This window comes from Hibiscus syriacus, unplaced genomic scaffold (assembly GCF_006381635.1).
Source record: "Hibiscus syriacus cultivar Baekdansim isolate YM2019G1 unplaced genomic scaffold, ASM638163v2 tig00111344_pilon, whole genome shotgun sequence".
NCBI classification, from domain to species: Eukaryota; Viridiplantae; Streptophyta; class Magnoliopsida; order Malvales; family Malvaceae; genus Hibiscus; species Hibiscus syriacus.
In genome coordinates, this window is record NW_024063067.1 from 125487 (window position 1) to 195935 (window position 70449).

Sequence of the window (70449 nt, forward strand, 5' to 3'; positions counted from 1 at the left end):
ACTTTAAACTTTAGCGGCGTTTTTAAACACAAACACCACTAAAGTATAAGTCTATAGTGGCATTTGTATAAAACCGCCATTAAAGTGTGAGTCTATAGAGGTGTTTATATAAAAACGCCACTAAAGTACTATTCTGTTACTGCGTTTGCTTAAAAACCACTATATATGAACCCTATTGCGACATTTTTATATAAACACTACTAAAGTATTACTCTGTAACGACGTTTTTTGAAAAAAATGTCACTACTGATTGCGACATTTGTATAAAAACGCCATTAAGTACTACTCTATCATGGCGTTCTGTATAAAAATGCCGCTAAAGTTACCATTTTGTGGCGTTTGGAGTGAAAATGCCTCTATATGTTTAAAGTTAGTGGCGTTTGCTCTCAAAACGCAGCTAAAAATGCCTTTGTAGAACAATCTTGTTGTAGTGACGGGAAAACAAAAATTAAAATTAGAGGTATTATTATGATGTAAAATAAACTTAAGCAACAAAACAACAAACATTCGAGCAAAACGAAAATAAAATTACCAGCAAAAATTTGAACGACAAAGATTCGAGCAAACCTAAAATGAAAAAAAGCCTTGTAACTCAAACAATGAAGCTTAAGTAGCAAAGATTCGAGCAAACCTAAGCTGAAATAAAAATAACCAGCCAAAATATTACCTTGACGACGATGGAGAGGTCACGATGGCGTTAAACGACAGCAGTGATACAGAGAATAGTGAAGAGATCTTGATGGCATGACGGTGAGGGCCACGACGGCGTGAACGACGACACACTACAATAATTTCGTAGGTCTTTGTAAACGATGTTGAGGAAGGTTAAGGAAACAAAACATGAAAAGAGGCTAAAATGGGACAATATAAGTTTTAAACTTTGCAGCGTTTGTAAACACAAACGCCAATAATGCATTGAAAATGGCTTTTATTAAAACACACCATTAAATTTGAATATCATTGTGACGTTTTTATTAAAAAAAACATAACGAAAGATGCATCTATTACGACGTTTTCTCAAAAATGCCTCTAATGTAAATATTTTTGCGGCATTTGATATTTAAACGTCGGAATATGTGTCAATTTAGTGGCGTTTATTTTCCAAACGCCGCTACAAACCTATTTTGTAGTGGTGAGGCAACGTTTTGGTTGCTCCCAATGCAGGCTTATCGAGGAAGGAAAATCATATCACCAATATAGCATGAGAGATTCCAGGTCCTTCAAGGAGGCTCCCATGGAGTCGACGAAGATTGTTCAGGTCCCACAATCAATACCCAATGGATCAACAAAGGTAGGTGATGCTCAAGATACACCGAAAAAAGTGATTGACATTCTGGTAGTTAGTGATTGTGGCAACAAAGTGCACACTATTGTAGACACTAGTATTATAACTCTCCCAACTTCTAATGTGGTATCGAGAGGTAAATGATTAGTTGGGAAAATCAAGCCCATGCACAATCATGAAATAATCCAGGTTGCACTGGAGTCTGATGGTATCGAGGCATTGTTGTGCCCATGGTTTGGTCGACTTGTGGTAATTCGGTTCAATTCCATCGATGCTTGATCAAATTTTTGGTTGAATAAAGAGGAGATGTTACAAACATGGTTTGATGAACTGAAATTACTGGAGGGATATGATGGCAAGAGGAGAGTTAAAACATGGATCGTTCTTGAGGACGTTCCCCTTTTGGTGTGGGACAAGAAATTCTTCAAGGACCTTACTCATAGGTGGGGGATAGTACTTTAGATTGATAGCGATACGCTATCTCTTAAACGCTTCGATCATGCTAAGGTGCTACTGTCGGTCCAAAAGGTTTTGTTGATTCCGGACTGCGTTTCCATCATTGTAATGGGATCTCACATAGGATAAGGATAAAAATTAAAGAATTCGATGAAGATCAAATATTTATAGATGGGAAATCCCCGTTCTAATACCAAGAGGGAAGAAGGCCAACCACACTGATTAATCTAGTTCAAATTGAATATCACTTAAATGAAAGGTCTGAGGGAATCGGTTAACACAAGGACAGAAGGTTACCAAATCTGGCTGATCCAAGATAGTTTGACCAGTTCAGCAGTGAAAGTATGAATGAATCTATTAATGTTGGTGGATCCCTTGAGCGTAGTGATGTCCTGGTTTTGAATGGGAATTTGAGCACCAACGATGATGACAACTTTCGAGCAGGCTCAACCAGCTCAAATGGAGGTCGCTTACATGAAGTACCCATAAATTTTGGTCTATAACCTCTCAAATCCAATGGGGTTAAGAATTTAGGAGCAGAACCAAACACGCAAGATGAGGCGGGTGCTGAAATGTGTGTTGGTAATGCTCAATTTGTAACCGTCTTTTAATGGTTTTTAATTCTATGTTTAATAGAATTAAATTGTGATTTGGAAGTGACTATTTTGTCCTCATTATTTAGCTTATAAATAGAGGGTAATTTCATTCACTTTGAGATATCCAAAACAATCATTTGCTTTGAAACACTCCTCTCTTTTGAGTGTTGTTTGAGTTGAGAGAAGAGAAATACCACCAAGTTCACTCCAGTTTTCGGGTGTACGAATTCTTGGAGAGCCGTGTTAACCTCAGGGGGCTGTTCGTCCATTGTAGCGATTACACACATCGGGGCGAATTTGCTTCTAAGGCAGTGGATTACCACGACACGGTTATCATTCTGATTGATTATTTTATTTAATATTTTCTAGTCAGTGCTAACGCCTCGTTTTGCAGCAGTCTATTTTACCAACAATTTAGAAGCAAATTCATTATACTGCTGTTAACACATGATTCTTACAAAGGTATGATAAATTTTGAACATCGAATATTGATGGCACTGCATGAGATAGTGTCTTTACTTTACAAAGTTGGAATTCATCCCACTTCTCGGAATGGTAAGAATCAAAAGGTTAGTACGAACAATATATATAAACCATTTCAACTAAAAGCTTTAAATATTTGCATATAGCTTTTGCAAAAATTATTAGAATGTTTCTAAACGTTTGTGAGGAATGCAATGTATGAATAATGCATGATTGGAAACAACTCTTAAGTATTATTTAATAGCTATACAAGTTTTTGGGTATTAAAAATATTGTCAAGACAACTGAACGTTTACTGTAAAGTAAATGTTTGTATGGGTAAGATAATATCGTTCGAAAGCATACTTTATGATAATTTATAGTGATTAGTAAACGTCAAATGTGTTTTAAACCATGCGTTTGGTACTTAAGAGCTTTTAAGTTTCATAATTGTGCTAAGATCAAGAATTGCATGACATTAGCGTTAAAGGAATTAAAAATAGGTGCTTAAAGGCATTCGAAATGGTAATTTAACGTTAATGCATAATAATGCATATTAATACACGAGATTAAATGCATGAGATTGATGCATATACATAAGGCAATTAACTTGATTGCAATTCATTAAAATGCATGGTTATAAACTATTAATGCATTGGTAAAAAGTTATTATTTGAAAATAACTGTTTGATTCCTTGATAGTAGGAGGAAGCATAAAAACGATTATTTGTTCAAAGGAGAAATATTTTATCACTACATATTTTTATTGAACGATATTTATAATAAAATAATTGAGAATTGTTGTTTACACTCTAGCAAGTGAATTACATTCAAGTATGCACTTATGAAAGAATTGCAGGTGAGAATTACAATTTCTATTGGAAGTATGTTACATTTCCATGTTTTAGTGCAATGTGTTAATACAGTATGATATATCCAATTGCAAGGTACATTATAAATATTTTTATGATAGAACCAATTTATTTATAGCTTTTAATGAATTTCATAATGTCCATGAAAACATTGGTTTTAATATGGTTTATTGAATTGAAGAACAATTTTAATGGTTAGATTAGTGAAAGATTAATAACCATTTATAATTGTTAAAGGCCAAATGGTTATGGAAAATATTTATTAAAATCTCATAAATATTTTGGGTTATGTTATTCAAAAAATTGGAACGGCCGAATGGCAAAAGTTTTAATTTGCATGTATGATAGTTGATATGTGGAGAAAAGTAACTATTTATTTTCATGTGGGGGTAAGATTATTCAGTTTCTGAATATTAAGGTGAAAATAAATATCAAATATTTTATCATACTAATAATTTCTTTTGAGAAATTTATAAAGACAACATGATGACTACAATTTTGGAGAATCATGAAGATGATGATGCAAAGAATGAAGTTGCATGCATGGTGAGAATGAACAAGTCTAATTGTAATTTTGATTCTACCTACGAGGTCAGTTTATTTAGACTTGTTTCCTATTAATTCATGCCTTTTAAATACATGAATTAGATTGTGTGAGCCTTTAAGCTAGTCTTTAAAATTTAGTGGATACTATGAAATGAGATAAAACCACTAGTAAAGACTAAGGTAGTACTACTAAGGCTAAGGTGGTAGTGTGAGCCCAAAAACATATATGCTTAATAAGATACTATTGTGAGTAAAAGTATCAAGCATAATTATTTAAAGAGATCTTATTTAAAGAAAAAGAAAATTCACAAATGATTTATTGGAAAGTAGTGTGATGAGTATGAAAATGCATGTCTAGGATTGGCTCTATGAAGACTTGGTTCTTAAGCGTGCCTAGTGCACCACCTCTCTTTCATAGAAACCTACCTGGTGCATTGTTCATTATTTTGCTCACTATTCCAATACTATGACAAGATAAAAACTCTTATAACTTAGTGTAGAAGTTAAAAGAGTGGAGATTAATTTGGTTGAGTGGAATACCAAACTTAGTCATAGTAAATAAAATATATGATGATCTCTTTAAGGCTAATATGTTGAATATCATGAATGAGTATATGAAAGACTCTATTGCTACTAAAAGTGTGTTGTAGCTATTAAATCTCTAAGTGATTTTCCTAAGTAGAGGAAAGAAAGAGATTATCTATTTCATAATGGTTTATGCATTTTAATCTTAATTATTTGTAACTTCTCAAAAACTTTGAGAATATAATTATGTGTAAACAAAACTTGAGTTTGTTAAATTATAATTTTATGGCTAAAACTCATAACAAACTTTACTCTAGTATGATTGAGTATTTGTTTACACGTTTTACAAGACACTTATGGATATCCTAAAATGTTAGAAATGTGGGGTGTCTCAAAATGTAGATTAAATGCATAAACTTAAATAGAAAAAATTCTATCAACTTCTTTTAGAATTCCTGCTAGGTTTTCTCAAGAAATTGATTTCGAGACTAGAAGAAGTAAAATGCTATTTGGACCAAATTTTATCACTTCCTTTATTTTGAGATAAATTATTTAGACTCTCTTTCTGATCATATAGCTTAAATATTATATGAGGATCCTAAAAAAGCTATAAGATCTATCGATGCTAGTTTCTAGAAAAGCGCACTATTAATGATGAACTAGAATCAATAATGTCTAATCATAATTGGGATTAGTTGACTTGCCTAGAGGATTTAAACCAATCTGTAGCAAATGAATCTTCTGGAAGAAAATGAGACCAGATGGTTTGATCCAGTGGTAAAAGGCAAGGCTAGTTTTCAAAGGGTTCACTCAAAAGTTTGTTTTAGACTACTTTGATTCTTACTCTCCCGTTATGAACATCTCAACGATCCGTGCATTATTTGCACTAGCCTCTATTCATAAGTTGCAAGTACATCAAATGGATGTTAAGACTGCATTTTGTAATGGAGATCTAGATGAGGAGATCTATATGGGAACAATGGTACAAGAAATTTCAAAAAATTATACTTAGTTTTGGTTTTATTGTGAATGGTTCGGATGCTTGTGTGTATTCGAGGATGTTTGGTACTGATTACGTCATCATAAGTTTTGTATGTTGATGACATGTTGATTTTCAGTTCTAACATTGAGTCCATTAACAAAACAAACAATTTCTTATCCACTAAATTTGAGATGACGGATCTGGGAGAAGTTGATGTAATCTTAGGAGTCAAAATTACTGGAAAGGGGGTTTCTTTATGTCAAGCACACTATCTTGAGAAAGTGTTAAAGAAACTTGACAGTTTTGATGTCGTCCCTGTTCGAACCCTTGTGACACTAGCATATATCTCTTTAAGAATAAAGGAAGTAGTGTTTCCCAAACAGAATATGATAAATTCATCGGAAGCTTAATGTTCTTAATGAACTATACTCGGCCTGATATTGCTTATGTTGTGAGTAGACTAAGTATATATACTCATAATCCGAGTGGTGAACACTGGATTGCTCTTAGACGCTTATTGAAGTATCTTAAGGGTATTTTGGATAGGAAATTTGAGTTTGTTGGCTATCCTGCAGTACTGGAAGGATATTGTGATGCCAACTGGATTTCTGATAATGATGAGGTAAGCTCTACGAGTGGGTATGTTTTTACTTTAGGTGGAGTAGTAATCTCGTGAAAATCATCAAAGCATACTTGTATTGCTCGTTTTACCATGGAGTTAGAGTTTATAACTCTTGATCTAGCTGGGCAAGAAGCCGAGTGGCTCAGAAGCTTGTTAGCCGATATTCTGTTGTGGGAAAAACCGACTCCTCCGATTTCTTTGTTGTGTGATTCGCAAGTTGTGATATGTGTACAATGGTAAGGAAATACACATTCACGTAAGGCATAAATCAATTAGACACTTAATAAAGAACAGCGTGCTCTCTTTAGAGTATATGAAGTCGGAAAGGAACCTAGCAGATCCTTGGTCCTAGATTCGTCGAGGGGGATGGGTCTAAAGCCCATTGGTTGAGGAATTCATGGTGGATACCCAACTTAGTTATCTAAGTTCCATGTGGTCAAACGAAACCATGGAAAGACTCATAGTGCACATTCCTACTGCCTATCCCTATGATGAATAATGTGCATGCCCAGGATGAGCTTAATTGCTCTTAATAAATTCATAGTCCAGGATTTGGGTGGTCTTAGCGAGAAAGACTTGATGAATTTACCGATTTTTGGCTGAATATCTATTCTTAATAAGTTCATAACCCAGAGTTAAGTGGGTAGTTCTAATCGCGAAGGACTAGATGAACTTACCGCTTGAGAGGATGAGTTTTATTAAACACTTAATGAATTCAAACCCAAGAGTTTGGGAGTTTCTAGTGAGAAGGACATATTGAATTCACCGAATTATGAGTTTGAATATTTATTCTTAATGATTTCTTATCCCAGAGTTTGGGTGGTTCATTTTTAATGAACTTAAAGAAAGTCACCATACCCTTTGTGAGGTTGAGCTATTATAAAAGCTCTTAATTATTTCATAGCTCAGTTTGAGTGGTTTATGTTGAGATAGACCTGATGAAATAACCTACGTAAGTGAGAAGGATTAGCCACCTTCTATGAAAAACGTTGGGTCGTTTTTCTAGTAAACTTATTAGAATCCTGAGGAAAGAGGGCTAAACATATATACGCTTTTGTATATACTTTTTTGTAGACACATCGAGGATTTTGGTGGATGAAGGGGTTAGTTGTGTGTTATGAGTTTACCCCAATCTTAGAAAGTTCCAGACTAGTTTCACTTATCTAAGAGAAGGATTGCTCATCATCACTATGTACTAGTTCCAGATACGTTCACTAGTGCTTAAGCAACTAATCTCGCTATTGCTCTTCTCGTATTTTAACTTCATTGCTCTCATCTTTACGAAAGAATTCTTTCGCATTAGTGGGGGAATATTGGTAATGCTCAATTTGTAACAGTTTTTTAATGGTTTTTAATTCTATGTTTAATAGAATTAAATTGTGATTTGGAAGTGACTATTTTGTCCTCATTATTTAGCTTATAAATAGAGGGTAATTTCATTCACTTTGAGATATCCAAAACAATCATTTGCTTTGAAACACTCCTCTCTTTTGAGTGTTGTTTGAGTTGAGAGAAGAGCAATACCACCAAGTTCACTCCAGTTTTCGGGTGTACGAATTCTTGGAGAGAACGTGTTAACCTCAGGGGGCTGTTCTTCTATTGTAGCGATTACACACATCGGGGCGAATTTGCTTCTAAGGCAGTGGATTACCACGACACGGTTATCATTCTGATTGATTATTTTATTTAATATTTTCCAGTCAGTGCTAACGCCTCGTTTTGCAGCAGTCTATTTTACCAACAATGTGCATATCGAATGAGTCAAACCAGCAAGAGGTGCCAATAGTGGAAGTAGAAACTGGGGCGTTTAATCAGCTAGGGTCTTTAAAAAAGGTTCCAAAGAAACCTAGCTTAAGAAGGTTAGCCAAAAGGAGGAAAAATAAAGCATCAACTAATAGAATCAGGAAAGTAAGGAAAGGAGTAGAGTCATCCAAGCAACGTTCATATACGATCAACATCTCATCCTTTACAAGAGATGGTATCCAATCAAGAAAGGAAGCTAAAGCCATACTCGAAATAGGGGGAAGTCTTAGAGTGGTGTTTGAAGCTCCAACTGAAGTGGTAGTGCAATGGTTTAAAGAACTTGAGGAGGCAAACGAGGCATGACAAGATCAGTGTGGTGAGAGTATTGGGCTTCAGTGTGTTTTTGTGTATCATTAAATCATGAACTTTTGTTTGACTTTGTGGAATGTTAGAGGACTTGGTCGACCTAAAAAATAAGGGCAGTGGAAAGCGTTATCTCCTCAAGCAAGGCGTAAGTTACTTTCCTTCAGGAAGCAAAACTGTCTCGGGAAGAACCAAGGCTTTTGAGTAAGTTATGGGGTGCTAAGTCTGGGAATTATGTGTTTTCTCCATTGTCGGGGGCTTCGGGAGGATTAATATCTATGTGGGATCCATGTTTTTTCTAGGTAGAGAGAAAAGTAATTCACGACAGATTCATACTTCTGATTGGGAATATGGGCATGGGGGGAGTCCGATTAGGCTTTCTAAAATCATATGTGTCGAATGACGCAAGGGAGAGGAGTGATTTCTTTACGATGCTCTTTTGTAGGCCATAGCATCCCGATGGTTGTCAGTGGCGATTTCAATTAAGTTAAATCCATAGATGAAAAGATTAAAGGAGCGATTAATAACCATGAGGCTGTTGTTCTAGTGAATTTTATTGTCTCTAATAACTTGTTCAATATTCCCCTCTTTGGCAGCACATACACGTGGATTAGAGGGGTTCTTGTGTAACTGCTTGCAGGCTAGACAAATTTCTTATTTCCCTGAAAATCTTGTCAAGGGATCCTATGATTAATCAAATTACCCTCCCTAGATGAGTTTCGAACCACAAAGTGCCAAAGGAAGAGAGTCATGATTATGGTGTCTGCCCTTTCAAGTAATTCTCCCATTGGACGGATGAGCAAGATTTCATGGATGTGGTAACAAAGTCTATTAAAGATAATTAGGGGGTGGGAGCGGGGAACATGCTACGGGCTGCTAAAAATGCCTCAGGACGATGGACATCAAACTTTAGATTGAATGATTCAGCGTCAATATCAGCATTAGAAGCAAATATATCTGATTTGGAGACAAAGCTCTTGCAATCACTGGACCCGTCTAATGTTTTGAAGGAAATTGTGAGTCTTAAAGAAACCTTGTGGGAAAGGCTTAAGAGAAAGGAGTGGCCCCAAAAGTCCTAGCTTAAGTGCTTTAAGGAGGGCGATAAGAACACGATGTTCTTCCATACGATAGCATCTTTGAGAAATATAAGAAATCACATCTCCTAGATTCGTGTGGACAACTTACCATAACCATTTTTTTTGTAAAATAATAAAATATTATTTTTAAAAACAATTATGATTTTTATTTTGAAAAATTGATGATTTGGAATTAATTTGGATGAAATTGGAGAGGAGTCGTAATTGACCTTTGGAATAAGTAGGTTGAATACCTAAAAACGTCATTTAAAACAATTTTGAGAAAAATTATTTTTTAAGACAAAATTCGGTCTGCGTTTACCAAAAATTCATTTAATGGGTCTGAGAGTCAATTACGCGTGGGGAAGGATTAGCACCCCACAACGCCAAAAAATTGGTACTGAATCGCTTACACGTTGTCGTAATGGTGGAAATTGTGAGTTCACTTTGATAATTAAAGTATGATCAATTTATTAAAGTTAATTAATTTGTCTCGAATTAATTATTTAAAGAAAATTCTTTGACTTGATAAGAAATCTTGAAATTTGTAATCCTTCGTCGGGAAAGCTATCTCAACCATTTCTCATCCTTAAAAGAATATTCTATCTTCAAATTAATTTTTTTTAAAAAGCCAATATCGAAAATCAGCATCGAATAAATCATGATTCATTTGTATTGAACATACATCATTAATACTATCATTTAAATATAACAAAATTAAAACATTAAAACATTAAACGATATAAAAATAGAATAATAATAAAGAAATGAAATAAAATAGAAATATAATGATTTTAATAAATTCATATAAAGATATTCTTGTTTTCAAGTTTATATTCTTTTTTAACGTCGTATCAGATTGCATCACTTCGATAAAGTGATACTTTTCACCCCCGTTCTACAAATACAGTTCTCGAAAATGTTCGAATAAATAGTCTTAACAAGCAAAGATATTTTATTAAATTATATAATACGTAAAATACGTACCCATATACACATTTGAAAAATTAATGTACAAATATGGAAACAATATGTAAAATTTATACACGCATACATTTGAAGGACAAATAAAGCATGAAATGATTAGCTAAACAAACAAGGATTAAAACAAAATAAGTCACCAATAACGGGCTCAAAACAAAGAATTTTAAGAAATCATTAGTGGCTAAAAAGAAGTAATACAAATATCAATGACTAAATTCAAATAAGGGACATCTCAACTGCTGACCAAATCAGAACAAATTAGAAATAAGATACTTGAAACAAAGAAAATGTTGAAATGAAACACCCAGTGACTAAAACACAATAGAACAACAAAGGTTGGGGGTTCTGTGAGTAAATAACCCAAGATACAGTGACATAAGTGTAAAAATCCCTAACTTAAAGGGATTATGTAGTGATTTACCCTAAAATTAATGACTAAAATGGAAACCAAGTTAGCCTTAAGGACTTGGAGCATAAATTACCATTTTCATACAACAAGACAAAGGACTAGAATGGAATACAATGAAAACAAACATGCATAATGTAATATTTTACATACAACAAAGATAAATGGCCAAAATGAATATTAGATAAATTAAAGGTAAATAATCAGAAGTTAGTAGGAATTTGATACAATGAAAAAATGACTAAAATATAAGAAAGCATAAATAACATGAACAAAATAAAATAAATTAAAACTTCATTAATAGCTAAAATAACACGTTACAAAAGAACAGGGACTTAAATAGATATTTAACCATTAGCAAAAACACGTAGACCTTCCCCGTTGTCGAACGACGTTGTTCGACATCTGAGATATAACTCACTCAAGGGTTATTTTGAAACCCTTAGCTCATTTTTTCCTTTCTCAACCACTCTTCTCTCATTTCCTCTCTACTTTCAAACCTCTCTTCTCTCAACAGACGAGTAACCCAAAAGCCACTGCCCCTTTACGGCCCCAAAGAGGGGTTTTCCTACCCCAAACGGTCTCTTTAAGCCTCAATTTAGAGTCCCTTGGTGCTCATATGACTCTCCTAACTCCGACGAAACGTTGATGGCCACTTATTCCCAAAAGGTGAAGTCTCATCTTTCCTTCTTTTTCTTTTTTCTCTCGATTTTTCTTTTTTTCAAAGGTTTTTTTATGTTTTTTTTCACCGAATGCCTCCCTCGTTCCCCTTTCTCTGTCTCCCCTGTGTGATTTAATGAATGGTTTTTTTGTTCTGGTTGATGGCATGATGAAATCTAGAAATAAGGGAATGGATATTTCTGATTTTACAGGTAAAAAATCCCAGATTTTTGGGATTTAGGTATGGGGTTGATATCTTTACTGTTTTGGCTACTATTCGGTTACTGTGGCTGACAATTAGGTTGTTGTTTGGCAGGTTGACGAAGATGACGACTCGAGATGTTATCGGCGGTGACTCACGTGTCGGTCTGGGAGTTGAAGAGTCAGTGCGTGCATCACACGCGCCGATGATAGACTGTACAACTTCTGTGAACGAAAACGACGATTGGAGCTTTAGGATTAGGGTTTTGAAACCCTAATTTGATCTAGGTTATAAATAGGTATGGATTTGGGCCTCGAGTCGGATCTGGGTAGGCCTGGATCAGTTGTAATATGGGTTTGGGGAGTGTTGGGCTTCCATTTGGGTCAGTAGTTTGGTTCTGGATTGGGTCAGTTGGTTTGTTATCTGGCTTGTCTGAGTGGGTTGCTGGTTGGTCTCATTTGAATATGTAAAATGTAAAAAAAAAATTAATAATAATAATAATATTTTTTTAAACCCGGACAAAAACAGGTGTTTACACAACCAAATAGCATATGATCCCAAGCTGATAGCCTCGCTAGTTGAGGGACATTTTGAAGAACTCTAGAATTTGGTCCCGAAAATTCCGGCCAAGCGCTTCGAGGAGGAGATGAGGAGGTTGGGCATCAAATTGACTAATTCCTTGGAATCACTATCATAACGGTTCTTCGGGTGATCTCGGGTTCACATTTCGACTTTGAATTTAAGTGATAAAGTCGCCACCAATCACTTTCAAATTAGGTGGATCGGGCACCTCGAACTTACCATTTATCATATCTATATCTTACTATATATTTATTAGGTTTGAGAGTCGTTTACGATCGAGGACGGATGAGCACCCTCAAGTCGCCTTTTCGATACCATTCGATTGCTCAGTTGTCTTAATAGTAAAAAATAAAATTTAAATAAAAATTTAATCTAAAGTTTGATTCTAATCATTTATATTTGACATTCATTTAGGGATTAAACGGGTTCTCTTTTAAAAAATAAATTAAATTAAATTAAATTAATAATAATAATAAGGTGATAAAAACACTACAAAACACATAAACAAAATATCAATGTACCAATTTAAATAAAATAAAATAAAAATAATGAATACTTAAATAAAGGTCCAAATTGCATTAAATGTAAATTCAGTGGCCAATTTACAATAACTGACCAAATCAAACTACACTTCAAAGGTATAGGGATTGCGGACATAATTTAAATATTTCATATTTGTAAAAAGGTCCCTCCTATATACATTCCCTTTCTACTCACTTATCTCTTATTTGCAACCCTTATCCTAAAAACTAAACTTCTAAATGCTCTTAACTTCCCCCTCTTATCTCTATGACATTCGGTGTTCGACCCCCACCAGACCACCTTATCACTATCACTTTGACCACCACCTATGGTGGCATGAACACCTTAACCTATCCAAAACATTCTCCTCATTATCTCGAACCCCAAATCATTAACCAAACAACCTTATAAGTAGCCCAACAATGTAGATCTACACTAAAACTCTCAGTTGTTTTACCTTCGACGGTGACCCTTTCATTTTTTCGATAATGTTTTTCCTTTAAAAGGGTGACTCCTCCCTTCCTTGGCAATTAAAATGAAAAAGTGAAGTCCTTCATTTTCCTAAGTGATGCTTGCAGTGCTTTCCCTATAATGTTTAGGGTTTTATAACCCTAATCTACCTTGATCTCAGCCATTAGTTCATTGGTTGCTTCTTGATCCAAGGGCTCTCATCTATACGATGTTAATACCTAATTAAGGTAACCCTAATGTACATATGGGTTAGGTCAAGCATGTATGCTCAATTGGCTTCTTACCTTGGATTTTAACTTGAATTGGACCCTAAACTTTAGACTCAGATCTAGATTTACACCTTTCGACCTTGACTTGTTAATGGACTTGGAAAATAAAATAAAAATAAAAATAATAACTAATAGTTAATAATATATATTATGACATATACTATAATAAATAAAATTTTCAGAAAAAAATATATTTTATAATATATGCTATATATATTTTTAAAACATAATATATACTATAATATATATATATATATATATTCAAATATAATATATATTTTATATAATATAACATATATTTTAAAACCTACATATATATTTTCAAATATAATATATTCTATATAATACAATAAATATACTATAAAACAATAAAACAATAAAATAAGCTTAAAATTTGAAATGAATCCTGGACGAAAATGAGTGTCTACAGTTTCTCTCTTTGTCCATTATTGTGCAATGAAAATAAGACAAAGATAAAAAGACAAATTTTCGTTCTGTCTTTAGAGTAAAAGGATTCTGAAGGCAAGTTGGCTCCTATAATGTGGAGACAACAGATCAAACTTCTGTAGAGTCGGTCATTCTTCGATATCCTCTGTCGTACAATTGAAATCTAGCTCGAAGTTGTGTTCAGAAAGATTTGACTGGAAGATGGCTCCTCGCCGCTGAGTCAAGCCAAATTGTAGTCAGTTTTAAATGTGTTTCTAGGTCAAAGATCCTTCACCGTGAAGTTGAAACTCAACTTGAAAACTTCAATTGGAAACTAGTTACTCGCCGCTGAGCTAAGCTAAACTGCAGTCAATTATGAATTGACTTTAAAATCCAAGATCATCCATTGTGAAGTTGAAATTGACTAAAAATTATGTAAAATTTTACACATGTGTGTAATGTTATAAATGAAATGCTCTTAGACATGTCTAAAATGTAGAAGATTACCTCCCTGTTGCAAGTTGAGCTAAGTTGTGGATGATTCGTCCGTTGAGAGTTAAGTCGAAATTTGGATGACTCCCTTTTGTGGGTTAAGTTATGAAAAAAAACATGTCTCGAGCGAGATAAAAATTGTCAAGAGAAAAGATCTCAAGTGAGATGAACTTTTTTTCGAGACAAATTGTCTCAAGTGAGATGTTGTTTCGAGACAAATTATCTCGAGTGAGATGAAAAATTCCAAGAAATATCTCAAGCGAGATGAAATTTTGTTTCGACCAAAACTGTATAGACTAAGACAATTTTTCAAGGAAAAATATATCAAGTAAGAAACAATTTTATTTCGAGTGAAACTGTTTCGAGTGAGATTAAAATTTTCAAGGGAAAATATCTCAAGTGAAATGTAATTTTGTTTTTAGTAAAACTATCTCGAGTGAGACGAAAATTTTCAAGGAAAACATCTCAAGTGAGATGCAATTTTGTTTCGGGTGACACTGTCTAACCTTAACAATTAGGGTCTGTTTGTTTTCAGGAAAATCAATTACGGAATTGGTTTTCCCCCAATTCTTGTGTTTGGTTCAGTAAAAGCCTTTGGTCAATGTAAAACCAATTATGGTCAACGTAAAAGAAGCTCTTTTGGCTCGTAAAACAACTTACCATGGAAAAATCGGGAATTCATTTTACAAACCAACTGTCTCCCATTTTTCTTTACCTCTGATCTCCTTCATTCTCCAATCAACTATCACCTCACCAACAACAAAATCATCATATTTTTTTCTAGCAAAAATCAAGGGAGGAGCTCTAGGATTCTAAGGTAATATTTCGAATCCCTAATGCTCTTCCTCCCTTTTTGCTTTTCTCTTTGATTTCTAAGGGTAAATCTCTTTAAAAGTACCAATCGCGCTTCCATTTTTTCCTCTTGTAGTTTTTTGTAGTTACAATATTCTTAGTTGTGTTTTAGATCTAATAGTTCTTTCTTGGGGGTAACAGTAGGTGTGTAAGATGGAATAAGGAAAATCTGGGGGAAATTGAAGCCAATAAACTAGTAAGACAGAAAATAACAGAACCCAAGATGCCGTACCACCCCATGATTGACGATGATGATGGTATCTCACTTTCATAATGCGTTTCCTCTTGCATATACCTATATTTTTATGTGTGGATATGTCTGTGAATTTAGAAAATGGTGATGTTGTAGTTTTGTTTTCACTTTATTTGTACTTTGGTTAGAGCATTATTCTTTAAATTTGATTACATTTTATCACCTTACTAATCTGGATCTTGGTTAGGATCTTTGTCTCCCAGAGGACGTAGTTTCAATGATTGTGTCACTGATATGGATGTTGAGAAATTACGCTCTGCTTTGAAAGATGTGGCTTCCTCAAGTAGAAAAACAACAGGGCAATCTAGTGGCTGGTCATCTTCTAACGTTGAGGCTAATCCTATAGATCATGAAGATGAAGGTTTGTTGACCATTGCTTTTAATTAAATTGTCTTTTCCCATAGTATATGGAAAAGTGTTTTTATTTTTCTTAAGTTGGTTAGCATTTCTAATGACTGGTTTAGTGGTTTATCTTTCATGAGATTACAATTTAGCAAAAATCCTTTTGGTGTGAACGGTACAAAGTTTGCTCTAGTAGACAACCTTTTGATGGTTAAAGCTTCCTTGTTATCCAAGTGATTTTTTTTCGTCAAGCACTTTTCTTTTGGGAGGGGGAGATTGGTTGTTGAAATGGTCATGAATCACCTGCATTTGTCTGTTTGAAAGATTGATGATGAACATTATCCTTGAAAGGCTTATAGCTTTCTAAACTTCTGGTTTAAATTAGCTTGGAATGTTCCATCATTTTCTTGTGCCATTTTCTCTAGGTTCCAGTCATCTGTATGAACCTTTTGGTGGTTTTCTCTGATTGAAAATAAAACAGGAAAAATCGTATTTTAATTAATAAATTTACCCCATTCCAGAACATTGATGAAGATGGCCAAATAAAAGTGATGAAGGTTCAACACCGCTCATTGGCCTTCCTCATCCCAATCTATCTTACCTCTTTTAGTTCATCAATTGTTTACAATTTATTTCCTGTGTTAAATATCTGTTTGATGGTTTGTCTGTTCTACTTTCTTCTTTTCTAAAACATATCGAAATGGTAGGAGTTTCAAGGAGCAAAGAAAATCACACTATGATGAGTATTTGAAAATCAAGGAATTGCGATGTACTATTGTTGTTTTGATAATGATGTAATTTTAATTATATACTTTGATAATATCTTTTAATACATTATCAACATTATATTAATTAAACCTACATATGATATTAACTTTGAGTTAAAATTTAATTTAAAAAATGCTAATAGATAAAGTATAATGAATACTTCAAACCTAAAATTGTGTATTTATAACACAATCAACATAATTGGTATATTTTCTACAAATTTAATTTCATGTACTTATACAAATAAAATATTTCATTTCAAATTTTATAAAATAACTTAAAAAATTAAAATGTAAATAACAAGAAAAATATAAAAAATATATACATTTTTATAAAAAAACAGATTTCGTAAATTGTTTTCAGGAAAACTAACCAAACATTATAAAACATTTTACAATATAACATCCAAACAATGTAATTGATTTTCTAGAAATATAATTAGTTTTCTAAAATTAATTTTTCTGAAAATTAATTACAGCCAAACAAACAAACCTTAATTTTTTAGAGGAAATTATAGCATAATCCAAATAGATGAAATAGGTATAGAAATAGGAAGTAAAAGACAAACAGAACGTAAGATGTCAATTGATCCTTTTTTATATTGCTGTGTAGGATTTTGAAATCAATACTTCTAATCATTACCAAATATAACTAATAATTACCGTCAACATTACATCTTCAGCTTTCCCCCCCTTTTTTTATCATTCTCACATTTAAAAAAATGAATTTGCAAAAATTATGAAGGGGTTTTCGGACAAAAATTGGATAACAGAAAATTAGGAATGCTTTATTTTTATCGTTTTTATGTTATGAGGTAGTTTGGTTAGTAAAATGTAACTTTAATTTTGAAAATAGAATTATTAGTGTAAGATTATATTTTAAAAAAATGTTATTTATATTATATATTTATGATATTATTTTTTTTAAAAATAAAATTTTAAGATAAAATATTGTTATGAATACTAAAGGATCAATAAATTTTACAAATAAAAAATCGTAGAGTTATAATTGAATAATCAAATTAAATAAAACATAAAATTATAAAAATAAAATTTAAAGTTATATAAAATATTCTAAAGTGGTTAAAAACATATGATTTAAATTTAATACAAATTTATTTAAAACCAATGAGGAATTGAAGTAAAAAAAACAATATCAAATCATTTTTATTAATATGATATAAGTATAAGGTAATATTTTTACAAAGATAAATCTCAGTCATTTGACATTGAACGCTCACACTTCTAGTATTTTTGATACTCAACCCCTGAACTCAATGAATAATAATAATTTTTTTATCACTAAAATCGTTTGATTCGTGCTCAAATCATTTAGTTGAAGATCGAAACGCCATTTTAATTTTTAGTTTTTTAATTATCTAAAATTTATAAATTGAAATTTAATTTAAATATTAAATAATAATTTACTAAAATAATTCAAAAAATATATTTTTAAACTAAATTGAATTTTACGTAGTATAAATGAAAAGAGATTGCAATGGTGAAGCCGGAAGAATCTCCGGTGATCAATCCGTCAGACCGTTCATCCATCAATAATGGACCCAACCACACAAGTTAGATCTAATCAAAGAGTGGACCCACCACTTTCATTAATCAGCTTTTTAATGTGGGGACCATCCCAACATAAACTTTCCGTCCTTACGTCTTTCAGATCCAATGTTTCCACTTGATTTAATCAAGAATTTTTTTTTATCAAAAATATTATTATTTTTAATATTTTTAATAAAATATTGTCTAAGATATTATTTTTTATTAAAAATGTTATTATTGATTTTTTTAGAAATATTTAATATATTCAGTAAAATGTTATTTAAAATATTATTTTTTTATTAAAAATATTAATATTAGATATTTTATTAAAAATATTAAAAAATTTAATTTTAAATAAAAATAATAATATTTTAAATATTTTTTTATTAAAAATATTAAAAAAATAATAATATTATTAATAACTCATTTTCTTAATTGTATATTAAGACTAGAACTATCCGATTTCATCTCTTCTCTTTTCAACCGTCCGATGGGAAATTCTCTTCTTTTTTCACATTAAACAATCGCAACAAACTATCTCAACTCCCTTTCTCCCCTCAGTTTGACTGTCTTTTTAGGCTTCGCTCTGAGCCATCAAAAGCCCAAGTAAATAATAAAACACTCTTCGGCTGCCACTTCGAGCTTTGGGTTTTTTAAGTAAAATTTTTGTTCCAGAAAAGCGATGTTTTTTACGAGGAGATTCATCATTGTTTTGTTCTCTGATCTTCTTTGGTTTACCTCTTTTTTACACTGCCCAATGCCCGGCTGAAACGTGGCGTTTCTTCCTGTAGGCGTTCGCGTTTTCCGTTACTGATAGCGGTTTCGTTCTGCGTTTCCAGTACTCAGACCGGTATGTTTTGCTTGGTTCCCGGGAAATTTTTTTAATGCTGTTGAGTGTTGAAGTTAACAAGCACATTTCTTTCCTTTCCTTTTCCGCTCTTTTTTGTTTAAAAGAATAATTATTATAAGCATTAGACACTGTCTGGAACTCGGATTCCTAAAAGAGAAAAGATAAAGTGAAGTGGAGTGAATCTTTTATTCGAGTGAAATATTGTTTTTCTTTGAAAAAACAAAAACAATTTGCGTCTAATTAATTTGGTGAAATAAACGACATTTTTAGTACATTGAAGTTCGAAAAAATATTGCGTCTGTTGTTTTGAATAAGCTGAGGTCGATCTGGTCGTCTCCAGTAAATTTAAGCTGATCGGCGATAACTCTTCATCTGTACTCTATCTGAATAATTACTCTCAATCCCTTTTTTCATCCTTATGGACCACTCACTCCCGATTCTTTTCAAACTACACATCTTGATCATCTGGTTTCAATTTCAAATTTGTCTTCACCCCCTTTGTCAATGTGTCAGCCGTGACTCGTGAAACTTTTGAATTTCGTTCACTCTCATTTGGAACCTTTAGCAGAAATGATTACTGTATATCTTTTTTGCAGTAAATTTGTTAGTTTTTTAATTTATTCGCGCTCTGTTAACTGTGATTTTTTATATTTAGTCTGGATAATATTGAAAAAAAGTGCATTGATTTTAATTGTTTATCTAGGAATCATGGTAATTTGTGGCTTTTTATGGGGTACTGGGAAACAAATTTGATGGAACCCTTGTGCTTACTGAGGAGATTTTGCTTGTGAAATAAGTTTTATGGCTGAACTGGTTTGTTGCAATCTTTTGGTTTAGGCATTTGCAGCTCTACTTTCTATTAGTGTATTAGTACTTCCAATGTTTTAGGATACTGTAAAAGAGATTAAGCTTTGAGTTTTGATCCCTTTTTTTTTTTACATTGTTTAGGGTTTAAATGGTAAAACTAGCTGAATATACTCGAATTAATAAAGATTGCTGCTTGTGGGTGACAATGATAGCCCGCAACTTCATCAATGTTAAGAGAATCGATGCTCGTTGCTTTAGGGTTTTATGCACTCTTGGTTGCTCTCTGAACCTTCCTCTTTCATTTGTTTCGAGGACCTTATACCACTATGCATGTGATAGACTGGTTTTTGTTTTCGGTTTGATCTGGTTTTACAGTTTTGTTGTATAATGTTTGTTCTTATGTCCAGTGTGGCACGAATGATGTGAATCAAGTCAAAACTGTGCCACTGAAAAGGATATGGAGAACTAATACAATCTATGGAAGGCCATTTAGACTCAAACGGAATTCAAGAGGCTAATCCTTTGGGACTTCTGTGAAGACCATGTTGCCCCAACCGAGCCATAGGGAAAATATGCAAGGCAGGTTTAAACCTGAAAGGCCTAATTTTTCATATGCTGATCTTCTTCAAGAAAATGCAAAAGGTGGAAAAGAGGTTTTGTCTAAATCTTCATGGAAGAATAAAAAACAACATGCTGATTTCAAGGCAAAGGACGAAGAAGAGCTTGTGAAGTACATGTCACATTTACCAAGTTATCTGGAGAGAGGAGCAAAATATCCCCGAGAAAAAGTTTTAAATGTTGGGGTCCTTGACTGGGGGCGTCTTGAAAAATGGCAGGGTAGCTATAAACAGATTTCACATAGTAGTATTTCTTCACTTTCCAGCAGCAACACATCTTCATCAATATCAGCAGATGAGTCATCAGCACATTCAAGCACAGGTCACAGTTTCTCTCCCACTCGTCAACGGTTACAGCACCCTGCACCGCAATCTCATCTGATGCCCATTCCCATAGAAGGCCATTTGCCTTCTGTCAAACCTTTCAGGGAAAACATTGGAAAGTTTCAAGATCTCAAGACTCCCAGGAGAAGCACTTTCACTGTTCTAGAAAAATTCATCAGAGAAGATAAATCCTTTTGCAAAAGTAATCCACAAATCAAGCTGGAACAGTTGAAGAGAAGAGAAATGCTCCCAAAGATTGATTCAGAAAGTGGAACTGAGCCAAGTGGGGTAAAAGAAAATGCAGCATCATGTGGGAAGGTGAAAGTGAAGAACCAACGTGGTGAAATTATGAAAAAAGCTGAGATGTTTCAAGAAGTTGTTCCAAAAGGGGCTAACCAAGACGTCAATGGGAAAAAAAACACAGTTGTCATCCTTTTGCCAAGAGATTTGCCCGAAACAAATCATTCAGGAGCAGCTAACCTTTCTGATTTGACAACTAAGTCGAGTAAAAAAAAACAGAACCTAAGCAGCACAGGACCTTCACAGAAACATTGAAAGAGGCTTACATTGCCAAGCATAGTTCCGATTTCTATCATTCAGGCCCGTTCCCAGTGAACTTAATGGCTTTAAATCAGAGAGATCTCAATCTGTACCTCTTGCAGCAAAGGTTGAAATTACTTCTTCCAGAAGGAGAACCGGAGAGGAGAAAAAGTTAAATGCAACAAAGGCAGCTTCTGCTGCAAAGGAGGCCTGCAAAGGACTGGACCCAAAAGTACACAAGGTTGCGTCTGAAAAATTCAAAGCACTTCTCCTTTTGGTCCTCTTAGCTTCAGCATCGGTAAGACAGGCAAAAGTTCTGGCCTCAAAGAGGATTCTTCTATGCCTCAGATGAGTTCGACATGTAGTTCTGCCAAAACCAAGCCAAATAATCTTGTTGCTTCTGGTGTTGATACTTCTTGTGGTGAAACACTCAATGCTAAAAGCAGATCCAGGTCCAGCCCTTTGAGAAGATTATTAGACCCACTTCTGAAACCAAAGGCAGTTAACTGCCGCAGTTTTACCAATCAACTACAGGAGTCAATTATAAGAGAAGGTGCCTGTAAGTCATCAGAATGGACAAGGCATTCATCTGTGACTGTGCACTCAATGAAAGCAAAATCAAATACAATCAGTCATTGCACAATCAATGTAACTGATTCAGCACCGAACAAAAAGAATGGTTCTTCAGTAGCTCAAGCTCTTCTCAGAGTTCAAGTTAAGAATGGGTTGCCTCTGTTAACATTTGCTGTCGATAATGAGAGTAATATACTTGCAGCCACAGTAAAGCTGTTAAGTTCGTCGGGTAAGGGTGGTTATGAATGCATTTACACATTCTTTTCCGTTCAAGAAGTCAGGAAAAAGAATGGTATGTGGATAAATAAAGGAGGAAAAGGCAAAGGTCAGGATTATGCCCCTAAAGTTGTTGCCCAGATGAAAGTTTCTGGTTCTGACTTTTCTCATTTGCCCAGACCAAACCATGTGGATCAATTTAGCACTAGAGAGTTTGTTCTTCTTACCTTGGATGTAGGACAGCAGAAAACTTCACAAGCATCTGATTTCCAGCCAAATGATGAGCAGGCAGCTATTGTTGTGAAGATCCCAAAAAGGAACGGTAGAAATTCAATCAGAGATGGGTATTTGATTGATAAGCGTCACAGCATGTCTGATGCCGCGTTGAAAGCGTGTGTTCCGGAGGTAAAGCTTGAATTGAATTCTAGGAAAAAGGGTTCTTTTGTGGGTGTTCAAGACATTAGTGCTACAGTCATACTTCCAGGTGGTGTGCATAGCTTGCCAAATAAAGGTGAACCTTCTTCACTGATCCAACGATGGAAATCAGGTGGAGCATGTGATTGTGGTGGTTGGGATTTGGGCTGCAAACTGAGGATTCTGTCCAATAAGAGCCAAGCAACCCACGACCTAGTTCGTTGAAAGGTTCTTCAACTTTTAATCAATTTGAACTTTTCTTTAAGGTATTATTCTGGATCTTTGCCAATCAATCTAGAATGTCAACCATATTATAATAGAAAATGCCAAGTGATTTCATTCTTTGCTTTAACTATAACATACAGGGTGGAGCACAAGACAAGAAGCCTTTCTTCAGCTTGGCTCCTTTCAGTGATGGTATCTATTCAGTCGAGTTCAATTCATCGCTTTCTCTTATGCAAGCATTCTCGATTTGTATTGCTGTTTGGGATAGTGGAAATCACTGCGAGCTGTCAGAATTAGTTCCCTCATATGAAGAAAGAACGTTGGAGGGAAACCATGTTAAATGACGGAACAAGTGAACCTAATCCAATCGAAGCAGATCCCCCCCTGCTAGGTATGTTTCATATCGTCCCGTTTCTCCGGTCAGAAGGGTCTAGAAGAATCTCGCACAATGAACGACGATGTAATTAAGTGTAAAGGGTATAATTAGATACCATATATATTTCTGTTAGTCGGGTTAGGCAATGGTCGGTGAGATATCTATCACCGATGACTAATAAGTAGTGAACAAGGCTTGTTTGTGAAAGCCAGGGACAGGTTCCCCCTCAGAGCTTCGGGTCGGATTTTGATTCGCTTTCGACAAAAGAAGCAAATGTCTGATGTAGCATGAACAAAATTTTCCGTCAGTGTAAGTGTGCATATAATCAAGGAATTATGATAATTGCCATCTGCTTTGCTCCCTAGTTATTTGAACATATAAGTACATAGATATTTACAGAGACAGATTACACAGCAGAAGCCATTTATATAGGACCAGATGGTCAATAATCAAAGATGATAAGAAAAGCTTCAATTGGCATTCAGAGAATTAAAGCAAGAAAAAGGCTGGAAGATTTTACTTTGAAGGCCACATGTAGGGGCTTTCGATTACTACACTGACAAAATTAGGGAACATAACATGTGATGCCTTTTATTTTTGGGTTATGGCGGATTGCACCAATGATTCAATTGAATAATTGCCTTAGCCAATTGCCACCGACCTTCCCATTTCACCATCACCTTTTTTTTCCCTTTTAAATTGACCCATAGTAACTATACCTCTTCAAATAATTTGAAACTTGGAAAGAATAAAATCATCATACGGTACCCATATATTTATTATCACCCTCGGTGCTTAACAGTGTATTTGAACTGAGCAATGATTTCAAAAAATTAATCTGAATCGAACAACATAATTTAGTTTGGTTAAGATGTTTTATTTTGAGGTCTCGAATTTGATAACAAAAAATGTAGGGATGTGAGCGTTTAATGCCAAAGGGTTGATAGTTTATCTTGAACGGATTTTGCCTTCAACTGACCTCAAATTAATAAAATAAAAAAAGAAACTTTGCCATTTGGCTTGGTTTCAATTTTTTCATATGAAACCAATTGTTCCAAGTCAAACTGAATTAAAGAAAAACAATAATGATGTAAATTAAATTATTTTTGAATATACCCTACAGTGTAAGTAAAACATAAAGTGAATCTTGGTACGTTATTTTCTCCATATCATAGACGTAATTTCAGCATCAAGGCTACTGTTTGCTTCCCTTTTTCTTTTGGCTAAAATCTAGGGGTACTGCCATGCAATGAAAGCTCGTTTGTTCGCCATTTCAGTGTCAGATCTTTTTCTTAAAGTATATTTTGTTGGAGTTGCATTCACTCCCTTTCTTTCTTTTTGTTTTCTTTTCCCAGCTGCTTTTACGCAAAGGCTACCCAAAAAGCATAGCTAATCTGTTTGCAGCTAACTTTCACAACCCTAGGCATTAGAGAAGAGTGGCAAAACTTCAATCCCTCCCATGCATTTTGAATCATTCATTTCCAATGAAACAATGGGTTAAATTATTAAAATAATAATATTTTATTTTACTAAAATAACACCCAAAAAATTTATTTCTCATAATGACACTCATTTCTCTCACACAAGATGAAAGGCGGGTTTATGTGATAGCACCTCTGAAAAAACTTTCTCAAGAAAACACCTTTTAAAAATCTCTTCATAGAGTATGATCATAATTTACTTTTTTTGTACGTGATCTTCCACATAAGCAAAAGTGTTTCATTGAGAAAGAGTCTTTCAAAAGGTGTTACCACATATATACACCTTCATCTTATGTGGTCGAAATAGGTGTCATTTTGGTAAATAATTTTTAGATATTATTTTAGTAAAAAAAAATAATAAAAGAATAATATTCTAATCATTTATCCGGAAACAATATTTTCTAAAAGTTGCTGTTGGGTAGGTAGGAGCGAATTTTTTTGGTGGGTTATAATAAATAATGTGTCTCGTGTCTCATTCGTTTTTATAAATTACCATTTTATTTTTTTATATTAGTTAATTGCTGTATCAATATTTTCATTAACAATCACTACAAGTGATTTGATTGAAATCATTTTTGTAAATTATAATAAAAATAAAACTATTTTTATAATTTGACGACTATGCATGTAATTTACTGTATCTCTAATGAAACAAGATAAATAATGAAATAGAACATATGTATGAAGTAATGAAAGTTGAACACCAAAATATAATTGAAGCATTCAATTATGAAAAACAATGATACGTCATTGCAAAAGAATGTATGTTCATTACTAGTAAATGAGAAAATATCAGCAATAAGTAAAACACATAATTGGGTTGCTATTATACAGCTTCATTATTTAAGTGGTCCTATGAATAAAAATGGGGTTTTCTCCCTCTATTTGTTTTTCCTTTTTACATTTCATTAAAATAAAAGAGTTAATTGAACCTTGTATATCGTAATAGTTATTTTGAAGTATTAATATTATGTAAATAAACATATTTATTAATCTAATATCAATTTAAATTTAAAAAATATCAAAAATTTTTAATATCACAAGTTAAAATCTTTTGCACAAAAAATATTTAATGAATTTCTCTATCAACAAAGGCATGTAGAATTTTGATTTAAATTACATAAAAATGTGTTCTATTGTATGGAAGTATAATTTAATGTTAATTTAATGTAAATTTAGTTTAAAATATTATCATTTTCAACCTAAAAAATTATATAAATTTGTAACAATTTCAATTACAATAAAAAAAAGTTACATTGCGGGAGGGTGTTAGGGCTTATAACAAAAAAAATTATATAAAATTTTAACATTTTCGGTTGCAATTGAAATGGCTATGAATAATGTAATATTTTTCATTTTTAACTTATAATGTTATTTTGTCCGGCCTAAAAAGTTACACTTTTAATAAGATTTTCGGTTATAATCGATTTGTGTCGTTTTTAACCTTATATTAAGTTGTATTTTAGAATTCTCATTGTTCGATAAAACTACACTAACAAAAATCATCTGGCATTGGTTAAACAATAATGTAGTTGCTCCTTCAACCTTGAGAACAAAGTTGAGTTGATAGACTCTTGGATGGAGATTGGCTTCAGTAAAGAATGTTGGCTTCCTTTTCATGTTGCAAGTGGAGCTCCAGGAACTCTTTGAACATCTTAAACTCGCTTGATCCAATGGTTTAAAATGCGGTAGTCTATGTTAACAATGTGCATCATAGATAAAAAAAAATCGATCCCACACTTTCACAGGTCCAATCACAAAAAACAAAATTGCATAATTTAAACTAATATTAAATATATTTTTATTAGATTTGAGATTATTTTCTTGAAATTTATTTAAAAAAATAAATAAGAGATAAATTTATAAATTTACGTTTTTTTACATAATCAATCAAGAAGCAACATCTTGATACGTCTTGTCACGTAGGACAAAAACATTATTAATAAAAATATTTTTAAGACGTGATTAACTGAACATATTTTCATCTTAGGTTATAAAAAATATACCATTTTTAAATTAATATTATTTATGTATCATTTAGATAAAAAGTAATTTAAATATTATTCTTATAAAATTATCTTATATTTCACCTAAAATGTAAAATTATTTATAATAGTTGATGTTGTCAAATCATTGATCTAAGATTTTAAATTATTTTGTAATTGGAGAAAGGTGTGCGGTGGCAAGTAGGCTCGGGTACCTCAATATCCAGATGGAATGATTTTTCGCTCTCGGAGTGTGTTCTGTATCGAATTTGTTCTCCCCAAATGAATGTGGTAAATCGTGTCTCTGATCTTATCGATGGAAGTGGAATGAGAACCTTATTGCTTCTATTTTTAACGAGGAGGAAACTGAAAAGATTTTGGCTATCCCGATTGCAAGCTTTGATCTTGAGGATTGTCGCGTTTGGTGTGGGGAGAAATCGGGGCTCTATAGTGTTCGGAGTGGGTACATGCTTTTCTTACCTAGTTCGAATCCGACCCGTCACTTCCTCGTTTAATCAAGATCCAAGTTTGGAAGTTTACTTTTAATTTTATTCCAACCAAACATAATCTGATAGTGAACAGGTTGATTCATGTTCCTTACTGTCAAAGATGTGTGAATGGTGTTGAAACCAATATACATATTATTCGAGATTGCTCATTTCTAGAGGTGTATGGAGTAATTTGGGTGTAAGTTGGCCTCAAATGTCGATGGGGGAGACATTTTACATTGGCTAGGTTGGTTATTACTCAATAAGCATGGTGCAAGCAGTACAATCATTTTAGTTACTATATGGCCCTATGGTATGTCAGGAATATGTTAACTTTTGGAAAATATGGAGTGAATATAAAGTGTAATATTATTTAAAAAACTCTCAATTATTTTATATTAGACGTTAACTTTTGACATATAAGATGCTCAAACTCATAACATCAAGAGATAACACCAATATTTTAATTATTAAGATAATTTGATTCATATATAATTATATTCTTTGAATTAGTATAATTTGAATATGTTACTTAAGTTTTTAAGTCTAGAATTCAAGTAATTTGAATTATTCGTTCAATTTATTCCAATTTCAAACTATTTTAACTCATATTATTTTAAGTTAGAATTATTTTAAAATTTGTACTGAACGGGTTTATATTATTAACTTTTATAGTCAAATCAAATTAAACTCCGGTTCAAATTAACCAGTTTGTTTGGATCTTAATTTTTGTTTGTGTAAAAAATGCAAATAATACTTTTATTATAGGCCACTTTTTTGTTTCAGTCCCTCAATTATAAGATGTTATAAAATAGTCATTAGGCTTAAAAATAAAAATTTGATATTTTTCCGTTAAAAAATTGACAAATAATATGTAAATAATAATATTAGTATAATAAAAAATTAACATTTAAAAAATAGAAAATTCTACAATGTTTGACGGGCACTACTGGGCACCATTAATTTAATTTATAAAAATTTAAAATTCTAAAATTCTCAACATATAGTTATAAATTAATTAAAAAATAAAGGTAAAATATTTAAAATAAGATATTAATTGCATTATTTTCTATAATCTTTTTTAGATAAATTGTATCAGTGATCACCTAACTATGTAGCCCCTTTTCATTTTGACCATCATTTTTTAATTAGCTCACCCAAATATTTAATTGCATTCAATCATGCCACTTGTCATTAATATTTAACGGAAGTGTTGATGTGGCAGTTAATAAAATTGTATAATTACACATTTGATCATTGTTACTTATATATTCTATTACTTTGGTCCTAATTTTAATAAATTAAAATAAATTTATTCTTCGAATCAAATTGAGTCACGTGTCACTAATATCAAATATCATGGCATGTGTCACCCTCTGGTGGAAAGAAAATTAAGAATGGTAGAGGAGAAAACAGGGGACCTGAACTAACAACCCTTGGGTGAGAAAGGAGAAGTTCAACCATTAGGCCAAGTTATTTTTGGTTTAAAATAGACTACATGTTGTATATAATTTGTTTCTTAGTATAATATTAAATTCTTAATATATTAACTTAAAATCACATCTTAACATTGAAAAATATATTTTATTGTTATCTTAACTAAAATATATATTTTAATCTTATCTTAACTTATAAAATATATTTTATTTCTACCTTAACTTAAAAATATATTTTATTTTTATCTTAACTTGTTACGTATATTATATTCTTAACTTAAAATTATATATTTTAATTTAATTTAAAAATTATATTTTATTCTTATTTTAATTTAATAAATATATTTAATTTTTATCTTAAATATAAAAAATAATTTTTATCTTAATTTTAAAATATTATAAGAATAAAATTTAGATATTTAAGTAAAGATAAAATATTTTTTTAAGTTTAGAAAATACTAAAATATTTTACTCGAGCATTTTCTCAAGGGGAAAAGGTCTTCATAAAGTCGGTTCTACAAGCGATCGTTGTTTATGCTATGAATTAGTTTTTGCTTCCAAAGAGTTTATGTGCAAAGTTAGAAAGTATTATGACACGGTTCTGGTGGAAAAGTCTAAAAAGAAACGTGGTATACAATGGTGTCAATGGAAAGTTTTATGTCAGCTCAAGGAGAACGGAGGACTTGGTTTTTGGTATCTAGCTAAATTTAGTAACATCCTTCTCACAAAACAAGAATAACGTTTGTTCACTAATCTGACTTCGCTCGTGGGTAGGGTGCTCAGAGCTAAGTATTTTCCTTCAGGTGATTTTATGTCTTCATGTTTAGGCTCTTCGCCTTTTACATTTGGCACAATATTTGGAACGCGAAGGGGTTACCTGAGATGGGGTTACTGTTGAAATTCAAAGCAAGCAGCCACCAATTCAAAAGCAGCTGACGGCTAAATTTGGTCCATGGTGGGCTGCCTAATTTTGTTGAAAAATAGGCAGTAATTGTTGAAATGTAATAGGGTTAATTACATTTTTGTCCCTGCACACTTTAGGGTACTTACAAGATTAGTCTTAAGCTTCAACTATAAATACTCTAACCCATTTAGCTTCAAGATCATCCCAAATCATTTATTTCTCCCAATACGAGAGAGCTTTTTGTGAGTAGTGAGTGTTTTGTAAACACCTGTAAATTTTCTCTCTTAGTAAAAGATCTGCAACAGTCCGGAGACGTAGGCATAATTGGCTGAACTCCATTATCAATTTCAGGTATTATTTTTACTTTTATTGCATTCTCACTAATCTGGTTATAGGGAAATTACTCGTTTATTTCCCAACAACTAGTATCAGAGCTTTTGGTTATGAATTTTATCAATTTTTACGAGGTTACTAGTCATTACTATTTACATGAATAGTGAATTTTAGGAATAGTAAAAATTTTGTCGGCAATACGAATTTGTCGACAGAGGTGTTTTGATACACGGCAGTTCACAGAAATTGTCAGAAATGATCCAAAGAAGCCATATTCGAGTGGGAGCGATGGCTGCAGACGAAAGGAATGTGAAAATTGAAAAGTTTGATGGTGCAGACTTTGGCTTTTGGAAGATGCAGATTGAAGATTTTTTGTACCAATAAAATCTATATCAACATCTCTCAGGAAAACAACTAGAGGGCATAAAGAATAAAGACTAGGCTCTTCTCGACAGACATGCCCTCGAAGTTATCCAACTGACGTTATCCTGCAATGTTGCTTTCAACATAGCTAAGGAAAAGACTACGGAAGATCTTATGGCGGCTCTCTCCAGTATGTATGAGAAGCCATCGGCCTCAAACAAAGTTCACTTGATGAGGCAATTATTCAATTTGCGGATAGCGGAAGGGGCATCAGTGGCTCAACACCTGAATGAACTCAACACAATCACAACCCAGTTGAGTTCCGTGGAAATTGAATTTGATGATGAAGTTCGAGCTTTAATTCTCTTATCATCTCTACCAGACAGTTCGAATGCTACTGTTACAGTAGTTAGTAGCTCGTCGGGAAACAGTAAATTGAAATTCGACGATGTTCGGATCTGGTATTGAGCGAAGAAATTCGACGGAGAGAATCGGGTGTAGCATCAAACTCCTCACCTTGCACATGGAGTCTAGAGGGAGAACTTCAGAAAGTTCAAATCGTGGCAGATAAAAATCCAGAAGGGGAAAATCAAGAACATGAAAAAAAATTTTACCTGTTATAATTGTGGCAAGAAGGGTCACTTTAAAAGAGATTGACGAGCACTGAAAGAGACCAGCGCACAGGAATCTACCAACATGACAGAGAGACAGGTGATGTCATGATTCTAAGCGTCAACAGTTCGATTGAATCATGGATCTTGGATTCAGGGGCATCTTTCCACTTCACCCCATGCCAAGAAATCATGGAGAACTATGTCAGTGGTGATTTTGGGAAGGTTCATTTAGCTGATGATGAAACCTTGAATATCGTCGGAAAATGAGACATCCGATTAAAGTTTCCAAACCAGATCACCTAGAAGCTGACGGGAGTGAGACATATTCCTGGCCTTAAAAGAAATTTGATTTCTGTAGGACAGCTTGATGGAGAAGGATATAGTACAACCTTTTCAGGTTGTGAATGGAAGATTACCAAAAGAGCACTCGTCATTGCTCGTGGTAAGAAGACTGATACTCTCTATGTATCTTCAAATTTATGTCACCTTCATGGATGATTCTACGAGGAAGGTGTGAGTTTATTTTCTGAAGAAGAAATCATAAGTCTTGGATACCTTCAGAAAATGGAAGGCCATGGTGGAAAATGAGACTGGTTTGAAAGTGAAGCAGTTGAGGTCTGATAATAGAGGAGAGTACAAAAATATGAGATTCATAGATTTTTGCGCAAACAATGGGATCAACATGGAACTGTGACAATAGTTCCCATGACACCGCAGCAGAATGCCGTAGTAGAGCGCATGAACAGAACTCTGAATGAACGTGCCAGAAGTATGAGGATACATGCTGGCTTGCCCAAATTTATATGGGATGATACTATTAACACTGCAGCTTACCTGATCAACCGTGGGCCCTCAGTTCCCTTGGATGGTGGAATACCATAGGAAGTTTGGAGTAAGAAAGAAATAAAACTTTCACACTTAAGAGTGTTTGGTTGTATTTCTTATGTACACATAGATTATGCTGAAAGAAGTAAACTTGATGTCATGTCCAACAAATGTGTATTTGTTGGTTATGGTGGTGATGAGTTTGGTTATCTATTTTGGGACTACGAAAATCTGAAGATCATCAGAAGCAGAGATGTCATTTTCAATGAAAATGTGATGTACAAAGACAGGTCAACCATAGAATCAAATAGCTCCAATATTGAAGCTGAAACAAAAGAATTTGCTGAGTTTGAGGATATTTCTAGAAATGATGTTCAGATCAGTGCTGAATTCCTAAACTAACCTAGCGTTATTCGCCTTATTTTCACTACTTGTTGCTGACTGGCAATGGTGAACCAGAGTGCTATGATGAAGCAATGCAGGTGGAGGAGTCAGTCAAGTAGGAGTCTTCCATGAAAGATGAGATAGACTCGCTTATGTCAAATCAGACGTGGGAATTAGATGAATTACCACCAGGCAAGAAAGCACTCCATAACAAGTGGATTTACAGGATCCAGTCGTAAAACTCATCTGAGCAGAAAATTATAGCTATAGAGAATCTACATCTTGAGCAGTTAGATGTGAAGACAACTTTCCTTCATGGTGATTTGGAGGAAGAAATCTATATGAGGCAGCCAGAAGGCTTCATAGAGGCAGACAAGAAAAACCTGGTATGCAGGTTGAAGAATAACTTGTATGGTTTAAAACAAGCTCCTAGACAGTGGTACAAAAAGTTTGATAGCTTCATGGGTAGCAATGGTTTTACCAGATGCCAAGCATATCATTGTTGCTACATCAAGAAGTTCGACAACATCTTCATTATTTTATTGTTGTATGTTGATGACATGCTCGTTGCAGGGCCAGACATGCAAGAGATTATAAACTTGAAGCAAAAATTATCGAAGTAGTTTGCAATGAAAGATCTGGGTGCAGCAAAGCAGATTCTTGGGATGAGAATTAAGAGAGACACAAAGTCGGGAACTTTGATGTTATCACAAGCTGAGTACATCAATAAAGTACTCTCCAGGTTCAACATGCAAGATGTTAGTCCAGTAAGTAAACATTTATGTGTTCATTTTAGACTCTCCAAAGAACAGTCACCAAAGACGGAGGAAGAACGTGCACACATGGTGAAGGTGTCGTATGCCTCAACAATTAGAAGTCTGATGTATGCCATGGTTTGTACTATACCAGATATTGCTCATACAGTTGGAGCTGTTAGCAGGTACATGAATAATCCAGGCAAGGTACACTAGGAAAAAGTCAAATGGATCCTCAGATATCTGCGGGGTACTACAAACAAAGCACTTTGTTTCAAAGGTGGAGATATGATACTAACAGACTATGTAAATGCTGACTTAACCAGAAATATTGACATCAGAAGGAGCACTACAGAGTATGTCTATACTCTAGGATATACTGTAGTGAGTTGGGTTTCTCAATTACAGAAGATAGTTGATCTCTCCACAATTGAAGCAGAATATGTCATTGTTACAGAAGCCAGCAAGGAGATGGTTTGGCTCTAAAGTTTCTTGGAAGAGTTAGGCAAACCTCATAAAAGAAAAGACTGGATTGAGGCCCAACGAAATATGAATGACACCGAAATAGTCTGGATTGCGTATTGGTTACCCAAGAAAGATATATTTAACAAATACGACAATAACAATTTTGCTATGTTATATGGACTGTGGGGGAAATTGGATATACTCCTTTGATAGTACTTCGACAGTTTAATGCCCGATAGTTCATACCAGCTACTCGCGGATTGAAAGAGGTAAAATTTTCCATTTTTTCAGTTGTTGTGAGTACTAAATATGGACGTAAAATATGTGTAAGTATACACAATCGAACAAGTAATAAAGTATCTGGTCTCTTCAGGAATATGTGATTTTGAAACTTGAAAAGATTAGTGGAGCTCAAAATCCAGCAAACATGTTGACAAAGACGGTGACTACAGATAAACTGAAGTTGTGTTCAACTTCAGTTAGCATGCTAGAATAAAAGACCAGAAATACTACTGCATTGATCGAGGTGAAAAGATAAATTAAAATCAGTCTTAAAGTGGGAGATTGTTGAAATTCAAAGCAAGCATCCACCAATTCAAAAACAGTCGACGGCAAAATTTGGCTATCAATAAGCTTGTTTTCTGGTCAATGCAAAGAGTGATATATAAAGAAATTATTATTTCTAAAATTTAAAAGTTCAATCCTAACAAGGTTTACTTTGGTTATCACCAATATGCATGTATTTTGCATCATGAATCAGATTGACTGCTGCAACAATGGTCTTACTCTAACCACTAACTGCCATTGTAGATTTACCTTGTTTTCTTCATCAGTTCAACTCACTATCTGCTTTGTTGATGAAAGGAATGGAAATTTATCATCAAGCGCATTCATAGCTCTATCAAATGTATTCATGAACTGCAAAGCCAAATGCAAAGGGAAAAGTTTATGCAAAGATTGCATAAGAGGAGCAAACCACTCATGAATAGAGAAAGATAAAAAAGTAGACTCAAAATTATTATTAGTGAAAAAACTTCAGCTTATAAAATGGATTATACAAATGCCTTCATGCTTAAAAAGGAAGGTGAAAAGTGTCTGTGTTTCCACAATGATCACCAGGTTACTGACAATGATCCATACTCAACTAAATGTTTGACCTCTCAACTTGGATTTTGATCCGGCTCTTAGCATTATGTTATGGCAATGAAAAGATAATGAGAGATTTAAACGGTCTCTTGGCCAATAGTCACTACTCGCTAGCTTATTCCCTAACAATAAAAAGTTCAAATCTTAGCAAATGCTCCAGTTGCCCACTGTAATAATGCACAGAAACTTTAAGAAATTGTTAACAAGGAAAATAACCATGGACCTTGTATTTTAAGTGATCAGTATCCGTCAGGTTCCATTGTCTTCTGCACTTTTCATAACTCCACACATTGCCTTATCTCGGGAAGTCAATCAATTCAAGATGTCCAAACTGTACAAACATGCAGAAGAGATATCTAGTAAACTTATTTTTCAAAAGAGAAAGCAAACCCTAAAATTAGAAAAATTCCCTCTAGACAGGTATAACCTATCATATACTTTTAGTGTCCTTTTGACTTAAATATCATGGGAAGATCTTCACCGGTTCATCCTATTTTCCTAGACTTAATATTATCTCAAATATCCACCCAAATAAAATATTGATGTACTGTTCAGTATGAAAAAGTTGAGAACGCGAAGGGATTACTTGAGATAGGGTTATTGTTGAAATTCAAAGTAAGCAGCCACAAATTCAAAAGCAGCCAGCGACTAAATTTGGTCCATGGTGGGCTGCCTAATTTTGTTGAAAAATACGCAGCTATTATTGAAATATAATAGGGTTAATTACATTTTTGTCCCTACATACTTTAGGGTACTTACAAGATTAGTCCTTATGCTTCAACTATAAATACCCTAACCCATTTAGCTTCAAGATCATCTCAAATCTTTTATTTTTCCCAATACGAGAGAGTTTTCTTATGAGTAGTGAGTATTTTATAAACACCTATAAATTTTCTGTTTTAATAAAAGATCTGCAGCAGTCCGGAGACGTAGGCATAATTGGCTGAACTCCGTTATCAATTTCGGATATTATTTTTTGGCTTTTATTTTGTATTCTCACTAATCTGGTTATAGAGAAATTACTCGTTTATTTCCCAACAACTGGTATCAGAGCTTTTGGTTGTGAATTTTATCAATTTTTTATAAGGTTACTATTCATTATTATTCATGACTAGTCATATGAATAGTGAATTTTATGAATAGTAAAAATTTTGTCGGTGATACGAATTTGTCGACAGAGGTGTTCTAATACACGGCGGTTCGTAGAAATTGTCAGAAACGATCCAAAGAAGTCATAATCAAGTGGGAGCGATGGCTGCAGACGAAGGGAATGTGAAAATTGAAAAGTTCGATGGTGCGGACTTTGGCTTTTGGAAGATGCATATTGAAGATTTTCTGTACCAGAAAAATCTATATCAACATCTCTCAGGAAAACAACTAGAGGGCATAAAGAATGAAGACTAGGCTCTTCTTGACAGACAAGCCTTCGGAGTTATTCGACTGACATTATCCCGCAATATTGCTTTCAACATAGCTAAGGAAAAGACCACAGCGGGTCTTGTGGCGGCTCTCTCCAGTATGTATGAGAAGTCATCTGCCTCAAACAAAGTTCACTTGATGAGGTAATTATTCAATTTGTGGATGGCGGAAGGGGCATTAGTGTCTTAACACCTGAATAAACTCAACACAATCACAACCCAGTTGAGTTCTGTGGAAATTGAATTTGATGATGAAATTCGAGCTTTAATTCTCTTATCCTCTCTACCAGATAGTTCGAATGCCACTGTTACAGTAGTTAGGAGCTCGTCGGGAAATAGTAAATTAAAATTCGACGATGTTCGGGATCTGGTATTGAACGAAGAAATTCGACAGAGAGAATCGGGTGAGGCATCAAGCTCCTCAGCCTTGCACACAGAGTCTACAGGGAGAACTTCAGAAAGAAATTCAAATCGTGGCAAATCAAAATCCAGAAGGGGAAAATCAAGAACGGGAAAGAAAGATTTTACCTATTATAATTGTGGCAAGAATGGTCACTTTAAAAGATATTGTCGAGCACAGAAGAAAGATACCAGCGCACATGAATCTACCAACATGACAGAGGAGACAGGTGATGCCATGATTCTAAGCATCAACAGTCCGATTGAATCATGGATCTTAGATTCAAGGGCATCTTTCCACTCTACCCCATGCCAAGAAATCATGGAGAACTATGTCAGTGGTGATTTTGGGAAAGTTCATCTAGCTGATGATGAAACCTTGAAGATCGTCGAAAAATGAGACATCAGATTAAATTTGCCAAACCAGACCACATGGAAGCTGACAGAAGTGAGACATATTCCTGGCCTCAAAAGAAATTTGATTTCTGTAGGACAGCTTTATGGAAAATGATATAGTACAACCTTTTCAGGCTATGAATGGAAGATTACCAAAGGAGCACTCGTCATTGCTCGTGGTAAGAAGACTGGTACTCTCTATGTATCCTTAAATTTAGAGAATATCATTGCAGTAGCATATGCTGATGGAAAATCAAACCTATGGCACCAAAGGCTTGGCCATATGAGCAAGAAAGGGATTAATATACTTTTGTCAAAAGGAAAGCTGCCGGATCTAAAAAATATAAATGCCGAACTATGTGAAGATTGTATCTTTGGTAAACAAAAGAAAGACAATTTTCCAAAGATTGGCAAGACACCCAAGGCAGAAAAGTTATAGTTGGTTCATATTGATGTATGGGGACCATCTCCAGTTCCATCTCTTGCAGGATCATTATATTATGTCACCTTCATCAATGATTCTACGAGGAAGGTGTGAGTTTAATTTCTGAAGAAAAAATCAGAAGTCTTTGATACCTTAAGAAAATGGAAGGCCATGGTGGAAAATGAGAATGGTTTGAAAGTGAAGCAGTTGAGGTCTGATAATAGAGGAGAGTACAGAAATAGGAAATTCAGAGATTTCTGCGCAAACAATGGGATCAAGATGGAGATAACAGTTTCCATGACACCGCAACAGAATGCCGTAGCAGAGCGCATGAACAGAACTCTAAATGAACGTTTCAGAAGTATGAGGATATATGTTTGCTTGCCCAAATTTCTATGGGCTGAAGCTATCAACACTGCAGCTTACCTGATCAACCGTGGGCCCTCAGTTCCCTTGGATGGTGGAATACCAAAGGAAGTTTGGAGCAAGAAAAAAATAAACCTTTCACACTTAAGAGTGTTTGGTTGTATTTCTTATGTACACATAGATTATGCTGAAAGAAGTAAACTTGATGTCAGGTCCAACAAGTCTTTGTTGGTTATGGTGGTGATGAGTGTGGTTATCGATTTTGGGACTACGAAAATCAGAAGATCATCAGAAGCATAGATGTCATTTTCAAAGAAAATGTGATGTACAAAGACAGGTCAACCATAGAATCAAGTATCTCCAATACCGAAGCTGAAACAAAGGAATTTGCTGAGTTTGAGGATATTTCTAGAAATGATGTTCAGATCAGTCCTGAAGTATTTCAAGAAGAACTAGGCACACCAGAACTGAGACGTTGCTCCAGAATTCCTAAACCAACCCAACGTTATTCGCCTTCTTTGCACTACTTATTGCTGACTGACAATAGTGAACCAGAGTGCTATGATGAAGTAATACAGGTGGAGGATTCAGTCAAGTGGGAGTTTTCCATGAAAGATGAGATAGACTCGCTTATGTCAAATCAGACGTGGGAATTAGCTGAATTACCACCAGGCAAGAAAGCGCTCCATAACAAGTGGATTTATAGGATCAAAGAAGAGCACGACGGGAGCAAACGCTACAAAGCAAGATTGGTTGTCAAAGGTTTTTAGCATAAAGAAGGTATTGACTATAATAAAATTTTCTCTCCAGTCGTGAAACTGTCTATAATCAGACTGGTGTTGAAAATTGTAGCTGTAGAGAATCTACATCTTGAGCAGTTAGATGTGAAGAAAGTTTTCCTTCTTGGTGATTTGGAGGAAGAAATCTATATGAGGCAGCCAAAAGGCTTCATAGTGGCAGGTAAGAAAAATCTGGTATGCAGGTTGAAGAATAACTTGTATGGTTTAAAACATGCTCCTAGACAGTGGTACAAAAAGTTTGATAGCTTCATGGGTAGCAATGGTTTTACCAGATGCCAAACAGATCATTGTTGCTACATCAAGAAGTTCTACAACAGCTTCATTATTTTATTGTTGTATGTTGATGACATGCTCGTTGCAGGGTCAGACATGCAAGAGGTTATAAACTTGAAGCAAAAATTGTCGAAGCAGTTTGAAATGAAAGATATGGGCACAACAAAGCAGATTATTGGGATGAGGATTAAGAGAGACACAAAGTCATGAACTTTGATGTTATCACAGGCTGAGTACATCAACAAAGTACTCTCCAGGTTCAACATGCAAGATGTTAAACAGTAAATACACCTTTATGAGTTCATTTTAGACTCTCCAAAGAACAGTCACCAAAGACGGAGGAAGATCGTGCACACATGGTGAAGGTGCCATATGCCTCAGCAATTGGAAGTCTGATGTATGTCATGGTTTGTACTAGACCAGATATTGCTCATGCAGTGGGAGCTGTTAGCAGGTACATGAATAATCCAGGCAATGTACACTGGAAGCAGTCAAATGGATCCTCAGATATCTACGGGGTACTACAAACAAAGCACTTTGTTTCAAAGGTGGAGATATGATACTGACAGACTATTTAGATGCTGATTTAGCCGGAAATGTTGATATCAGAAGGAGCACTACAGGGTATGTCTATACTCTAGGAGGTACTACAGTGAGTTGGGTTTCTCAACTACAGAAGATAGTTGATCTCTCCACAACTGAAGCAGAATATGTCGCTGTTACGGAAGCCAGTAAGAAGATGGTTTGGCTCAAAAGTTTCTTGGAAGAGTTAGATAAGAAACAAGAAAACAATGTCTTGTATTGCGACAGTCAAAGTTCTATCCATCTAGCAAAGAATCTGACATTTCATTCCAAGACGAAGCACATACAATTGCGATATCAATTTATCCGGACTCTTCTGGAGATGGGATTTTGAAACTAGAAAAGATTAGTGGAGCTCAAAATCCGGCATATATGTTGTCAAAGATGGTGACTACGGACAAAATAAAGTTGTGTTCAGCTTTAGTTGGCATGCTAGAATAAAAGACCATAAATGATGCTGCATTGATCGAGGTGTGAAGACAAATTAAAATCAGTCTTCAAGTGGGAGATTGTTGAAATTCAAAGCAAGCAACCACCAATTCAAAAACAGCTGGCAGCTAAATTTGGTCCATGGTGGACTGCCTAATTTTATTGAAAAATGGGCAGCAATTGTTGAAATGTAATAGGGTTAATTATATTTTTGTCCCTGCACACTTTAAGATATTTATAAGATTAGTCCTAAACACCCTAACCCATTTAGCTTCAAGATCATCCCAAATCATTTCTTTCTCCCAATACAAGAGAACTTTCTTATGAGTAGTGAGTGTTTTGTAAACACCTGTAAATTTTCTCTCTTAGTAAAAGATCTGCAACAGTCTGGAGACGTAGGCATAATTGGCTAAACTCCGGTATCAATTTCGGGTATTATTTTTCTGATTTTATTTCGCATTCTCACTAATCTGGTTATAAGAAAATTACTCGTTTATTTCCCAATAGTTACGTTGAAATATAGGGTCAGGGATCTCGATCTCCATTTGGAATGACTTTTGGATACTGATTCTTAGACTGTGGTTACTAGGATCTTCATAGGGTACCTCGCTTAAGAAGGTGGTAGATTTGATAGAAGAAGATTATATGTCATTGAGAGAAGATTTAGTGAAGGATTTGTTTGCTGCAAATGTCACGAAGAAGATTTTGGGAATTCCTTTATCTCGATCTAGACAAGATGATTGTCAGATTTGGTGCGGTGAGAAATAAGGGGTTTGTAGTATTCGTAATGGTTATCGTCTACTTTTGGAGGAGGAAAAGGTGGCGCAAAGTATAAAAATCGTGTTCAATCACTTATGGGCTTGCGCGTGTCAACAAAAAAATTAAATTACAGATATGATGATACATTCATAATTACATTCCATCTCTCCAATGTCTATTTATTTAAAGAATCACTAATAATCCTACTTGCCAAAGATGCCATGCTATATTGAATATGGCCTTCATTGTCACACCTTGAATTTTCTTGGTTTTAATATTAATTTAGTTATAATCATTTTGGGGAACCAAATTGCATAGTTTTGAACTTTGTAGGTTATTCATTGAGCTTCTCGTTAATCTAGGGCCTTAGGCTCAGATTCTCCCATTGACCATAAATGATATAATGAAAGAAAGAGGGAAAATGTGTGGTTTTTGGGTATTAATCTAGGTTACTTTTTTGAAAATATTTGATTCAAAATATTTTTAAATAGTTCCAACCCGATTTTAAACTCCCATCATCTTTCTCATTTGAAACCAAAACTTAGAAACAAAATCCCAAAACCCTCAATTTTAAGCTTCTCGTCACCCCACTATCAAACTCTAATTGACCCCCATTCAGCCAGCTGTGGCCATCATCGCCACCACCACGGTGTTTCTCGTCGTCCCTTAATCAAACTTCAACCTTCAAAACACCCAAATCAGTCATCGTTCATCACAAATCAGTGAAAGAGTTTCGAAGACCCATTTTCGATCAAGTTCGTTGGTTGTCGATGAGTGACACCACCCTCACCAATCGAAGTGCCACCCCCATCCGATCACAGCCCAACATCTTACGCGTCGAACCTCACCGTTGTTCGCCGTGGAGAACCTTCGAAAGATTTGCTAGAAAATATAATAACTTCAACTATGTTTTTGCGATTTTAGGCCTATTCCTTCACTGTTTCACCACACCGCCCTCACCATCATCATCCTTATAATATTCTGGACGAAACCCAGTCAGGTTCGATGCCTCACTATCACTCCATCGGCCACTGTGTATAAGTTCTTCGAACTTTTTTCCAATTGTTTAATGTTGTTTTGGCTGGATTTTTGAGTTATTTTGGGTTGATATTATTGAATCAGTGCATCAGGAGTAATTGGTCGCCAAAAATCGCACTCGTCACCGTCGCACGCACCACTACGCGCTTCTGCCATATGTGGGTCTGGTTCTCCGATCGAACATTCCAAAAACTGGTTTGAGTCAACGTGAATCGATTTGGATCATTAACTTTGACCGATCGTTGACTTGGTTGTTAACCTTCCCAGAGTTGACTATGACCTTTGACTAGCGTTAACCATTGACTTTGACCAAAAAGTCAATTTTTTTAAAAAGTCTTATTTTATGTTTTTCGACATCCTGAGTCCAAATTCAAAGTTCGTTTCATTAAATTCGAACCCAATAAGCTATTTTTTGATGTTTTATCTCCTGATTCGATATGTTTTTCCTTATTAAATTTCATTTCTAATGTAATTTATTGTGTTATGTATCCGAGATATTATGGGACATTGAAAACAAGTGTGAGAGCGGTCAGATAGAGTTTAAGTGGTCGATCGATATGACACAAAAATCGAGGTAATACTTTATTACCTTTTGTATGCTTTATGGAAAACGTTGATACTGGATTTTTGCATGAATGAATGATTGGTCAATTATGTAAAGTTAATTATTGTTGGACTTAAATTGAATAAGGTATAAAGTTAGTAAACAGTATAAGACTCAGATGATCTATTTAATAAATTGGAAGACTGAGGAGAACTAAATCCAAGTTCAGTGATTAATTAGTAAATAATCAACCTCAAGATCCGTAAATTTTGATTATTCTCATTAAAGATTAAATATCGAAAATAATTGGTTAAGAAATTATGAAAATACACTTGAAATGAATAGAGACCTGGATCTCCCATGATAGTGAAAATGTCCTAGATATTTATTCTTAAATAGACATAAATATGGACCTACTGATTAAATTATTGGTCTGAATAGAAATTTTCGAATAATTAATTCCTAACCTTTGAGAAGTCATAAGAACTAGAATTTCTAGTTCTTGAGCAATCATCCGGAGATTAAATTACTGAAAGTACCATTTACATCTGAATTGTTTGAAGTGGTTGAATTATTTAAAAAGACTTAATCGAATGAAATGACTAAAATACATCTAGGACTGAAATGACCTAAAAATAAGTGGATGTAATTGGATAAACCCTAAAAACATCGATAAACCTAAGTATTGTATTGCCCTTGAGATTCGAAGCACAACCCAAGCATTTCGATCACTCTTAATATTGTTGTAATACATAAATAAAATAAATACCACCAGAATACATGTTTATCTCCTTCAGATACGTTCCCTAATGAATTTGAAAGTGACAAGTTCGACTTGTGCATTCAGAATTAATAAGCGGATTTGATATAAATTTGGAATACTACAAATTATCATTTTACACTTATTGGATTAAGTTACTAAGAATTATTCAGTGATCCAAATGTCCAAAATGCCCCTTATAACATATACTATGGAATCACTCATGTTACATCTAAATCTAAATAAATTTTGATGTAAGGTTCCTGAATACTTTTCTGATGCACTTGTAATCCTAAATGGCCCTGAAGCATTAAATTCTTAATGTCTAATTAGATACGATAGTAATCGAACCCCTTTTAGTAGGGATCTCATCTCTGAAATTTGATCAACTTGTAGAAGTTCATGTTTCCCTTCTTGATAATTACCGCGTGTCTCTAAAAAATATTTGAATCCTCTAATGTATTCCTTATGCACGTAAATATTTTCTTTGATTTAAAAAAGTATGACTATGATATTTGAATATAAAAACATGATTTCTGATCTCTGCTTTATGATCTCTGGTTTCAGATACTAGATATATCTGGCTCATGATTATGATATTACTATTTACTATTTAACCTATTTTATATTGGGGTATTATCCGGGATTTGTTATGGAGTTCTACATATTCAAATCCGATCAAGTTGGTAAAACTTTATAGACCTAAGATGACCCTTAGGTGGGTTTTGGGGTCCATTGCGCCTAGTGGTAAAACCTTATAGACCCTAAGGCAAATCCTTAGGGTGGCTACTTTGCTTTGTGCTTAGGGTAAGTCCTTATGGACTCAAGGTGTTCTCTTAGGTTGGCTCATACGCCCAATGGACCTAGAGTAAGTCCTTATGGGTTCAGTTTTGGGGAACTGTATATCGGTGTTCGGTTGGAAGATATTATTGTGATTTTCAAAATATATTTTATTGAAATGGACTACTACTATTTTTAAGACTATATGTACACTTATTTTCTGAGTTTATTAGAACACACTAGATTTCCCAACTCAATATTCTAAAACTGTCTCTCTCTGAAATGTTCCTTCTGAGCAGTAAGTTTCATGTCTATCAACTGAGGAATTAGTCAATGGAACCTCAACTCATCTCTATGACCTATATATGCTTGGATAATTGAGGAAATGTTATGATTTCCATAGCTACTTGTCATTTAGCATTTATTCGGCAGTTCTGTATTGTTGAGCTTCCCAAAGCTCATTCTGTTACTCACTATTTTAGGTTAAAGAAATTGGTCATGTGCAGTTATCGACATCGATATTGGTAGTTCCTTTGGCGTTGCTTGTAGAGTATAGTACAAGTGTAATTAGGGGGTATGTGGGCCACATTTGTTTTTATATTGAGTCTGTATCTTATTTTGACATGTGACATTATTAGATTTTGTTTTTAATATATATAAATATATGTGTGTGTGAATGAATGATTTTTACGAAATGTGTGTTTATTTGTAAATTATTTTACAGTTTGAAATGGTTTAATAAAATTTTAAAAAAATTTCTAGATTTTTATGGTGGGTCACTCCAATGATCCTAATGTGATACCTTGAATCAAATCGGGTCACATACATCGGTTTGAGGGTGTTACATTCATGTTGTTAAGGAATGCATTTTAGCCTACGATGTTTGCAATGATATGCAATATAGTTGGGCTGGTTTTGATTCTTCATTAGATTTCACTGCTTGATTAAGTTGGTTATTTAATAAATATTTGATTCAAGAACATCCTAAAATTTTGGTAACCATTTGGGTGTTATTGGTATTCACGAAATGTTTATTATCGTCAAGCTATGATAATGAGAAATGAAGAGGTTATTACCTTAATTCGTTCCCAATGCAGGGATTTTGCCAATGCACATACAAGCCTTCGGGGGTCCTCTGGTGACTCCTTCGGTACGTTGGCAGGCTCCATCCCCGTCATTTATGAAAAATCAATTTTGATGCACATTTCGTTCATACACAACAAGAAGCGTGATCAGGCATACTCATTAGAGATAATAATGATCTTATAATGGGTGCAAGTGGGAGATGGGTATCTTTCGTTAGCTTTGCTTTCCTGGTCGAAGCTTGGGCCTGTCGTTCATGCGATGGCTTTTGCTGAGGAAATGGGTTTCCAGAGGGTAGTGATTGAAGGCAATTCTCGGACTGTGATTACAAAGGCAACCTTATCAAATCCAGATTTTTCAGAAATTAGCATACTAGTTTGAGAAATGAAGAATTAGGCCATATCTTTTCGCGAGTGTGAGTTTAGATTCGTTTCTCACACAGTAGACATAGAGGCGCATCCTTCTTGCTGCAGAAACGTCACTCGGTAGGATGGACTACTTTTGGATTGAGGAAGCTCCCCATCACGTTGAAGTCCAGGCGTTTGAAGATTGTAGATGGTTAGACCCAACATGATAGTGGCCGTTCGGTGGTCTTGTTCTCGTGGAGGATCTAAGCTTTGTTTTTTTCCCCTTGATGTTTTCTTGTCTCACTGTTTCAGCTTTTCTTCTGCAAGGTATCGAAATGCCCACCATTGAGTTTCTTTTTCTCGTTCATAATGTTTTAGTTTTTGCCCATAGGTTTTGTTGTCTTTACCATTGTTTTAAAAATCGGATCGGACCGGCCGGTTTAACCGGAAACTATTGTCTAGTCCGATTCAATCTAAATCGGTTGAACCGCTACTAGTGAACCGGTCAGAAACACTGAACCGTTCGAATCGGACCAGCTGAAAACCGGAAAAAACCGAAAATTTTGTTTTTTTTTAAAAAAAAAATTAAACCAAACGTCGTTTGTTAAACGAGCCAAGTCGAACTCGAGTATTGCTGAGCTCGACTCGAACTTGAAAACTTTAAAAGTAAGCTCAACTCCACTCAAACTCACAAGTTAAAAATTATTAAGTTCAACTCAAATTCAAAATATAATATTGAAACTTGAACTCAAAAAGGCTTGAACTAAAAAAAAAATTTAGAAGCTCAATTGAAGCCTAAAATTTGAGCTTGATTGAAGTGAAAGAATAGTTCACTTAATGCTCACCAAAAGGCTCCATGATTTTGAATGCAAAATTACCTCTATTATTTATAGAAGTTAGTTGTGATGCTCTTCTATGTTTCTTAGCAATGTGAGATTGTTTTGTTCTCATATTTTTACTCTTTAGACTTTTGGGATGCTCTTCTATGTTTCTTAGCCATGTGTGATTGTTTTTAAAAAAAAAAATTAAACCAAACAATATCATTTTGTTATGATTTTTTTAACCCCAAATTTATTTTTTAATTATAGTTATATAATTATATTTATTATTTAATATGTTTTATCTTAAATATTATGTTGTAGTTAATTTGAATCATTTTGTTTCACTTGATTTTATAGTTTTTAACTTATATATGTTATGACTTGCTTTGAATATGACTTGTAATATAAAAAATTATTTTTTATTAAATATTTTTGGTATTTTTATTTAATTTTTTAAATAATTATGAAGTATTCCGGTTCTTTCGACCGATCGGACCGATTCGACCGGTTGAATTAATGAACCGATAACATGGCCGGTTCGCTAACCGATCCGATTCTAAAAATAATGGTTTTACTGCTAGTTAGTTGTTTTCCACTTTTCTTCTTTTTATTTTGGGTTGTACTGGACACATTTTGATTATTTATTACACATGGTTGATTTTCATATTCAAAAGGTAGGATATATATAATATTAATAGTTTAAAATTACACTAAGATATAAGTTATATACTACATATAGTCCATTTCAAGGCAAATAATTAGCCTACATATAGTCCATTTCAAGGCAAATAATTAGCCTCGTGCCAGTGGTTTATGCTCTCCTTTGTCACACATACAATTCAAGTTAAAATCTCATGGCACCTTTTTAAGTGTCTTTAATTTTCATTTGCCCACAGGATAACACGTGTCACTCTAGAAATTAAATATATTAAATTGAAATAATTTAAATCCTCTAATTGGGTGGATATGTGTTATGATTTTTGATATTAGTAACAAATAGTACGATCTGATTCAAAGATTAAATTTATTTTAATTTATGAAAATTAGGATCAAATTGATAGATTATATAAGTAATAGTGATCAAATGTGTAATTATATTAACTTTCACGTTAGTACTTCCATTAAATGTTAGCGACAAGTGGTCTGATTGAATTTATTTAAATAATTGGATGATGTAATTGCCAAAAAGTTTAAAATGGTGGTCAAAATATAAATGGGCTATAGTTAGTGATCATTGTTATAGTTTATCTAAAAATATTAAGAAAAATAATGTAATTAAGATTTTATTTTAAATAGTTTACCTTTAAAATTTTAAATAATTTATAATTATACGTTGAATCTTTAGAATTTTAGAATTTTATAAATCAAATTAATGATCCTCAACAATACTCATCATTAACAATGTTTAGCGGTGCTCGTCGAGCGATACAGACTCATCTAAACAAAATTAACCCTTAATGCTTTAAAATTAAACACATGTAACAGCTAAGTCTGTTTAATCAATTTAAAACAGAAGAGTAATGCGTTCAAGATTTCATAGGCATATCGAGGCATAAAAGTTTTGCTCTTACTCTTGGTTCACGGAATGTAAGATTACCAGTTAGAATATAAGATTACCAGGAAATAGGATTACTGGGAATATTGTATTTTTTGTTTGGTTTGTTTAGCAGGAATGTAAAATTACCGTGTTTCGTTAAAGGAATAAAAGATTATTGAAAGTACATTTGACCAAATTGTTCTTATTATATATCTGTTTTTTAACAAGTTAAAAAATATTTATATATTTTCTTTAAGAAATTTAAATTCATAAAATTTATATATTTTTTTACAAAATTAAAAATATAAAAAGTTAATGAAAATGTAAAATTTTATTTTAACCCCTGAACTTCATATAAAATTTTAATTATAAATTTTTTTTGTAAATCTAAAATAATTTAAGGATAAATTTATAATTTAACCTTCGTAAAATTTTTATTATTCAATAACAAAAGAATGATATTTTTGAAAAAAAAATTAAGGGAATTTTAGTCCAAAACGCTGGTAATCCAACGATACCTAAGGAAAGTGATGTAATGACAATCCCAATAATATACTCAAAAAATCTACTATTTATAATCTTACATTACCGGGAATGAGATTCTCAGGCTAACTAAATGGGTGAATGTGGATTCTATTCCCATGAAAATCCCACATTCCCTCGTCCAAACGGTTTCTCAATTTTGTTCATCCCACGAGCCCATAATTTGAAGCTTTCAGGACTTGGTATTCATGGTGGGTTTCACTGTAGTACGCAATTACCTTTGGGGACACTTGCAGTGGTTCTTCTCAATGTTTTGATCGGAGTAAAAAAAATTAATTTTGGCCGCAGAAAGGAAGAAAGGAAAGGCAAAGATGTTGGCCGCAAAAGAAATAAAGTAGAAGATTAAATTGATAAATATAGTTAATATTAATATTATTTTTTAAAAATTAAATATGAAATTATATAAATCAACTTATCTAAATAATTAAAGCAACTGTTGTTCTTTTTAGAATTTATGGGCTCGAACTAATCATCTTAACTTATTTTTTATATTGTTATGAATTTTTTATTTTAAGATAACGTTCACAGTTGATAGACTAAACAAAAATGAATTCTATAGTCTGGGGATTATCTGTGTATTTTAACCTTTTTTTGTTTACTTATCTTCTCTTACTTTCTCGCTGCCCAAACGCCCCCCTCTTTTCAGTTTAGCACTAGCAGTAGTATTTCTATTTCATTCCTCAAATTCCGTTGCCAACATCAAAAGTAGAGAAGAATAGGAAAACTAACTTCCGTTTCTCTGTGTTAGTTTAAATTTAAGGTTTAAGTTAAGCCAATGGGAGCTCGTTGCTCCAATCTATCACTTTGCTGGGGCTCGTCAAATCTCAAGTCAAACATCAAGGACTCATCCGATCTCGGTAAGTTTAGTTCACTAGTTTCCGTCGCTTTCTCGAGAAAAATTTACTGTTTTAGTGGTTTGCATACCTACTTTAATATATTTTTCTTTGATTTCTTACATTAGAGAATGGGAAGGAACCGTTACCTGGATTCATCGAGTACAGCTTGGACCAATTAAGAGCCGCTACTGCCGGATTCAGTACGGACAACATTGTATCGGAGCATGGAGAGAAAGCTCCCAATGTCGTTTACCGAGGGAAGCTCGACAACGAGGATCGTTTGGTTGCCATTAAACGATTCAATAGATCGGCTTGGCCTGATCCTCGACAGTTCCTTGTATATATTTAATTTTCCATTTTTCTGTAATTTATTATGGTTATTTTGGTTGAATTTTGTAATTATTGAGCTTCCCCCCTTTTACCCCCTTGATTTTAGGAAGAAGCAAGGGCAGTTGGCCAATTAAGAAGTGAGCGGCTGGCGAATCTGATTGGTTGTTGCTGTGAAGGGAATGAAAGATTGTTAGTTGCTGAGTTTATGCCTAATGAAACTCTCTCTAAGCATCTTTTTCACTGTAACTTCCACTCTTTTCTTCAACTGTTTTCCTCTCTTTTTTAATACGTAGTCCATAGCTTGATTTGATTTTAATAGTCTATATAGCAATTGAGTAATGAATCTAAAGTCGTATAGAGAATATGTTGTGTCACTCCCTGTAATTTGGCAAATTTTGAGATTCAGGCCTCAAAATTATTTCCCTTTTTCGATTAAAAAATCTAGTCCAATAGTTGATGTTTTTAATATTTCTATCAAATTTTGTTTATTATAAAGAATGCTTACTTAGCTCATAATGATTTACTTCTAAAATTGGTATGATTGCATGGGTGCATTGAATTTTGCCCACAAATATAAAATCTACATGTCTTTTTGTATATAGAATAAATGCGTCGGTAATGAATGTCTTAAACTAGTTATAGTAATTGGTTTGAAATGGGTGTAGGGGAAAATCAGCATATGAAATGGGCAATGAGATTGAGAGTGGCTTTATATCTAGCTGAAGCGCTCGAATATTGCAGTTCTAAAGAAAGGGCATTATACCATGACCTTAATGCTTATAGAATCTTGTTTGATCAGGTAACTTCAACCTTCAACATCCATATTGGACATTGAACCCATAACATTATTGCATATGTTCTCTTTGGAACTTGTATTTTTTTTTCTTATAGTTGTTTACTTTTTGACAGGACGGTAATCCCAGGCTTTCGAGTTTTGGCCTCATGAAGAATAGCAGAGATGGAAAAAGTTATAGTACAAACTTGGCTTTCACCCCTCCAGAGTACCTAAGGACGGGTAATATATGTTAACAGATAAAGTTCATGGAACTCTTTTACAGAATGCAATAGTCTGTCCATTGTATGAATGTGTATGCTTGCATGTATTGGGGGAAGGATATGTCAATTAAGCCTAGTATATTCACTTAGTTCTCACACAACATGCATTGATGCCTCTTTACCTTAGCATTGACACCTTAATCTGACAGGAAGGGTTATACCAGAGAGTGTGGTTTACAGTTTTGGCACCCTATTGCTTGATCTTCTCAGCGGCAAGCATATACCTCCAAGCCATGTGAGTTCTCTTTTCTTGAATCTCCTTTAAGGTTGAAGTCTTGTCTGAACCTTTCTATGGAAACTGAAGAAATTATTCAGACTGTGGATATCTAAATTGCATCATAGGATGGCCTTAGGAGATAATTTAGAACTTAAAAATGATGGATTGTGATCATCATTGCAGGCACTTGACCTTATACGTGCTAAAAACTTTCCAATGCTAATGGACTCATGTCTGGAGGGTCAATTTTCAAATGACGATGGAACTGAATTAGTGCGGTTAGCCTCTCGCTGTTTGCAGTATGAAGCTCGTGAGAGGCCAGATGTGAAATCTCTTGTAACTGGTCTTACTCCGCTACAGAAGGAAACTGTGGTATGCTTGCGTTATTCCTCACTATCTTACCATCAAATAGAGATCTAGCTAAGCTTTGTTACTGTAAGTGACCTCATTCAGATTTTTCTGGCAATGAAGTTGCTGGCAGATAGGACCGTCCTTTGTAATTCTGTATGGCACTTATTTACTATTAGTTTGAAGCTTTATGACAGGATTAAAGAAGTGTAACATCTCTTTCAAACATTGAGTACTGAACTCGGTTTCACTATTCTGCCGTTCATAAGTACACGATTTATTGAATTAACCTTCTTCCCCGAGAAAATTGTGTTACCTTTCTAACCTGCATCTTTTAACAGGTTCCATCACATGTTTTGCTGGGCATTTCACATGAAGCGGCATCCTCAGAGCAGACAATTTTACTATCACCTCTGGGAGAAGCATGCTCAAGAATGGATCTTACTGCAATACATGAAATACTAGAGAAGATCGGATACAAGGATGATGAGGGGATTGCAAATGATGTAAGCAATCCATATCTTTTATGTTGCTTTAAATCTGAGTCAAAAGAAAATAATTATAAGAATAATGAAGGGGTTAATTTATGCTGTGGTAGTTTTAGCATGAAAGCTAGAATGGCCACATTATGAACTTTGAGTTGGTAAGATAAACTCCACAAATATAATATTCTTATTGTCTTCATTGCCGATAGTTTTATCACTCAAACTGCTAGAAGTAAAGAGTTGTTCTTTTAAATTTCTTGCGAGATTGTTTTATTCTAATTGGCATTGTATTTTGCTGCTTTGTAGCTTTCTTTCCAAATGTGGACAGATCAAATACAGGAGACCCTTAATTCAAAAAAACGTGGAGATGCTTCTTTCCGAGCAAAGGACTTTGGTACATCCATTGAATGTTACACTCATGTAAGCCATTTGTATACAATTTGGCAATCTGCAGAACCATTTTATTTTCCTCAGTTACCTTTCTGATAAAGACTTGCCTAACAGTTTTAACAAAACACTGTGTCTTGTCATATAGTTCATTGATAGCGGGACAGTGGTATCGCCGACTGTGTTTGCGAGGCGCTGCTTGTGCTACTTGATGAATGGCATGACACAAGAGGCCCTTGGAGACGCCATGCAAGCGCAGGTAATATCTCCCGACTGGCCGACAGCATTTTATCTCCAAGCTGCTGCTCTGTTCAGCCTTGGTATGGACAATGATGCTAAGGAAACCCTAAAAGATGGCGCAAACTTGGAAGCAAAAAAACATAGTAGCTGAAAGTGTATAGGTCCTTTCCCCCCATTCACTTTCAAATATCCCTCGTATCTTCGTGTCTTATGGCACCCTTTTGCATTGTTTAATGATTGATCAAAGATTAGTGTGATGTAATCAAGATTATTTGCATTTAACAAGCAAGCATGTGTTATTTCTCAAAAAGCAATGGTTGTTTTATGGATGAAGCAAGAACTCTTGATTTGCAGCTACAAGTACAGATAAATTGCTAATGTCAATTGCAGGGCTAGCCATGCTTTAGTCATAAACAGAATTATGAAGATGACGGTGTTTTACATTGGAGGCTGTCCACCAGCACTGAGCATCTGGCCGATCATGCTATTCACCTGGAAACATTGTGCATGTAAGAACCAAATGTCAGCCATTGAACTAAGAAATTGATACAAAGATCAAACAAATTATAGGAAAAGCATAGGAATCAAGCATAGTTCGAACCATGAAGGCTGAATTATAGACTTTCTGCAAAGAATATATATAGGCATACAACAGAATGTTCTTTATAATTCATCTTAAGAATAAAACCGAAGGAAACAGTCATAAAACTAGCATAAGCCATGGTTAAAACTTCAATAAAACACAAATTAGAACATTTATGAATAATTTGAAACCAAATCTTACCTGCCAATACTTCGAAACACAGCGATCAATGCAACTGTTTTCCCCCATGTTTAGCTCAGCCTCCTTGTACCTAAAGCAGAAATTATTTATCATCGACATCATTTCTTTACGGGATAAGATTAACCGTATATACCATGTGTAAGCCGATTAATTAGGATGAACGAAACAATAAGAAATGTGGTGTTCAGACTTTTAATACCTTTTGTCAACGCACTTGTTGAAACAAGTTTGTGCAAGCCTGAACGAAAATCATAAAACAAGTTGAACTCAGAAAATCTAGTGGCAATAAAAGCTTACGAGGTAAAGGAAAATATTTTCACATTATCTATAAGAAAGAATCAAGCAAGGCCATAGAAGTCCACTTTCAAATTCTGAACAAAGAATTTCTATTTTCTAGGCAGATAATATCGAACATACGGAAAGTTCAAGAAGCAAAACAAAAGTTACGTGTTCTTGTGATAACAATCTTGACATTTCTTGTTAGCTTCTACATGTACTACTAAACAAAGTGCTATCAACTGGGAGAGATGAATTGATTTTGGATCAGGTTAATCTGGACCTAAACAATAAGGGTTTTAAAATTTTCAAGTCATGGGTCAATTCGTATTTAAAATTTTCAATCATTTTGGGTCTACTCAATTCTGGCCTTGATTGTTCTCGATACAGGTTATTCCGGTTATTGGGTTTTCAGGTCAGATCATTTCAGATTCTGGTCAATTTAGGTTTGGATCATCTCGAATAACTTATTCGGGTCATTTTGGGTTAGATCAGGTTGGATTCAATCATGTCGGGTTGTTTACTTTAATTGATAAAATCAAACTGGGTCGAGTTCAGGTTGATCAGATCAGGTTTTCAAATTCGGAAGAATTGTAACTGTTCAAACTAAACATGTTCATTAAAATTTATGCAATTCCCTATTACCTGTTGAAGAGTTCTACCCTATATTCCATCTCTGTTTCTGCCATGCCAAAGGCCTGCAAGCGTTCAAAATATGAACCTCAAATCACCCAGATCGCATAAATGGTAAAAGATACAGATAAATACAATTACAATTAACAAATTTTCAAACAAAACTCAAAACGAAATAACTCTCAAAGAACCATTCCCAGTTAGTTCATAATAAACACCTTAATCCATAGACATAGAGAGTACGCATACACCCAAATATTACCTGAACACTACAAACTCGATAAAACAAAATGCCAGATCAATCAATGGAAAAGATCAAGTTTGATGCAGGTCATTGTTTCAGAATTATGGGGGAGTAGTAACAGCTAACCTGCTCTTTGTCTATTCCAGCTGGGATGTTGGCAGCCATTGAAACCCTGAGAAACCAACAAAGATCAACCAAAACTTAATCAGAAATATCAATCGAAAATATTTAAACAATATCAGAAATATGGGTCTTTTAAAACTTTACTCTGATAGGAGAAAAGCTTTGCTTTTGTTAGGGTTTAAGGAATTGCTGATAAATAAGGAAATGGCCGAAGAAACCCTATTAGGCGTTAATCGTTTTTAGGGTTTTAGGTTGACTCCGTCCCGCAAATAGGTCAAAGTACCTCCTAGGTCCTTGAAGTTGTATCAATTTAGTCTTTTGTCATTAAATGAATTAATTTAACCCTGAATTATAGACACTAATTCGAATTCTCTATATTTTAAAAATTGGTTTAAAATTAAAATATTTATTATTAAATATAACAATTTTCTCTTTGTACTAATAAAAAACAGGAAAAATCATTTCTTTATAGAGTTAACATTTATTATTTAATAGAATTAATACTTTTATAGGCTTTATGTTCTACTAATGAATTTTTTAGATTTGAATTAAAAACTAAAAATAATGTTTTTTGAAAGGATGTTTCATATTATATTTGGAAGTATGCATATAAAACATGACATAAACACGAGTCTCGTTAAAAAACATGACATAAACACGAGTCTCGTTAAAAAACATGACATAAACACGAGTCTCGTTAAAAAATTTCTCTAATTTTAAGGGAAGGAAAAACAATGATTACATGTTGAATATGGTAATGAACCACAATAATTAGCACAACCATAGAACGACACACTTAAACCTACAGACACCGTAAAGCCTCAACGAAATAAGGACTTAACCCTCGTGGAACACCAAACCAGATAAAACCATAAAAACACTAACCCACACGCACTTTAAAGATCGGCCCCAATCCTTAGCAAAAGTCAATGAGCCAAGGCGATTCATCCGATCTGTAAAAGAAAGCCTAGATAGTGTAAAAAAAAGCCTAGATACACAAACTATCAGAGATGAAGCAACACCACACGAGTAAACTAGATGCAAGGAAACATTACATATCCGCTGAAACTAGAACAAAACATGATAAAAGTGTATCAACCTCTCAAAATGTCAGCACCAGGCTGCAGACAAACATGTCGCTTCAAAGCGCTCAATAGTGATACGAAAACTCAGAATCTAACGGTTCCTCGACCATAACAACCAGTCGACACAATCCCAAACCACTCGCACCGAGATAAAAACGGGTCTAGCAACCAGACAAGGCTGCACTACAATTTCATACACCATTCCAAAAGCATCCAGACTGCTAGCCTATTGTTCCGGAGGAGAAAGCAACTGCGTTACGGAGTCATGAGAAATCATTAACGGATGGACAAATTTGAGGCCATTTATTTTTAACCCATAATCCAGTCCTTAAAACTGCGACATCATAGTTTCGCCACACAGTAACTTCCCTTGTTAAACACAATGTCATTCCTGCATAGTCAAATAGACCATGAAACTGGTAGACAAGATCCAAAGCCCGCAACTTATCAGCAAGAGGATCAAGACCCTTGAAACCACCCGCGAACCTGTCATAAAAAATCCTCCTCTCCTCCGCCACTGCAACAGACGACAGAGAAAGCTGCCTCTTTACCCTCTTGTTCTTGATGAAGCATTCCCTCAACCTCTCCTCAACTTTGTCTATCGACGTCTTCAAATTCTCTTCTACCTCCGTGTTATTCTCATTACCCACTTGCATTGGATTGGTACCATCCGCGTTGGCGGCATCGGTGATGGAGGATAAAGAATTCTCTGCCGCGGGAGGAGGAGGAAGAGGGAATTGAGTCTGGGTAGAGAAGAGGAAAGATGAGAGGGAATGATGGGCTCGACGGAGAGATGAATAGATTTGGAACATGTAGGTTGGGTCAGACGTGATAGGGAGTTGTTTTGCCATCTGGGTTGCTTCCTTTAACGAATATAAAAGCTCTGGTAGTTGTATCGTCGTCGGCTACTGTGTCTCTGCCATGGCCATGATGTTCTCTATGCTTTTTTTGTTTCCTTAGTAACGTGTTTCTTGCATTCTACAGTTTGAAACCAATCAGAGTGTCTAGCATAATGGTTTGATTGTTGATTCATCAACCCATATATCCCAAGTTTGATTCCTACCCATCCCCTTTACGTGATTCTCTATTCTATTGCAAAATTTTCATCCAATCTGATGATGACATGTGTCACCATTTGATTGGGTGAAAAATAAAATAATTAAATTTAAAAATATACTTCATTCATATTGTGACACGTGTTATAATATGATTAGATGGTTAAATTTATTAAATTAAATTAAAATTATATCAAATTAATATAATGATAAATATTGAGGACTAAATATATAATTATATCAATTTCATTAATTGTCATGCCATCATTTCCATAAACTATTAACGACAAGTGGCTTGATTGACAACAATTAAATAGTTAGGTGGTGTGATTGATAAAATTAAAAGATCAATGATAAAAGTAAAAGGGCTACATAGTTGAGTGGTCAATAATATAGTTTACCCTTTTCTTAATTTAAGAAAAGGTAAACTACACATTTAGTATCTAAATTATAAGTTTTAATTCGTTTTAATACCTAAACTTTTAATTTTTTTCAAAACTGTATCTAACGTTTAGTTTTCATTTCATTTTAATGTCTCATCGTTAAAAACTTAATGCATTTAGTACATAAACTATCAATTTCGATTCGTTATAGTAACAAAATTATCAGTTTTGGTATGTTTTAGTACCTAAATTATCAATTTTGATCCATTTTAGTACTTAAACTTTCAATTTTTAAAAAATTTAACGTTAAATTTTGAATGGTAGCACTAAAATAAAAAAAACTAAATTTTTAACAACGAGGGTACTAAAATGAAATAAAAACTAAACTTTATGTATGATTTTAAAAAAATTAAAAGTTTAAGTACTAAAACATAATAAAATTTATAGTTTAAGTATTAAATGCAAAATTTACCTTTAAGAAATTATAATATTATCATAGATTAAAACTTCTCATTTAAAACCACATATTTTTTTAGGTTGTAAGTTTAATACGAGTAAATATTTTAGTGGAAATTGTCAAAAACAATAATAATATTAGAAGAATAATATTTATTTTATATTTATTTATTTAAATAATATTCGAATAATATTATTTTAACAAAAATACATCACATAGAAAAATATATATTTTTCAAATATATTTTATATGACATGTTTTTATAAAGGCTTAAATATACAAAAGGTGCCCAACGTATGTTCGTTTTTCTAGTTCAGTGCTTAACGTTTCATTCCGTAATTCAAAATGGGTCACGCTGTGACATACCGTTAAGTTTGTCTGTTAACCCATTAAAAATGTCATGTGGCATATTAGAAAATAATTTTTGAAAATAAAAAAAAATTAAAATGAAAAAATAAAGTTTTAACTTTTTTACTGTTTAACCCTAAATAATTTTCCCCTTTCTCCTTCACTCTCTTCCCCAAACTGATTTTACACTAAATCTTTTCCAAAGGGATCGGCATCGGAGCTTGTTGTATGTTAGAATAGCAAAGTCAATACTACTACTAGTAAATGCCTTCCCTCCGACTGTGGCAGGAGTGGTACATCATTTACAGTTCTGGTTCCTGAAGCTTCACTGGTAACTGTAATTTTGCTTACATGGTTTTATATACTTAGTTTTAGATAATTTGGTTGCTTTCATTACAAAAAGGGAAGTGAAATCATATTGTTTACGAATTAGATGACCTTTGAAATGGGTAAACCGTACAGAAGCCTTAGGCTTTTGAATATATGAGAAATTTCTCAAAAAAAAGTGTGCCTTTTGATTTTAATAGTAAGTTTCCATGGATTTTTTGGATTTTAATATTAGGTAAATTATTTTGATTTTTACAGTGTGACTTTTGAAGGATACATAAAGTTGAAGCATTTTTGGTGTTGTTGATTCTGAATTTAACCAATAAAGGTAATTATTTTTGTCTTCTTCTACAAATTCCTTTTTTGAAAATAATAAAATATTTGATTAAAGTAGTAGCAGGTCTTGTATAGGACCAATGTTCTTTAATTCTTTAACATAATGGAGAGAGATTTAAAATCAATTGGTCTTTAACACGTTGTCAAAGCATAATGTTTTTGTTTGCATCTCGTTCATTAAGTTTGAGATTTACTTCAACCTTATATCCAAGTTATTTGTATGGGTGTTAACATGGTAGCAAAGCCCATGGTTATCTTTTTTTTAATGTTATTTTTCATTTGTTGCCCAAATTCCTTGTTCAAATAATCCCAATTTTTTTAATGTTATTTCTAATATTTAAATTAGTAGCAGATCTTGTGCTTTGTGTTAAAGAATAATTTAAATTTGACCATAATATGTTTATTAGCTGTTAAAATATTGTGATAGATATAATGCATATTGGTTATTTTGGTTTGTGACAAATATAATGAACATTGCAAACATATGAACTTGAGGTTATTTGATTTTGTTTGTTAAATATTAGTTTGACCAGAACATGTTAGTATTCTATTAAATTCTTCTATTTATTAAATGTTAAATGCAGTGCTGCTATGTAAATATTGGCAGGTAACTGATATGGAGGGTAGTGAAAATACTAGCAGTGGACCTATTGGGCCTGTTGGCATTGATGGGTTGGTAGATGAAAAAAGTAATGACTTGAGTTATGATACCCAAGAGGAGAGTGGAGAGTTATGTGGATATTGTCCCTTATTTGATGATGATGAGATAAACTCCATCAGAAACAAATTCAAATTAGTGAAAAGGAAGATAAAAAACAGTATTGTCACTGCATCAGACTTATAAGCTGTTGTTAATAAAGGTGTTGGGGAGGTTAATTAAGATTATTGAAATGTTGATTTGGGTGTAGCAGATCATGATGAAGAAGGTATTGGTTTGGGCTCAACAAAAGTGAATGAGGCAAATTTACCAGGTTAAAACAGAAGAACTGGTTTGGGCTCAACAGAAGAAAATGAGATAGGTTTAGGGTGTACATGTTCAACCGATTTAGGATGTGAAAACAGTGAGGAGGATATTGTTTACCTGTATTCTTCAGATATTGAGAGTTATAAGACTGATTCATATGGAGATTTTGTATCTAAGAAGACTGATAAGCTGTTTTTTTATCCTTCAAATATTAAACCTAGATTTGAACTAGGAACGATTTTTGAAAATCACAAACAATTAAAGGATGTTTTATTTGCTTATATAATAGCTCATAGGTTTGATTTCAAGTATTTAACAAATAGAAAAGAAAAAAAATTAGGGTTGTGTGTAAGAATAAAGGGTATCCATTTCTGATATATGCCTCTTGGGATGATGGTTTTTTTACTGTTAAAACTCTAGTAACTGAACACTAGTGTTTTTTGACATTTAAGAATCAAAGAGCTAATTATAAGTTGATAGGAAAACATTTTCTTGGGAAGTTTAGGATTGTTCCTAATTTGAAAGTGCGAGATATGATAAAGCTTGGTAGAGATGAGTTACATGTGGAGTTGAACAAACAATAATGTATGAGAGCTAGAAGGTGGGCAATGGAACAAATTAGGGGGTAGTGTTGAACATGAATTTAGTAGATTGTATGATTATGTGAATGCATTGAGGACTGTTGATCCAGTGGGTACTTTTGATTTAGTGGTTGTTAGACCCACTCCTGTTGGGAATCCCAAAATTTTGAGGCTATATGTTTTGTTTTGGTTCTTTTAAAGATTGCTTTAAGAAGTATTGTAGGGTTGTTATAGGAATAGATGGATGTTTTTTAAAAGGTGCATTCCAAGGTAAACTTTTGTCTACTGTGGGAAGAGACATCAACAATCAAATATTTCCTATTGCTTGGGTTGTGGTAGAGGTGGAAAATAGGGAGACTTGGACATGGTTTCTGAAAAACCTTCAGACTGATTTAAATCTAGGAGATGGTGAGAATGTGACTTTGCTCAGTGACATGCAAAAGGTAAAAACTTGTAAGAGTTTATTTTTGAATTTAAACTATTTTTGTATGGCTTATTTTCATAATTCAATTGCTTTTGTAGGGCTTACTGGAAGAGGTCCCTTTATGTTTACCAAATGTGGAGCACAAATTCTGTGCTAGGCACATTTACGCTAACTGGAAAAAGCCACAAAAGAGGTGATCTTCAATTGTTGTTTTAGGCTTGTTGCAAGGCTACAACTAAAACTATTTTTTAACACAATGTCAACAGAATTGGTAAGCTGAAAAAAGCTGCATATGATGATCTGTTGGTTAGGCATCCTAGGTATTGTTCTAAAGCATTTTTTAGTACTAGATCAAAGTGTGATACAATAGACAATAATTTTTTAGAGGCTTTCAATTCTTCCATATTTGGGTCTAGATTTAAGTCAATAATTTCTATGTTAGAGGATATTAGGCACTATGTGATACACAAACTTGTTGATCACAAGAAGAAGTCACTTGGGTAGAATAGTAACCTATGTCTTAGGATTGTAAAAAAATTGAAAGAACATAAAAAATTGAGTTATGTTTGCCATGTCATATGGAATGGGGCTGAAGGGTTTGAAGTTTTATAAAATGTTGACACATTTGTAGTTGATGTTAGGTACTGTAAATGTACTTGTAGAGTGTGGGATCTTACAGGAATATCATGGCCTCATGATGTGTATGTAATACAATATAGAGAAGAACAGTTGGAATCATATATACTTGGCCTGTATAAAACTCAGATTTATCAAACATTGTACAGTGTTGTTCTTCCTACTATTCCAAGTGAAAAGTATTGGAAAGACACAGAGATGCCCAAGATTGATCTACCTTTTAAAAGAAAAATGCCTAGAATACCAAAGCATAAAAGGAGAAGAGAAGAAAGTGAATTAAAAAGCAAAAACACCACCACCACTAGCAAAAATAAGATGAAAATGACATGATTGAAAATGAATTGTAGAGTTCGTGGGCAGGTTGTACACAATTTAAGAACTTGTCCATCAAAAACCCAATACAATGTAAGTTTAATTTGGTTTTTCATTCTTTTGCTTTAATGTAACAATTATATGACTGTAATCTAATTATTATTATTTTTAGGAAAACCAAGTCCCACCACCAATAACTTCAACAGGGACTACATCAACACCACCTCTTTGTACACTAACAACCTTTACACCTCATCTTTATGCACCAACAACCATTACAACCCCTGTTTCAACATCCCCTACTTCAACACCACAAGCTCCACCACTATCAACAACAACTGCTCCATAAATGAGGTTCATGCCTACTCCAACTATTCAACCAGCTACAACCTTTACACCTAGAAAGAGGAAGGTGACAACAAATAGAATACCCCTTCCTCATAGATATCATGTTACAACACATGGGCCAAGGGGAAGAACAATCATGCAAGGGATTGGAATTTACACAAATGAAGCAACAAGACTACAAATTGTACATGTAAGTAATCTAAACAACTTTAATTAAAATATTTATAAAAATTTAATTTTCTAATATTTGCTTTCTTTTTAATAGCCAGGAAGACCAAGTCAAGTGCTCATTTCTCGACCTAACACAAGGTCATATGCTGCAAACACGATGCAAAGTTCAAGTGGTACAACATCACCACAACCTTCAGCACCTTCTTAGTCACCTTCAAGGAAAGCTTCCAACATTAATCCACAAGCAAGATTGTCAAAGTTTGCCTCTCCCTAAACCAACCATTTAGAGGCCTTAGAATGAAGTTTCTATTTTGTGTGTGTTTTATTTTGTATTGTCTTTAGTCACATGAAATTGCTTATTTGACTTTGTTTAGTCATGTGAAATATTTGGGCAGTTGACAATTTATTTTATTTAGATATGTAATTTTTTGGGCATTTCACATTGATGAATGATATTAGGCACTATTTGAGGTTGTTCACTTCACTTCAATATATGAAACATTTTCTTTTACTCCTATTACTTTCCAACTATTTATATACTCATGTTCAATAAACAATTATGTATCAATGCAATATAAACATATGCTAACATTCAATTTCCATACACAAAACAAAAGATTTTCATAAAAACATTTTAAATTTTTATTATCTTTTAATATAACAATTGTCATACCAAAATTACAACAACTACAATTTCCCTCAATTATACCAACATTACAAAAAAACTCACAAGCATAACAACTTTACTCCTCTTCTCACATAACACTTTTCATACCATCCTTCATCTAAAGACCAAATTTCACCATGAATTACACTATCCAAGAAGTAAAGAATATTATCTTATAGAACAAAGCATTTGTCCTTCTCTTTGCAGATTTTGCTTTATATGATTTTATAATTTCATTCAATTGCTGGTTTTCATTTTTCAAATTCCTATTTTCGGTCATCAACATTTCCAATTGAAATTTCAAATCTTCATCAATACATCCATTGTATTCTTCCTTGTCTACCCACTGAAAAAAATTACACTGTTTCTGTGGTATACAAAAAATAATCAGGCTAATAAGTTAGCAAACATTCAAAATTTCTTATAAAATCAGAACTTACCTCTTTCACTTGACAACACCCAAATAACTTTTTCTCTTTACTCCATGGCTTATTCGAAATGCAAATGGGAGCTTTCATTCCACAATAACATACCACGACCCTAGAACCATAACGAAGCCTTGAACTTCTACTTGACATCCTTCACTCACTGCCTGCAAATTCCAATACTGATTTAGGGTTCTTGAATTTAATTTCAAAAAAGGGTGGAGAAGGAGAATAGAGGGAAAGACTGATGAGGGTCATTTTTTACAACGATAAAAAATTTAAAACGTTTATTCTTTTCATTTTAATTTATTTTTTATTTGCAAAAAATATTTTTTTAATATTAAAAAATATGCCACATGGCATTTTTAATGGGTTAATGACCAAACTTAACGGTCCGTCATAGCGTGACCCATTTTGAGTTACGAAATGAAACGTTAGGCACCAAACTGGAACAAAAAAAATGTTAGGCACTAAACTAGAAAAACAGACATACGTTGTACATCTTTTTTATATTTAAGCCTTCTATAAATGTGAAAAGTTTTTTTTTTCAATCTGACGCTTAAAATTAATGTAGGATAAATTACAAGAATATTTTTTTGTTTAATATTTATACATTTTTTTCTCACTAAATTTTAAAATCATAAGTTTTGATCACTTACGTTATCGTTTTATTAAGAGACGTTAACTGCTGTTAGTTTGATTATGTGACACAATTTAATTTTTATTTTAACTCAAACTGTAAATAAAAGATCAATCTTGTCCTTTTGCAAACCCAAAATAGTTTAAAGATAAAATATTTATTCTTTTTTTAATATGTTTTCTTCTCAAACTCTATCTTTTGTTTGCGCTGCACACCTCCATTGTTATTTTTCTTTTCCATCGGCAATCACCTGATAGATATAGAACAAAAAGCTCTGACAAACTAAAACGATAATTCTAATTTATACCTTTGAGCTAAAAATGATGTTCTTTCAGACTTCAAACGACCATAATCATTTAAATATCTCAAGAAAATATTTGACTCCACTTTCTAAACACACACATTTCCATCTTTTCTTCTCCAAACTCTCGAACAGTTGAAAGAGCCAGTGTTTCTTCTGCTCCAGTGTTGTAATATGCAAGGTCATATTGCCATTGAGGAATCCAGTTTTCCCCACTTTGTTTTTTTTGTTTAAAAGAAGTTGGATCTCCCTGAAATTTTCTCCGACAAACTACCAATCGTTTTGGATAAAGCCTGCATCGTGACCTTGAGAAGTTGTTCTTTGAGGTTTTCTTCATAAAAGTTTGAAACCGATACATTAATACGAGCAAATCCCTATAAGAGATCTCATAATTGTTAAAAGTATAATGAAATAAGTAAATAAAAAGTACTTTGGAATAAGGTCAAAGGATCCTTATACCGGATGTCGAGCAAGGAACTGGTCTTCGGGAACAAGCATAGAATCATCGAGTTTCTGTTTCTTTGTCTCGGGTTCATCAGGAAGTGGTAGAAGAGCTTCCGTAGTTGGTGGTGGTTGAGGCATTCATTGGGGCAACAATGATGGTGGCTACATCATAGGCATAACTGTTAACGTTAGTGTTACAGGTAACATGATATTTTGATTATTGTTTTTTTTTGGTATAACAATTAGAAACGGGTTAGCTGGAGGTTTGAAGATCTCGCAACAACGTGGTAGATAATTTCAAAGGTGGCTCTAAGTAAATAGTAGCAGCAATGGGGGCTCCTCGGCTCAAAGCAGCCAACCTATCCGCAGCCATATTCTGCTCACGACATATATGTGATACCTTTGTGATCCATTCAAGTTCGAGCAGTTCATGGATTTTAGTGACCAAAGCACTCCCCACAAGCGCATCCGATGAAAAATTACAAATCTTCATAACTTCGAGATCATGAACACCTCACAGCTTAGCAGTAAGAATGGAACACCTTCCTATACTTCGCGTGAACCCAAAAACCCATTCTCCTTTAGAGTTGCGAAAAATACCTCCCGCAGCCGCCATATTGTCACACGTTCTGACGGTCCCATCTGAGTTCCCCTTAATCCAACCGGTGGGAGGTCGATTCCAAGACAGGATGCTTCTAGACATCGATGGACTAGGATTTGCGTTGCTAACATTAGCATTCATAACTTTGTCAACAAAGCTATAACAACGATAAATAAACTCCTCTCTTTCAACGTAATTAGGATCAAAAAGGATACTACATCTCCGTTTCCAAATGTGCCAATAGTAAACGGCGAAGCGAATATCCCAATTTATATTCATTTGCGCATACACTTCAGCAGCCCTTAAGTTGTGTTCAATCCAAATTTTGTAAGGAAGAGTCATGAACTCATTAAGCTTATCAGTTTTGATAACCCTTACCCACATATTCCTAGCCATACTGCAATGCCGCAGGATATGATCAGCATCCTCCATAACAACCCCACACAGTTTACAATCCACTAGGCTAGTAAGGTGTCAACGAGATCGTTCAACATTAGTAAGAAGTCTATCATGGAATAATAATAAAGAAAAACATGGATTCTTTGTGGGACTCCTAGCTTCCAAATCAAATTCCATAGAGAATGTTCACTACTATTGTCCAGGCATGTAATATCATTATAAACTGACCTTGTAGTAAACTTTCTATTATGTTCCCATCTCCACCTGGGTGTATCAGGACCCAAGTAATCTTGAGGTGGTTGGACAACAAAAATTCTTTGGAGAACATGTTCAGGGAGTAATGAAGAAAGCTTACCCCAATTCCACGTACCTGAAGGGAGAACCATGTCACAAACCGAGGTGGGTCTTGGTGTACCTGCTCCTTTATAAGAAAATACAAGACGATTTTCAGTATCAAGCCAATGATCATACCAAAAATCCGTATCTCTCCCGTCCCGTATGTTCCAAGCTATACTGTTATACAGGTCACTCCAAATATATCTTAGTCCTTTCCACAATCGGGAGCCATTAGCATGACTTAATGAGATAGGAACAAGATTGTCCCATTTATACTTCTCACGAATAGTACGAACCCATAGTTTCTCCGGATTAGATATCAATTGAAAACCCACCTTCATTAAGAATACCTTGTTTTGATTATGTATGTTCCGAATACCCACTCCTCCAAACTTTATTGGCTGCTGCATAGATTCCCATTTAACCAGGGGAAAACCAGAACCACCATTGTTTGAACCCCAAACAAATCTTCTAATAATCTTTTCCATTTCAACACTCAATCCTTTCGGTAGCCAAGTTGATTGCATCACATAGACCGGGATAGCCTGAAGAGTAGCCTTAGCAAGGTTATACGTCCTGCTAAAGTAAGACACTTAGCCGCCCAACTTGAAAGGTGTTGAGTCAATCTATCAATGAGATAAGAGTATGTGGCTTTAGTGACTTTATTATGGAGTAACGGAACCCCCAAATACTTGCCAAGATCCTTAACTTCCTCAAAACCGAACCTCTGAGAAATGGCCTAACGAGTGCTTAATGGACAATTACTAGAAAAGAAGATTTGAGTTTTAGCTAAGTTAATGTGATTTCCTGATTCATCACAAAACCTATCCAACACACCCTTGATCATCGATACTTGATCCATCTATGATTTAGCAAACAACACTAAATCGTCTGCGAAAAAGAGATGGGATAACCCAGGGCCCTCCTTTGAGAGATGAATCACCTTCCAGTCTTCCGAGACAACTTTCGCCTTTATAGCTTAAGACAATCTCTCCATACATAAGACAAATAAATAAGGCGATAACGGATCACCCTGTTGAATACCTCTCGTAGGCTTAAAGGAATCCGTAAGATCCCCATTCCAAAGAATCTGTGTCGACACGGATCTAACACAGCACATAATACGAGAAATGAGTAATTCCGGTAGACCAACTGCATGAAGAGTGCTCTCGATATAGTTCCATTCCAAACGATCATAAGCTTTCTCCAAATCCACCTTGATAGTCATCCACCCAATTCTACCCATCTTCTTTGTCATCGAATGTATAATCTCCTGGGTAATAATAATATTATCTGTAATCTGGCGGCCTAGAACAAAACTAGCTTGATTTTCTTCTACCAATTTAGGAAGAAACGGCTTCAATCGACATACTATCAGTTTATTAATAGTCTTATAAATCATATTACACAGACTAATCGGCCTAAACTGAGTAATTGAGACGGGATTATTAACCTTTGGGATCAACACCAATAGAGTCTGATTCACCCAATCTACTAGATAGCCATCTTTAAAAAAATCATAGATAAATTTGAAGACCGACTCACCAATTGTGTTCCAATTTTTTTGAAAAAACTTTTCATGGATGTCATCTGCACCCCGGGGCTTTCAAGGGAGCCATACTAAAAATAACACTTCTAACCTCTTCCAATGAAATATCATGCACCAAAGGCCGAAGAGCATCATCCCCATAATGAAAGAACGTGCACCTCTCATTTTCAGTATTAGACACCATTCACTCGCTTATAAATAGATTTTGGAAGAAAGTAACTGCATGAGCTTTGAGCTGTGCATGATTACTACACCAAGAACCATCAGGCAACTTCAACATACTAATCGTGTTGTGTTTCCAGTGATTAATAGTAGACGCATGGAAAAAAAGAGGTATTTCTATCCCCATTTGCGATCCAATTATTTCGAGCTTTTTGGTTCCACAAGCTCTCTTCTTGAGCGAGGACTACATTTAACTCATTTTTAAGCTTCAACTCTAGTTTTAATAAAAAGGGTTCACTTGAATTATCCACCGCTTTTTCAATTTCATGGATTCTAGCAAGCAACAGATTCTTACGCCCCCCAATATGCCCAAACACCTCCTTATTCCACTTGCTACTTTTAGCTTGGAAATCAAGTTTATTCTCGTAAATGTCTCTATCATTTCTCCAAGAATTCATCAGTAAATTTGGGAAATCTGGGTGATCACTCCAAGCATCAATGTATCGAAAAGGTCTGTTATGAGCAGGCTCCTACTGGTCCCCAAACATAAGAGAATGGGTCGATAATCCAAACCCAATTTTTGGAGATGAAAGACTTCTGAATTCTCAAAGAAATCATACCACTAAGCATTGCAAATACACCTATCCAGTCGTTGAGAAAGGGTTCCACGTTTCCAAGTGAACTTTGGACCCGAAATCCCATATCGACCAGCCCTGTATCAAACATAAATTCACCGAATTTTGAGCAAACTCCATAGCAACGTTGAGAGCCACCTTGGAGTTCACCATAATTACCAATGACATTAAAATCTTCACCAAGCATCCATGACAACCCCAAACCTGGATCTAATTCTCTCAGATGCATCCACAACCTGCTTCTCATCCCAATCGCAGGGCTCGCATAAACAAAAGTAATAAAGACTTGCTGATCTCCACCCATCATAGAGCACGCTGCATGAATATATTGTCGAGAAACAGCAAGGATAGTAATATGAATAGGATTCCTCCAAAGTATCCATATACCACCATAAAAACCCGAAGCTTTAATACGATAGGAGAACTCAAAACCTGAACTCCTAATAAACTGATCAGCAACCATACCACTAATTCTTGGTTCCAACATAGAAACAACATCCGGTCTTTTAGACTTCATCAACAACTTAAAATAACGATTAAAATCAGGGTCACGGGCTCCCTGAACATTCCAAAAAATAATCTTAACCATAATAAAAAAGGGTAAAGAGTGACACGAAGGATTAGAACTGCACATCTTCTTTCTCCGATTATTCGAACATAGTGTTTGCACGCCATTGGACCATGTCCTCGTCAGCATCCTTGGAACCTTGGATTTCTATGGATGGATTCTCCAAGTTAATATTTTCTCGGTTAAGTTTAGAATTCATAGCCGAAATCCACTCAGCTAACACTGGTTTGTTCGTCATCTTCTCATCTTTTTTTCTTGTCTTCAATCCCTTGCGAGATAAACCTTTAACTGCAGCAAGCCCTTTACTTTGCACTTTTGTACCAGTCCCTCAAGCAATTCTTTGAAAAATGTCTAAATTACATTCATTTGGAGCTAAATTCTCATCATTTTCCGTCACATGTATAGCCCCATGTTTTTCTTTATTCAATGATGAAACCACACTTTTAATCTTACCTATTGAAGCCACAACAATATTGTTATCAGTTAGTTATGGAACTGCTACATCACTTCTGCTTGGTATTTTAGTCTCATTAGTAACTCGTCTTGCTTCCCCTTGCCTGATAGATTTAGCACTACCACTTGCCTTAGCATTCAAATAACTCGCAGAAGACATCGCTCCCTTATTATTAGTCCCCGTCCTATATTGATTTTGTATCGGATTACTTCTTGGATTATCATCGACTTAAATTGCCTGAAGAGCCTCAGAGCGAGAACCCGAATTATGAGCAGTGTTTTGTCTTCCTGATTCTGAGCTTGCAATCTTTTTTATCCCAGTGTTATTTCTCCTCCTATTCATCACTTGCATCCAAGGACCATACAGATCATTTGATTTCCCACTATCATGTGCTTCATGTGCTTCAACATTGTCAACATTAGTTACTTTACCACAGTGTTCATGTGTATGCCTATACTTCCCACAAGAATAACAAATAGTTGGTAGTCCTTCATATTCGATTGACTGTCGATGGTCGTCTATCACTATTCCAGATATCAGTGGTTTGTCCAAATCAACAACAACCGTGAGACGTGCAAAGCGACCTCTATTCCCATCCTCCGTATTATAGTCTACCCTTACCACCTTACCAATAGATCCTACAATATGTCCAAAGAGACTACGTGTATAATAGTGATAAGGCAAACCAGGAAGCCTCACCCGCACCATAATCTTCATTGGATGTTCCATGGCTGTAGAGAATTATCTACTCCACGGTTGAACTGTGAGGTAGCTTCCATATATCATCCAAGGACCTCCTGTCAATACATGAGAAAAATCCTCCTCACAAGCAAAGAGAACAAGATAATAATCATTGTCAAGATCAATGAGACTAATTTCCCCTAAAAGATTCCATAGTGATTTGATCCTACTCAACAATGCCTTATACCCAATTGTTTTCCCCAATAATCGAATAATCACAGAATTAGCCAGCTTGGCATCAATAGCATCGTGAACTCTATCTGAAAAGCTAATCGCAGGCAAATGGGTTGGTTACCAACCAGTTTTGGACCCTTTACTATATCGCGAAAAGAGAGATGACCGCTGTTGAACGCTCAAATTCCTTACCCCAAGTTCTCCGATCTAACATCCACAGGATCACCCATGGGGGAATCAACATCATTGCCGCCGAGATGATCTGAAGAATGTTGAAGTGGTGGGTCTATCAGTTCGACTCCATCAAGCGGCCGACCACCATGGCCGCTGAATTGATCCATGACAGTAGGAGAAACGAGATTCTCGGAAGAGTTAACCATGGTATTCTTTGATTATTGTTTTTTATTATTATCATTTGTGTATAACTTTACTATTAATATTCTTGAATAATATTTTCAGTTATTCTAAATATTCATAATCGATTAAATTAAATTTGGTATAAAATTTGATAGATATTAATGAGATGAATATATGAATAAGATTCAAACCAAATTCATATGTATTTGTTGGGAATAAATAATAGATCGATTTGTTTTGAGATTAATACATAAGTTATATATTAATTTCAAACAATTATATCATTAAATCCTTAGACTTAAAATTATTAAAGTTCTCAACATAATGATTATTATGTTTTCACATATTCAATCGTTGCCTTTAATTGGACAATTATAAAGGTTATGCTTGAATATTACATTAATCATATAGTTAGATGTGAGTGATTAAGATGAAATTGATCCCTCTTATCATATGAGATATATCTTAGGGGTCCCTCAATGATTGAGACTGAAAATACATAATCGTGCTCAAATGAGTTGAAAAAGATCAATGTCATTTGTTTAGTCAGTTCATTTGGGTATCGAGAAATTGAAGATTGAGTGATATAAGGTTGACATTTTCAATGTCTTATATTATATCAAGATATAGCGAGATAAATTGATTATGACATGAGTTGTGTTAAGGTTGTCTCGAGTCATGAACATATTTATTTAACATGGATAGTCATAATGTCTTGGTAGAGACCACTTATGACTTGTAGGATCAAATTTGATTTTATCTTCTATCAATGTTAGTTAAACCTACAGAGTCGCACATTAAGAATGAATAAAAATGATTGTGATTATTATTCTCAATAATATATTAAGATAATAAGATTGTTTTAAATTATATTTTAAAAGAG

At 34.2% G+C, this 70449-nt stretch overlaps 2 protein-coding genes, 1 long non-coding RNA gene and 1 pseudogene across 4 annotated transcripts; 2 read left to right on the forward strand and 2 right to left on the reverse strand.

Annotated features, from left to right (window-relative positions):
• Positions 1-18958: 18958 nt before the first annotated feature.
• On the forward strand, positions 18959-23611 carry LOC120159259 (annotated as a pseudogene).
• A 13884-nt stretch (positions 23612-37495) lies between these two features.
• Positions 37496-51640, reverse strand: LOC120159263. Its single transcript, XR_005519333.1, has 3 exons — positions 51502-51640; positions 47081-47084; positions 37496-37508 (listed from the first exon to the last, which is right to left on the reverse strand). It is a non-coding gene; the product is annotated as an uncharacterized LOC120159263 (long non-coding RNA).
• Positions 48313-51908, forward strand: LOC120159260 (serine/threonine-protein kinase BSK5-like). The gene is made up of 10 exons (XM_039169894.1): positions 48313-48584; positions 48689-48900; positions 49000-49135; positions 49559-49692; positions 49803-49908; positions 50099-50184; positions 50350-50538; positions 50856-51020; positions 51306-51419; positions 51535-51908. The coding sequence occupies exons 1-10, from the start codon at positions 48503-48505 to the stop codon at positions 51775-51777; spliced, it is 1467 nt and encodes a 488-aa protein (XP_039025825.1). The 5' UTR covers positions 48313-48502; the 3' UTR covers positions 51778-51908.
• Positions 51797-53938, reverse strand: LOC120159261 (mitochondrial import inner membrane translocase subunit TIM10-like). 2 transcript variants are annotated; one of them, XM_039169896.1, is made up of 6 exons: positions 53831-53938; positions 53690-53735; positions 53332-53384; positions 52610-52648; positions 52411-52480; positions 51797-52118 (listed from the first exon to the last, which is right to left on the reverse strand). In XM_039169896.1, the coding sequence occupies exons 2-6, from the start codon at positions 53726-53728 to the stop codon at positions 52065-52067; spliced, it is 255 nt and encodes an 84-aa protein (XP_039025827.1). In that variant the 5' UTR covers positions 53729-53735; positions 53831-53938; the 3' UTR covers positions 51797-52064. The 2 variants fall into 2 exon arrangements, with proteins under 2 accessions (XP_039025827.1, XP_039025826.1); XM_039169895.1 differs by having other exon boundaries at positions 53822-53924.
• Between the last annotated feature and the right edge of the window lie 16511 nt (positions 53939-70449).

Coding starts and splice junctions, on each gene's coding strand:
- LOC120159260 (XM_039169894.1), top strand. CDS start 48,503: ATGGGAGCTCGTTGCTCCAATCTATCACTTTGCTGGGGCTCGTCAAAT. Junction 48,901..48,999: donor CTGATCCTCGACAGTTCCTT/GTATATATTTAA, acceptor CCTTGATTTTAG/GAAGAAGCAAGGGCAGTTGG. Junction 49,136..49,558: donor CTCTAAGCATCTTTTTCACT/GTAACTTCCACT, acceptor AAATGGGTGTAG/GGGAAAATCAGCATATGAAA.
- LOC120159261 (XM_039169896.1), bottom strand. CDS start 53,728: ATGGCTGCCAACATCCCAGCTGGAATAGACAAAGAGCAG. Junction 52,649..53,331: donor AGGGTAGAACTCTTCAACAG/GTAATAGGGAAT, acceptor ATTTTCGTTCAG/GCTTGCACAAACTTGTTTCA. Junction 52,481..52,609: donor AACAAGTGCGTTGACAAAAG/GTATTAAAAGTC, acceptor TTTCTGCTTTAG/GTACAAGGAGGCTGAGCTAA.